The sequence below is a fragment of the Beta vulgaris genome, chromosome 2 (assembly GCF_026745355.1).
Source record: "Beta vulgaris subsp. vulgaris cultivar EL10 chromosome 2, EL10.2, whole genome shotgun sequence".
Lineage (NCBI taxonomy): Eukaryota > Viridiplantae > Streptophyta > Magnoliopsida > Caryophyllales > Amaranthaceae > Beta > Beta vulgaris.
The window spans coordinates 47,537,640-47,602,740 of NC_079203.1; the positions used below are offsets into that span (position 1 = coordinate 47,537,640).

The window sequence follows — 65,101 nt, forward strand, 5'->3', positions numbered from 1 at the left end:
TTATTTTTGATTTCGTGCATCTGTATTGTTTTTTCTTATCTGATTATGTCGATTATAATTCATCTTTATCGAATTTAGTTTTTTGGCTTTTGTTATTACATACAACTAGAAATGTTATCTTATACCTCATTTTCATCACAATTGTTCCTCTGTCCATTTGTCTCTCCTTTCAGTCAATCTATTTAGGAATATTTAGATGTCAACTTGTAAAAAAAAAATTCTTCATTCACCTTGTGTCAAGTATGTGTTTCCTCTATTTATGTGTTTAGGTAAATTATCTTGTCATGGCTAATTGTTCAAGACCTTTTGATATCACATTCTAAACCAAATTAGTAGAGTCATGGTTGGGTATCTTATTATACTTTCTTTTTAATAGTAAAGAAAATGACTCTGACATCCCACCTACATTTCAATTTTTTTGCAGATAGTTTGGTATTTGAAGATCAGGGTCTTGATATATGAGGGAGGATAACGGAAACATTACCCTCAAACACCACATTTGGCGAGATTCGAATACAAGATATCTACAATTTAATGTAAGATTAGTCTTGTCAAGTGATTAAGTACTATACTACTCCATGTACACCTCATTATATTTCAAATTGTCTTATTAAGTGAACAATTGGGTCCAAATTTTATTGATTTTAGTAAAACTTTTTGTAAGCTATTTTTGAAGTTAAAAAAAAAATGTGCATTACATCCAAATTAATTCGTATATAGATCTATCGGTAACCAAATATAATGAAGTGGAGTAATTGACGATTGACATCACTGAATTATGTACTGTATTCAACCATGCTAATTGTCTGCCTGCTTTCGTTATGTCCCCTTAATTGAGCACTAGCTTAGCTTTCACATTCCAACTATATATGTTTGTGATTGCTATCACCTTTTCATTTATTTTCTTTTAAAATCTCAATCTACTTTTCTTTTTCTTTTTTTCTAAACAATAATTGATGATTTGGGCCTCTTTCCTTTATGTGTTATAGCTGGCAATCAATTTTGGCTTGGTGGTTGCTAAGCTAAAAAGGCCAAACCATTGTTTCTTGCTAATTTGTTTGTTGCATGGTCTTGTTGAGAAATGGTGGTTATGTGATGTTGTCTTCAATATGCACTTGTACTACCAAAAAAGCAACACCAATATAATTAACTTTAGAAAGAAGTGTGATTTTGAAGATACTATTCTTAAGTTTCCATGTTGTACGGACATATGTACTTTTGTTTTTAAGTATTATTTTGGGTTCAATATTAGTCATTCTTATACTTTTATGGTTGTTCTTGCATCGCTTAGAACATCCCTCCCGATTTCAAGAAGTTTTGGGATCAATTCTCACACTTAATAAGTTGGGACTCATTTTACTTCTTCAACCAATGCAATAGATAATGCTGAATGATTATATTTAGAATATTGTAATCAAATATTCAGAATTTTGGTTGTATTTGGTAGATTTATAGTTTTATACTTTTTTATTTCTATAAGAAATAGCCCTATTCACCACTTAAATGAACCGGGATCAAACAGCATTAATAGCCCTTTGCGATGTAGATGTTCCTCAGACCTTACCCCCTTCCGTAATCAAGGGACCCATTTCTAGGTAAGCTAATCAGGTTATTTATGCAAGATTTCGATAAAGCATAGAAATATAAATAAATAAATAAATATATATATATATATATATATATATATATATATATATATATATATATATATATATATATATATATATATATATATATATATAGAAGTGAGTTCATGTGAGAATGCATACTTATATGAGAAATGAGAATGAATTTTACACACTATAACTTTTATGAATAAGTGATGTAACTCTAATGAAAAAATGATGTAACTCCAAAACTAAAATATTTGAAAAAAAATTTCAAAAAAAACAATTTTGAATTTTGAATTCAAAATTTTTTAGAGGGATATAACTCTAATGAACAAGTGTTGTAACTCTAAACCAATCGTGTGGTTGAGATTCATTCTCATTTCTCATGTAAGGAGCATTCTCATGTGATCTTGTCTCTCTCTCTATATATATATATAAAGAGTGATGAAACACAAGTGTAGGAATAAAATATAGAGGGTATAGATGAGTACACATAATTTAAATATGATAATAACACTTCCTCTGGTCAACAAACACTTTTTTGTCAAGTTCTCTTAACTCCCAACCCCAACCCCAAACCCAAGTCCAGTAAGAAGAAGGGCTCGCCGGCAGCCATATAGCCTCTTTGGTGGCCGGTGAGCTGGTCCTCGCTCCACGTCTATAGTGTTTGTTAGGGATGGCAATTGGGCGGGGCGGGTGCGGAGGATGGTACTCCCACACCCGTACCCGCATTAGATTCTCATCCCCATCCCCGCCCCACCACCCATTGCGGGGAAAGATTCTATCCCCATCCCCGCCCCACCACCCATTGCGGGGGAAAATTCTAGACCCACCCCCACACCCGCGTCATACCCACTTCATCCCCGCAAAAAATTCACCAATTAAAAAAGCAGTCATAAGTCCATTATAGTTGTCTACTTCATAAAATCACAATATAATATAGTAAAAGAAAAGTTAAAATACATTAACAAAGGCAAATATTTTATTACATTTCAAAAGTGTCTTCAAATACATTAGTAATATATGTATATAAATAGAATTTTAATAATAAATATGTAGGGCGGGCGGGGATGGGGCGGGTATAACATAAAATCCACACCCGCTCCACCACCCATTGCAGGTACAATTTTAATCCCCATCCCCGCCCCATCCCCACCAAACCTAGACCCATCCCCTCCCCAATTGGGCGGGGATGGGGCGGGGATGGGGCGGGTCTCCTACTTGACCCGCCCCATTGCCATCCCTAGACTGTTTGTCATCGAGCTCGAGCAACCCAAAAGAGAGATTTTCTCCCTCAGTCGAAAAATTTGAGGATTAATTTCAGTGTAAGTCAATGTTATCAACTTCATTTTTAGGGGCTCCTTATGGTAAGATAATGGCAAGTTTCTCTAGTCTATTTCATTTGGACAGTGTCTTGTTTCGCCTAAAAGTTTACAGATTAGCCGTGGAAGATTTTTTCTCCTACACCCTCCATCAAAGTTCAAGTCACATAGATTTGCAAGAAAGTTATCCCCCTCTACTAGCCGTAGGGTCACCACTCACAAATCACACATATATTGGCCGGTCCTGTTTAGCTCCAATATTGAGGTAGCGAGTAGAGGATTGACACGAGCCATAATCTTGAAAAAGAAAAGCCAAAATAATCTCACACAAGGTAGGGCAATAGATAATCTCACATAACCGTTCTTCAATTTATTTGATGGGTACATGCGTAGAGCAGTAAATATTTGAATTCAATGGCGTAACAAATGCTGCTAAAGGTTTGTAACTTTCTATCTGTTCTTACATAAACTGGAATAGAATCTATGGTTATACCCGTATACCAGTCTACATGTACTAGCTAGAAAAAGACATGTCAACAGTCTTGGTAAAAGTCAGCCCAATTTGAGATAATTCAGGATGCTAGTTGACTGATTCAGACTCCAATAATATTATTGCTGAAAATTCTATGAAAAATTTAAGAGATACCTATTTGATTGCAATTTATGATCAACCTCTTAGATATCTTCAATGATTGAAACCTAGTCCATAATAGTCTATTGTCAAATGCACCGTGAAATTGAATAGAACAAAGACCAAAAAAAAAAAAAAAAAGCAAGAAGACATTTTTCCTTGAAATACCTGTAATATTTGAGAAAAGTGGCTTTGAAACATGGATGAGTATGAGTATGAGTATGAGTAAGAGTAAGCTACAATTTACAAAAGTTTAATGGTTGATTAAAGTTATAAGCAAAATTACTATTTACAACGTAATATAGATATTAGTATATGCTTAGTTATTGATTATACTTTCAACTTCTTATCCATATAACTTAAGGAGAGTATTAACATTTTCTCTAAAACAGTGATGTAATAATATCAATAGATTTTATGACCGTGATTTGAACTCAAATAAACATTCATAAATTAAACTATAAATCAAGGTTAGAACAAATCGAATTTTTATTTTATGCCGTTCCTACACCCAACTCATTAAAGAAGTTAAAAAATTTAAGAACAAGTAAACCACATAACTCTTTTTGTTCCCTTTTTTTGTAGAAATCAGTGTTACTTTTCCTAAATAAAAAGTAGGCCAACTTTTATTACGTTAATATTCGAACTTTCCTATATGATCACATCAAATATACATTATTTGAGACCTCCATTAAATCAAACCTATTCATTATAGAGTGCGTCTTGCACTCTTGTGCGTTAACTTGTTACACCATAACTTATTGTGTAACACTATAATGACAAACTCTAACAAGAATGACACTAATTTTATGTTATCATTTATTTCATGTCATTTGAGTTTTCTTCAAAGAAGAAACGACAATTTGTGGATTGTTAACTTGTTACACCATTCATTTAGCAAGTTGGTTAACAACTTCAATATCGTCTCGAAAACAAAACAAAAAGAAATTGAGAGGTGGAAAAAAATGGTATAGAGGTGACATATAACCATATATACTTGACTTATTTGATATATAAGTTTTAAGAGTCATGACCATATCAAATATTATGGACAACACATATATAAAATGTCATACCACCAAAATTTAACTAAAAACTACAAAGAAAATCAAAAAAAATGAGAAAAAAGTAGGTGGTGAGGGGGACAACAAGGAGGTTGATTGTCTTTTTGAAGCTTTGAACAAAAATATATAGCCAATATAGGGCAAAGAGTTTTCCTGAAGATATAGGAATTGCCCCCACCATGTGCTTAGATTCCCTGAAGTCTCAACAATAATGTAATTATTTCCTAATTAATCCTTATTGATTTTCGTTAATTTATTATCTCTTCTCCAACTCTCTTCTCAACCATTCCAATTTTCGTAACTAACTGATATACCACCAACCAAAGACTCTGGATTCTCTCTTATTAATTGTGCTTTAATCCTTGAAGACTTGTACAAAATATTATGCAATCATTGTTTAATTGCGTATCACATATTTTTCGAAGGTATAAAGCACTTTGACGTTATACTAATTCACATTGATTATATGTTGAAATTAGAGTATCATCAAATTAATTAAGAGGAGAATAACATTCAATTATGTATCAAACTACTTACCATAAATTATAAAGTTTTAATTGTAAATTTTACAATGCGCAATAGTTTTAGATTTATCTCAATGATAGGTTTAGAATTACAAAAATTTAAATCATTACAGTCGACTTGTTCGGTTTCATTTGAAGTTTTATATGAGATTAGAAATGCATGATGGGTAGCAACAACTTTGATGATAACAAAGCTGACATGTTTCATGCTTCTTCTGTTTAGAAATAGTTGTACCATTTCATATTTTCACGTTTGTCAATGCATTATTTCAAACACTAATATCTCTAATTATCAATAAGTAAAAATTATAAAAAGTTGATATTAAAAAGTATACATTGAGAGGAGTCTAACAAGATCTTATATGACTATATTTTTCCTAAAATAGAAATCACCATAAACAATCAAAGTATAAGATGTGAATAGTAAACACTATGCTAATGGTTCTACTAATTCTAAACGGGGGAAGTATAATCTAAAAACTATAAAGTGAATATTAGCACTAGCTACATTTTGTCATAGTAATTGGCACAAGATGTTATAAAACATTAGTTGGTCTATCGATGAAGGTTTGTAAGTGACAAAAAGTTTTGGGAAAATTTGTTAATAAATACTATATTTTGGACACTTTATTGAAATAAATATCTAACTTGTACGAAATTTTAGATAAATGCGAACTTATTTTTGCCATTTCTTTTGAAATCAATACTACTTAATAGATTTTCAAAAGACCGTTAGTTTTGCTTCGTTATTGTCATGTGAAATTATCTTTTTACCTTCCATTAATATACTCCAGCACTGCCATCCCCGTCAAAAAAAAAAAAATCCTCCACAACCACCACCAAAACCCCATGAAACACTACACTTGCGATCTCCTTCTCTCTCCTAACCACCACTACAATGTGGTGGTGGGTTCGTAGTTGACTAGTATTGTGGGATGGGTCGATTTTGTTGGTGGTGGTGGTTTCGTGGTGGGTTAGGGCGGTGGGTTGATTTTTGAGTGGGTGGAGGTGGTGGTGGTTTTGTAGTTGGTTGTAGACTTGTGGTTGTGTATAGGTCGATTTTTGCATGGGTGGGGGTGTGGTGACGACGGCAACGGTGGCAAAAATTGCTGTTACATGTGCTAGGGACAGTGGTGGTGAGGGGAAGGATAAAATCGTAATTTTACGTGCTACTAAAGAGAAAATCTAAAGTTTTTTGCAAAATTTCGTTAAGTGGTAGTGATTCGAATAAAAATTAGTCAATATTGGTATTTGTATAAAATTTCAAACAACCTAGGTATTTATTTCAAAAAAGTGCACAGAGTATGATATTTATTGACAAATTTTCCAAAATTTTATCATACGCCCGAGTATAATGTGAGCAATTGAGCATGGTATACACAAGATTATATTTTTACTCATTGCTCATTTGGATAAATGAGCAAAATATATTACAAAAAGAGGGTTTCAAATGAGCAAAAATTAATCTTAGACATACCATGTATATAAGGTACACCCGAGTATATAATTAACAAACTCTTTCACGTGATATCAATTCTCATTTAGGACACTCTAATGGTGGTGGGTAACTGGGTTCTCTTTACTTATATCCTTATTTTAAAGAAGCCTTGTCTATTAATCTGGCTAGTTTGACCCATATTGGCATTATCATACTATGTCGAGTCCGACATTTTTCTTTACCATATTGGAAATAAGAAGGTAAAGTGAGATGTCCATTGTTACACATGTCCTAATAGAAGCCCAAGTGAAAAGTTGGTTTACGGTCCGTATATGCCTCTGGTGGCCCAATATATATGGCAAAAGCCTGTAACAACAAGGGGCTATAAGCCCTGAAGCCCATAACATACTTAGTTGGCCAAGAGGAAGGGTCGCAAGAAACAAAAGTGACATCTTCTGGGCCCCTACTCCCGTCCAACCCACTAATTTAGAGGCAGCCCATTGTTGTTCTCCATGTGAGCAGGTTAGAGAGCCCGGGCTATGCTCCAGGTAAGAAAAAATTTCATTTAATATAATACTTTATGATAATAACACTAAATACAATTAGTATAGTGGTTAAAACTTTAGTATATTTACTTGAGGTCTCAGGATCAAACCTATACTATACAATTTCTTCATTTTTTAAGGAAAAATTCACAAGAGAGGCTCCAACTATTACCCATTTTCTTTTATATGTGCAAACTATGGTTATTCTTTACAGGTCCCAAATTTACCATATTGTGATTTTTATAAGTCTTGAATTACTTATAAACGGTTTAAAAGGTGATATTTTAAATGTTGGCCCCATTTTATAGGTTTTTGTCACTTGCTGAAAGTGTTCCAAGATGGTAAACATTTAAAAACCTTACATTCTAAACCGATTATAAATAACTCAGGACCTATGAAAATCACAAGATAGTAAACTTGGGACCTGTAAGGAATAATTTATAGTTAAGACTTATAAAAGAAAATGGGTAATAGTTGAGGTTTTTCTTGTGAATTTTTCTATTTTTTAATTGTACCATCTTTTAATATATTTTATAGATTATTGATGTTTTAAAGACTTTGATGAGGTTTAAAAGCCCATCCAAAAGAAGCCCAAACACGATACATGTTTTGAAATGGTCTGCCACCATATGGTTTGTTCCATATCTTTTCTTTTCTATTGAATCATTCTGTAGTTAGATAAGGGATGACAAATTATTAACGAAGCAAGTCATAAGTGAATATAGATAAGCTCAAGTCTATTCGTTATGTAGCTATACTTTCGTGTTGTATTTGGATCCTCTTGAATTGTAAAATAACTCTAAAAAGTAGAGTTTGAGCAATATTAATCATTAAATAAAAAATCATGGTTCATATATTCTCTTTCCAAAACCTCCCTATTTTTTCTCATCAAAATTCACTTCCTAATCTTTCCCTCCCACCAATATGAGTAATTGATTTTAAAAATGTATGGCTCCAATACAATTCTACCTTGTAGATTTTCACTAAAACTCTAGAGAATCCAAACTCTTTTGTGTTGGGTTGCATTTGAGTTTATATTGAGTTCAAGGGTTAAAAATTGTCTTATTGTTAAGTTATCGTGCCTTAGGGCGGGTTCAAAAGTAGCTTTCGATTTGCAAGGTCAAAAGTACAATTAGACTTTAGAGCGAAAAGTAATGTTTTGATGTAGAGGTGATCAATGGCCGCGCCTTAAAAAATTGCCCATTGATCCGGCCGAGTCAAAATTTTGTGCCCAAAGTCCGCTATTTCGGCCAAAATGAGTGGGCTTTTCGGGCTAAAATTGGGTCGGTCAAAAAATATACTAAAAATTCATTTATGGCTTGCCAAAGCTCGAGCGCAAAGCAAATAAAAAGTCAGGTCGGACCCAACCGCGGGCCAAAAAATTCTGCCCAACCCCACCAAAAATCGGGCCTGGATGGAGTTGATCAACTCTAGTTTGATGAAATAACCGTTTAAATATTTGATGGTTTAAATAGTGTTTTAACAGATTTATAAATAATTATAATCAACGTTTTGGGTTAAATTTTCTCCTAATCAAGTGTTGTTATTTTGACAAATCTAATGATTATATCCACAAAATATTATTTTGACCATTAAAACTTCAAATAGCTAATACATGACAGCTAAAATTCTACAAATGCTAAAAATTACCATAAATCTACTTTTTTTTCAAAATAAGCCCTGAATCAACAAAATTGATGATTTCGCTTACATATGCTTCATTTGCCTCCATTTTTTATCCAAAATATTTTTAGACCAACTTGGCTTTATATGAATTGCTAATTATTTCTCTTAATGTACTTTTCAATAAATTATTAAGAGATATAACTTTCCCATCTAAATAGTGGAGTAGGATATAACTATAATGAGAAGGTTAAGCATTTTAAATAGTTATAGCTAGGGACTTGTTTGTAATTTTTAAAAGTCTCTAACTAGTAGCTTGACCATTGGAGACAAATTTAGCAATTATCTTGGTCAAGCAAAGTAGCTTTCACAAGCTAATTTGTTTGGAAGAAAATCTCCCAAAAGCGAACCCAAAATTATTGAAAAAGAGGGTCTCATTAATGGCAAGTGAATAGAAAGTTTTAGCTAATCATCGGGGTACTGAATTAGCTAGAAATGAAAATTGGTGAAAATCCTATGTGGCATAATAAGCTAATTTGGCAATTAGCTTGCCATTGAAGATGCTCTACCATGTACAATGTTCAAGGTCGAACTTTGTCCATTAATTACTCTCAATCGTATTGCTAAAATTAAATGAAAATAATAAGATTATAAGATTTTGAGATATATATTATGGTGTACTTTTTATTATTTTATTTGTTAAGGAAAATTTGCACAAAACCACCTTAAGTTTTCACTTATTTAGAAACTCCCACCTTTATGTTTTTTTTTCCTAAATTTCCACCAAAACTTTACAAAACCTTTATAAACTCCCACCATTTAACGGATTTTGCCAAACTCCGTTAGTGGTGGGACCCACATCAGTTATTTCTTTTGTTTTTCCCTCCAAACAACTCATTTCCCCCTTCTTCGATAGGACTTGGGGAGAAGGTGTTTTGTCGTGGCGGAGCTTCCACTTGTACGTGTTATTGTGTGCTCTTTTTCTTCTTTTTTGTTTACTTGATAGTTGTTAGAGGTGGGCATGGGCTGGACTAGCACGCGGGTCGGCTCTGCGCGTTGTCCGCTACGTGGGCCGTGGGCCTCTCACGGTCAAGAAATTTCATTTAAAGCCTGCACCGGCACAAGCCCGCCTTAATGACCCGTGGGTCGAACGCTCCTTTTCTTTGCCTTTTTGCTTAAAACTGTCAAAAATTCAAAAAAAGAACATAAAACACGGGCCAGGCCCGCAGGGGGCACGAGTCCGACCCGCGAGTCTGGGTCGGGTCGGGCAGTGGATAAAATCTGAAAATTTCAGGGCCGACCTGGCCCACCACCCACAGACTCGGTCATCCCGCCATTTTCCCAAGTCCACGGACCGAACCCGTGAACAAGCTCGTCCCATGCTCAGGACGGTTGTACACCGAGATGCTTTAGGTGGTTATGTGGAGCACCTTCTAGCTTTTCTTGCCTCATAAAAAAAAAAAGTAGTTCTTTCTTCTAATTTTGACAAGAAATTGCATGATAAAGTTAGTTAATAAAAAAAATGTATCTACACATATAATACAATAGTCAAAACTGTCTAATCTTAAAAATTACTTCTATACACCATTGGAAAATGGAAAGGTGGACTATTAAATTCACCTCTTCCGATATCATGGACTAACTTCTAGTAAATCAGAACAGCTAATAATGAGTTATATATTGAACATACTAGATCTTTTAGGATTAAGGGGGCAAAATATGTCTAAATCATGTGATTAGATTAAGCTTAGCTAAGCAGATCTAATAACGTAATTGGTTAAGATTGTGTAGTTTGAAAAAGAACCCATACTTAGCTTGGAATTTAGCCTTATATTCCAAGTTGCCCAGTTGTTTTTATTGTGTGACTGCTGATGAGTGATGAGTTGATCCAACGATAAGAAGAGGATTAACGTCCTTCTAGCCCCTAGTACCACAACGCGTTATCATTTCTGCCACTTCTTTTGTCTTTCAACGTGACACCAAAAAACAGTTGTTATTTAATTATCTAGTGAAAACAGACATTTAACTTAATGATACAAGAGCTGATTTTCTCTGACAAATGTTGGAACTCTTATGAATTTATACACATGATAAAAATTTTATGAAATGCTAGAATGAGTGTATGGTTTTTGTATGGAACATTGCATGTGAATGTTTTTGTGGTTAGATGGTAAGGGGCATACATTTTTCAGATGATGATTTTCATTATCAATATTTCACATATGAAAATTGATAGAGAATATATTTATTATATTTTGTTAAGGTATACTTTTGTATAGTTTAAATAGGGCTTTGCTAAACAACGTCCTAAAATTTCCTACTAACGCCCTAAATACAGTATTTTGATACCGTATGTATATATCTTGCATTTCTTTTCTCTCTCCTCTAAAAAAATCAACTTCTCTGTCATCATCTTCATGACAGAGAAGCTTCAGATTAGTTTCATCAGCACTCTCTATCTGCACCAAGGACTTCATTCTGAATTTTTTTTTCTAAAACTTTCATCTGCATTCTCTATCTCATACAGAGAAGCTTCAGATTCATCATTACCGATGCCCTAAAATCCATGGAAGACAAAAGACTAACTGCTTTCTATCATCTTTTTCTACATCCAAGACCCTTTTACAAGATGGGTATATATCATCAATCTCATCAAAAATAATAATTACAAACTAAGTAATCAATTTTCTCCAGAATTTAACTGAAAACTACAGAACAAATTACCTTCTTCTCTCTGTTTTTCTTAAACTTTTCTGAATTTTTTTTAAGGGAGGCGCCCACCAAGGACGCCTCCACCGGTGGTGGGGCGTCCTTGGTGGACGCCTCCTCTTATTTTTTTAAAAAAATTGGTAGAGAGAAGAGGGTGGTGTCTTTCGGGGATGAGGTGGTGGTGCGGCTGGTGGTGGTCTGTCAGGGGTAAGGTGGTGGTGGTGTGGCGGCAAGGTGGAGGGAGTGGTGAGGCAGTGGTGAGGGAGGGTAAAAAAAATCATCACCCCTTGTATCTAAAAAAGAGAATGACAAGGTGTAGGAGGGGTTAAAGGGAGGAGAGAGAAAAAAATACAAAGTATAAAAATACTGTATTTAGGCGTTAGTAGGAAAATTTAGGGCGTCGTTTAGCAAATGAGTTTAAATATTATGTTAGTTCATATCATCTTTATCATACTAGGTTTCCTAACATACTTTTAATTGTTGCATTTTTTGTTTTACATCCTAAAATTTACTAAAACAAGTAAGTTTCCAACTGTTGAATTTTGACAATTGTTGCACTTATTTTGTTACAGATGAAGTAGTTAAGACTTAGCACTTGTTACGTAGTGCTTGACTCGTAAATAATACTACTATCCTCAACAGTAGGTTCAACAATAGGAGACTTTGTAACAATGCATGAACTCAAATCCCGAACCTGAGCTCTGCCTTCAGACCTGCAAAAAGGTGTTGGAACATTTATAGGGTAATGGGGTTTGAGACTCATATGGTTATATACTAGAAGAGGAGGAGGTCTAGTATGCAAGAGATTAGAGTACATCAAGTGGCAAAATCGCGTTGATAAACCAAGGGAGACAGAAGACTGGTCACGATACCCGTCGCGAGTCGCGACAGGCGTCGCGGGTCGCGACCAGCGCCTCGCGAGTCGCGAGTCGCGACGTGTCTTCTGCCTTGGAACGCGAAAAGATGCCTTGACGGTTTTCTATCCGTTGTGATGTTATGTTTTCATTTTAATGACTTTTAAGGTCCTTAAATCAGTAATTAAAGGCCTTTGATGAGTGATTAAGATGGGGGTTATGTGATTAACCACTCTAGTCAATGAAAGGTTTATTTTTCTTATATAACCTTTGAATTCCTATGAGTGAGTAATTAGAAGAAAATCAGAATTTTCTATACTCTCTAATCTTCTTGCTTTGCTTAAGAGAAACCTTTGCAAACTTCTCTTGAGTGTTCTTCACAAACACAAAAACACAAGTTCTTGTTGATTCACTTAGAAGATCATCTAAGTGGATTGTTCTCTCCATTGTATCTCATTAGTTGTTTCGTGGTAACCCGATGATCCTAGAGGGGCGAAATTAAACTAATAGGAAAGCGTAGTTTCCGTGCCTTGGAGTGGGATATCCAGTTCTCTTGTTGATCACATCTAACAATCTATTAGTTTAATCCCTTCTTTCTTTCTTTTCGGATGGGGTTGATACCTCATTTCGATTTAAAGATAGAGAAATGTCACACTTGCGTGCTAAATAAAATTACAAGAAATCCTTATCCTGGTGTGGCTAGACAATCGGTATTGCTCGAATTGGTGCATAGTGACTGGTGTGACTTTCATAGTTCACCTTCTTTAGGAAATAAAAAATATATTGTAACTTTTATTGATGATTTTTCAAGGTTTTGTTACATATATCTATTATTTACTAAAGATGAAGCACTAGAAAAGTTTAAGACGTTTAAAACCGAAGTGGAACTATAATCCAAGTTATTTTAGTTCCATTGGAGTAATTCATGAAACAACCGCCCCATACTCACCTCAAAGTAATGGTATAGCGGAAAGGAAAAATAGGGTCCTAAAAAAATGGTTAATACCATGCTTTCTAATTCGGGTCTTAATGACGGTTTTTGGGTGATGCAATTTTAACTGCATGTTATATTTTAAATCGAGTTCCTAATAAAAGGAATAAGACTACCCCTTATGAACTTTGGTGTAATAAAAAGCCTAATCTCAATTACCTTAAGGTATGGGGTTGTAGGGCAATTGTCAAATTGACGGAACCTAAAAGGAAAACTTTAGGTGAAAAAGGAATTGATTGCATTTTTATAGGCTATGCGGTACATAGCAAAGCCTATAGGTTTTATGTCATTGAGCCCAATGACTTTGTCTCTATTCACTCCGTGATAGAGTCAAGGGATGCAATATTTGATGAGACTAGATTCTCATCGATTCCAAGACCAAAGGACATGATACCTAGTACTAGTTCCAATGTTGTAGATGACATAATGATCATGATACTACAACACCGGAAATTAGGAAAAGTAAAAGAATTAGAAAAGAGAAATCTTTTGGACCGGATTTTCAACTATATTTAGTTGAAGGGTCAAGGGAGTCAATTTCGACTCAAATTTCATATTGTTACAATATGGAGGAGGATCCTAGATCCTTTGATGAGGCTATGAAGTCTCATGATTCTGCTTTCTGGAAAGAGGCAGTGAATGATGAAATGGATTCTATAATGGGTAATCACACTTGGATTTTAGCTAATTTACCTCCCGGTTGCAAACCCCAGGTTGTAAATGGATTTTTGTAAGGAAAAAGAAAATCGATGGAACCATACTAAAACATAAGGCCCGGTTAGTGGTCCAAGGTTTTAGGCAAAGATATGGTATCGATTACTTTGATACTTATGCTCCAGTAGCTAGAATAGCTACTATTAGACTATTGATAGCATTAGCTGCGATTCATGGTCTAGTAATTCACCAAATGGATGTAAAAACTGCTTTTCTTAATGGTGAATTGGAGGAGGAAGTGTACATGAATCAACCTGAAGGGTTTGTGGTAAAGGGTCAAGAAACTAAAGTTTGCAAATTAGTTAGATCTTTGTATGGTCTTAAACAAGCACCTAAGCAATGCATCAAAAATTTGATGAGTGTGTTGTCTAGTGGGTTCAAAATAAATCAGTCCGATAAGTGTGTATATAGCAAATTTGATAATAACGGTAAAGGAGTTATAATTTGCTTATATGTTGATGATATGCTTATTTTTGGGACTGATTTGGAACAAGTGGAAAAACCAAAGTAATTCTCTCTTCTAGCTTCTCCATGAAAGATTTGGGTGAAGCGGATGTTATTCTAGGTATTAGAATAATAAGAGGGAAAGGGTCGTTTTCTTTATCACAATCTCATTATATTGAGAAGGTGATCAAGAGGTATAATGAGTCAAATTCGACTCATTTTGCTACTCCTATGGATCCTAGTTAGGGATGGGCAAGGGTAGGGTCTGGGTAGGGTCCAGCTGGACCCTAGACCCGGACCCTAAATTTTTTTGCAGACCCAGACCCGGACACGGACTCTAAGGGTCTGAAAAAATTGGACCCTGACCCAGACCCTTAGGGTCTGAAGGGTCTAGAGGGTCCAGGCTTAAATTCTTTAATTGGCCAAATTTTCAGCATTATTAATATCAATAATCATCTGAAATTCGCATGACACAAACACAAAAAATCGCATGAAACAAATAACACAAGAATTTGCATGAAACAAACACAAACATATACATTGAAAAAAAGAAACAAACACAAACTTATAAACTGAAAAAAAAAACGAAACAAACACAATTCACAAACATATAAACTGAAAAAAACAAAACAAACATACAAACTAAAAATAACGAAACAAACATAACTTACATAAGAGTTCAGAATGAGTGTTTTGGTGTTTAGTTTAGCTATTAGTCTTTTAGAAAATCAGTTTGTTTTTTAAAAAGAGTTAAAATGTATATATTAAATATGTTTAGGGTCTAAGGGTTGGTCTGGGTAGGTCTGGGTCCAAATTTTGACCCGGACCCGGACCCTAAAAAATTACTTGGACCCAGACCCGGACCCGGACCCTTAGGATCTGAAAAAGTTGGACCCAGACCCTTAAATTAGGGTTGGGTCCAACAGGGTCTAGGTAGGGTCCTGGACCCATGCCCATCCCTAATCCTAGTATTCACTTGGTTCCGAGTAGTGGTACTCCTATTTCACAATTGGAGTATGCAAGCTTAATTGGAAGCTTGATGTATGCTATGACTAGCACTCGGCCGAATATAGCTTTTGCTATTGGCAAGCTCAGTAGATATACTAGTAATCCTAGTATGTTGCATTGGCAAGCATTGAGAAGAGTGTTAAGGTATTTCAATAAGACCTTGGATTATGTCATAACATACAAAAGAGAACCTTCTATCTTAGAAGGTTACTCGGATGCTAGTTGGATTTCGAATAAGGAAGATTATTCATCCACTAGTGGTTGGGTGTTTCTTCTTGGAGGATGTGTTATTTCATGGGCATCCAAGAAGCAAACATGTATAACGGATTTCACTATGGCATCGGAATTCATTGCTTTGGCTTCTTGTTGCCAAGAAGCGGAATGGCTAAGGAATGTGTTGAGTGAGGTTGACTTATGGGTCAAACCTATGTCACCTCTGGCTATCCATTGTGATAGTGCATCAACCATAGCTAAAGCATATAGTGAAGTCTACAATGGCAAGTCAAGGCACATTGGAGTTAGACATAGCTATGTGCGGGAAATGATAAGGAATAGTTGTATAACTATTAATTTTGTTCGGTCTAGTTTGAACTTGGAGGATACGTTTACAAAACTGTTGTCAAGGGAACTAGTGAACAAAATGGACAAAGGGATGGGTCTTAAGCCTATTGATCAACCTATGGTGAAGGAAAACTCTATTTGACGTCTAACATAACATTAGATCTCAAATTCAAGGAGGATAGTACTTCTCTATGGGTTGGGAGCACTTGTTGAAAACATCCTGAGGTTAGTGCTTGTTGCTACAATGATAAAGAGGTTGAATTATTCTTAATAAATCTTTGATAAGGTGCTCAATTGTAGGAGCATGTTCGGAAAGATTTACCTATATAAGCTAGAATTTTTGGCCGCTTCATCAAGTCTTAGGCTTGACTTGAAATGCTTGTGAATGGATATGGACACCAAGGCTTCATAGGTGTCGGAGGTTTAAAGAACCTAGTTTATGTTTGTGTGTATTAGTAACTTCAATAATTTGTAATGGTTATATGATTCAAAGCTTTGTCTATCATTATGACTAAATTATTGTAAAGTTACTTTTACTAAATGGAAATTCAATCGTTAGATATTTCCATGATGCATGAACATGAGTGTTTGCGATTTATAGCAAGTTGGAAAACTTTTAACATTACCCTATAAATGGAGGAGGATTGTTGGAATATTTATAGGGTAATGGGTTTGAGACTCATATGGTTATATACTAGAAGAGGAGGAGGTCTAGTATGCAAGAGATTAGAGTACATCAAGTGGCAAAATCGCGTTGATAAACCAAGGGAGACAGAAGATTGGTCGCGGGTCGCGACACCCGTCGCGAGTCGCGACCAGCGCCTCGCGACTCGCGAGTCGTGACGTGTCTTCTGCCTAATTGGAATGTGAAAAGATGACTTGACGGTTTTCTATCCGTTGTGATGTTATGTTTTCAACATTTTAATGACTTTTAAGGTCCTTAAATCAGTAGATTAAAGGCCTTTGATGAGTGATTAAGATGGGGGTTATGTGATTAACAACTTTAGTCAATGAAAGGTTTATTTTTCTTATATAACCTTTGGATTCCTATGAGTGAGGGGTTAGAAAAAAATCAGAATTTTCTATACTCTCTAATCTTCTTGCTTTGCTTAAGAGAAACCTTGCAAACTTCTCTTGAGTGTTCTTCACAAACACAAAAACACAAGTTCTTGTTGATTCACTTAGAAGATCATCTAAGTGGATTGTTCTCTCTATGGTATCTCATTAGTTGTTTCGTGGTAAACCGGTGATCCTAGAGGGGCGAAATTAAACTAATAGGAAAGCGTAGTTTCCGTGCCTTGGAGTAGGATATCCGGTTCTCTTGTTGATCACATCTAACAAAAGGGACCCACCCTGGAGGTTTCGGTGGTATTTCCCCTCCGAAGCTTAAGTCGGGTATCAGGAGTATGAAGGAACTTTTAGAGAGAGAAAGTAGAGAGAGAAAGAGTATTTATGGCAGAATAACAGTACTATGCTCTGAAAAACGTACATTTTCCCTGATTTTAAGGATTATTTATAGTGTCTGAAATGACTGCTATGCCTTCATGTCACCCTAATTTGGGAGCATCTGATTGGCCAAGCAATAAGGTTATGACACGTGGCAACCACTAATTGGAGAATACACATCACCCTTCATAAAGGTGTTTTCTGTGTGTACTGGGCATAAGTACAGATTGGGCCAAAGGAAGGGCTTAGTACACCTTTCTTTATCTCAGAAAAATGTACTTTATAATAGCAAAAGCGTGCCACCTGTAGGGTTGTGATGAAGCCACGTGTCACGCCTATAGCCGTTGATCTTTAGGCCACAACAACACCGATCTCTTTTAATCCTATATATAGTAATTAAAGGAAACACTTTAATATTACGAAGTATCACAATCTAACATTAATAACGAATAATACATGCATGATAATCGAAATCAATGGAGAAAGTTTTGAAAGGTTGGAGGTGTATGATCATATACAATTACATATTTACATGAGATATTTCTGATTTATTCATTTACAAGAGGTCATTCTTATTATCTCAAATTGATATTTATTTGTTGGTGTATGAAAACCCACAAAGGTAATTCATAAAGTAGAATTGAAGACAATCAATTTCACATTGAGAAGATATGGAAGAACAAAAGTGTCCAAGTGAGAAAGGGGAATTAAAGTTTTTCACCTCAAATGAGAGAAGAAGAGACAGAAGATCATAAGATGAAGGATGTTGAGAACATTCTCAATTTAAAAATTCTATTACGACTGAGATCAAATATCGGTTTACTAATCAAAGGAGGCTGGGCTCTTTTATTTCCCTTTCAATGGAAGATTATCGAGTGTTAGTGAAGGTAAAAACTATTTAATGCTTGAATTCTAGGTCTGGTTCTACAATAACAATAAGGGTAGTCATGAGTTCATATGATGGATTCAATAACAAAGAGGCGTGTAAAAAAGAGAGTGTGGTTGTTTTAACCAGGTTTGATAACTTAAATCATAATAAAGAGTGAAGTGATTTTGCTATGGAGTTGAAAGACCAAAAAACTGAGAATTTTGTAATGGAGCCTATGGGTGAGTACATGAATGGATGAGGATGATGGAGTAATTTAAGGAGTAGCGACACAGGTAGCCACAATCATGATATCAAGAACAAGAACAATATCCAAATCTTATCCTGGTGTGCTCAAGGTTCAATAGGGAAGCAATGTTCACGTCTTTTTGTTTCATCAAGGAGAATGAAGAAACAACCCCGTCCACATGGAAGAATGGTTGTAGCAGGTTAAGTTCTAAGAATAACATCAATGTTGGTTCACCATCAAACTGTGCTTGTGGATGTAGGTTGATCGCGGACAAAAAAAGAAAGGAGTTTATCTTCCCATCACGCCTATCTATATTGTTGTCCAAGGAAAAGCCTATCGCTCAGATCCAAAATACTAGTTATATTATGTGTAATGGTAGACACTAGACAGCCGTATATATGAATGGCAACTGGTCGGATTTGAACCGGATTATGCATAATCCGACTCCGACCCTACAGGAAGTCGGATTTTAAATCTGAATCCGACATCCGGCCCCGAAAATTCGAATCAGACCCGACTTAAAAGCCAGACATACGACTCCGACCCGACTTAAAATCCGGACATTCGACTCCGAATCCGAGCCGACTTATTTTTCTGCCAATTTTTATAATAGAATAGTCTTCTATAATACAATTATTTAATCATTACAATTTATTCTAATCATCATATGAAAATCTTATATAGTACAAATAATCTAAATATTACTATTATTTTTAACAATCATTTCTTCAATCAAAAAATCCCATATAATACAATTGGGTGGAAGTCAAAGTCAGATTATACATAAATAATACATTACATAAATAAGAAAAAAGGATTGATTGACTGACTCAAAGTCGGAATCGGATTCGGATGTCGGATTATTTTATGAGATCCGACTCCGACCATCCTCTGACTTAGAGTCGGATTTTTTAAACGGAATCGGAGTCGGATTACTTTTTTGTCGGAGTCGACTCGGATTTTTTCCTTCGGATCGGAGCGGACTAGGGTTGGATTCGAACTGGATTGCCATCCCTAGCCGTATATAACTAAGTAATCTACTAACGCTTTTCTATATTATCCAGATGTAAGTTAGGCTATGTTCAGTTCACCTTATTTTTGCTTATTTCAGATTTAATTAGATCAGATAAGAAAAAATAAGTTCAGATCATGCTTATATTTAAAAATCATTATTACTATTAAATATCTCTCATTACATATTAGTAAAAATTATAATAATTGAATATTTTTTTTTGAAGGAGAAATTTCATTAATTGAAGGCCAAACGACATCTACAATAGATAATAAAGAAAAACAAGATACAATTAAACAAGGTTAAATCAAATTCGTCTTCGAAGAAACTATAATGAACCAGATCGAGCAATACAACGCAACCCCATTGTATTTGCTGAATCAATCAGCTATTGATGAGGAAGTCTATCATTCTGACATAGTTTGGGAAGAGCATTCTTGATCGAGCCATGTTAACCGCATCCGAGATTCCAATACCTTCATGTTGAGTCTTGAACTTCAACCAGTAAGAACAATTTCTCATACCTAAAAGCAAAACAACCACACTCACAACTCTCATAAGGGAGAAGGAGATCTCCACAACAGAGACTAAAAACCCCATAACATGGTTTGAAGAAATCTCATAAAGAGATACTAATTTATTCAACAAAACAAGAAAATAAAAGGGAAAAGGGGGCTTACCATGGATAAAATCATCCATGGCAGCCCCTAACTGATAAAAAAGGAGTAGGGGAGGCTAGGGTTTTAGAGAGAAAAAGAGAGAGGGGGAGGCTAGGGTTTATAATAATTAAATATTAATAAAGTACTCATTGAGACGAATCAAATAAGACTCCACATGACTATATTTTTCTTATATATTGAGAAAAATCTAAAAGATGAGATCTTGTAAATCAGTAGTTCAGATCAGATCAGATCAGTTAAGGTCAGAAAATTTCAAGTAAATTAAACATAGCCTTAGTTGGTTGCTCTATTTTGTTTTTTGGATAATGTGATAAGCCCATCATGTAGCCTGTAGGATTTATGATTCGAACACATTGATATTTGTAAGGGATAAAAGATAAATATGTCAAACAAAAAAACCAATTTGAAGCAGAGAAATAGAAGTAATAATGTTTTGTTAAGTCAAGACTAATATTCATGTATTGTCGTTATCACGGTCGTTTAAAGAAACCATTTTTTCTTTTTGGGTGGAATAAGAAACCAGCTATTGGAATTTGCAAGTGCTTAGTGCTTACATTACAAGCTACAACTAGAAAAGTGTATCCCATAGACTGCGGAAGTGAGCTTGATTATGTTAAGGTAGTCAAGAAGAATCTGAAATTGAATCATACTTTCTACTAATTCTCCATTCACGTCATCCTAATTCCATCACGAAACCGCGTAATAGCCATCTTTGTAATCTAAATTCTCTCATCTACTATCAAGATTTACTCCTAATCACTTCCACAGCCAAATTGTAGTAGCAAAAATGCCAACTAATTTCTGTCCTTATTTACAAATGCAAATACTCAAATTCCTTAGAGCAACTCTAATATAGTGAGCTACAACGAGAAATGATAAACATCTATCTGATAGATGTTATCAGAGAATAATAAATAATAAAAGGCTGAAAATGTGGTGATGTGGGTCCCAAAAAACTGAAAAGGTGGTGACGTGGATCACAGGAAATAGAAGAGGAATAAAATACTATTTATATTTCATGAACACTATTTGTTAGTTGCATAAACACTATTTGTAGTTATACGAACACTAAGTAGTAGCATGAACACTATTTTTCAACTCGCAATTTTCGAGATCACTTTTTTGTTTGACTGACATTTTGCAATTTTCGAGATCATTTTTTCATTTGACTGACAACCTGTTCTCATATACATTGACAGATTTATCCCTAATAGATAACATCTATCAGATAGATGTTTATCATTTCTCAGAGAGATATACCTTGTATATTCTTGTCGTGACCTCGTTCTCTCATGTAGTCATCATGTTTTATAATATTGGAAAAAGAAATTTAAATGTGACTTTGTGAAATCACATAAAGATAGCACTTTAATATAGTAGTATTAATTTTGGAGATAAATGGAAGTTTATTGCAGAAGCACATGGTCTACATGAGGCAAATATGTGACTGAGAGTGACATACCGTTTTCCTATAATATCAGTGAGGACTTTTTAATTAGTTTAGGCATTAAATTAAAGAAGATTCGCTTTTTGAAGAAAAGAAATAATAATATATGTATGCGGTATCAACATACATCAAAATAGCATAAAGAGTTGGGATGAAATAAATTTTAACATGGTGCTTATTGGGTTGGGAGGAGAAAAAAATTGGAAGAAAAATCCTTAGTTTTATTTATTTGTACAATTATTTATATCACTTATTTATATTTAATAATATGAACCGTAATTTTAAGTGGCACATATAATGATATAAAAAGTGAGACAAACAGTTAATTTTGGACACGGAAAGAAGATGCTTCTGATTTTTATAATTCTCTTTTCTTAGGATGGCACGTATTTTGTGCGGATCATCGCATGATTAGCAAACCATGTGGTCTTGTGGCCGTGTGTGTAAAAGATAAACTAACTATTTTTATTTTTTTTGAAAATAACATTAATTCATTGATTCAAAGTCATACGACATCTACAATAGAAGTAGAAACTAAACAAATACATATCAAAATGAAATAAATACAATTCTAATATGATAAAACGATCGTTGAGTAGATCTAACACTTCTGAACACCCTCGTCTTTTACATTGCTGTCTGATGCAGCCTTCTACAAATGGGTCTGTCGATCTTTATTTTGTAGTTTTGAAGTAGAATTGGATTTAATTCAAGTGCTTGTAAATGAAGTCTTGACATCTGTTGCAACTCCGCACAAATTTCGATCAATAAATTAACTCTAGAATTACACAAAAACCCAAAAACAACGTCTCCAATAAACTAATAGAGAGATAGAACCAATATATGGGTAGATATACAACATATATGGGTAGAAAAACTCTCCATTAGAGAGAGACTAAAATTTATTAGAAACATAAACATAAAAAACTAGTAACAAAAGGAGAAAAAGGGGGCTACCACCACCCTTTTGGGCAGTGGTAAGCCCATAGATTGAAAATTAGAGTTTTGTGGGAGAGGAGAGAGAAGAGAGAAGAGAGAGAAAAAATGAGGGGAGGCGGCTGGTATGATTTTTGATAAACTAACTATGTTAAGATTTAAGTTATAATTAGGCTCGATTCTAATAAGATAAGATAAAATAAGACAAATAAGTTGAATCAAAAGGACTCGTAATCTTCATTTTTTGAACTAATAAAACCCGAAGTTGTATCTCTATTAATCTTTTTTTTTCCCCTTAAAACCCCAATCTTTTTTCAGGCAGTTCGGGACTGTCATTATCCTTTTCAATGGTGGCCCAAATTCTACTTCTATGCAGTTAATTTTATTTAATAATAATCCCTTTTTCTCTCTTTGTTAGAGAGTTTTATACTCGATCGATTATTGGATTATTTGTCTTCTTTAGTAGGAGTTTGAAATTTGATTTGTTAGTATTCTCGTGAGTGTTTAAAGTTTGGTTTTTATGTTTTGTTCTAAGGTTACAATTTATAGATGATTTGCTACACATATTTGCAATCAGTATTGGATCTTCGTATCTACACGGTTCAAAAAAGAGGTATATTCTCAAATTAATGTTGGAAAGATAGACGTTCTCAGAGAAGGCTGCATGATTCAGCGAACAAACAGGGGCTATGATGTGTTGTATATGGTTCATTATTATCGTAGCTACATTGTAGAGGAACTTTATTTGATCATGTTAAGTTGTGTTTTATTTTTCTTTAATATTGATCGTACATGTTGTATGGCTTCTGATTAGTGAAATTTATCTTTTATTTCTTTGAAAAAAAACATAAGTAACCCCTACAGCATGAATAAGGCTATGTTCAGTTCACCTTATTTTTGCTTATTTCAGATCTAATCAGATCAGATCAGAAAAAATAAGTTCAGATCAGATCAGAGAAAATAAGTTCAGATCAGATCAGAAAAATAAGTTCAGATCAGATCAGATCAGTTAGATCATATCATACTTATATTTAAAAATCATTATTATTAATATCTTTCACTACATATTAATAAAAATTATAATAATTGAATATTAATCAAGTACATTGAAACGAATCAAACAAGACCCACATGACTATATTTTTTCTTATATATTGAGAAAATCTAAAAAAATTCTCTAATTGTGAATAGTGTCAAGATTCGAAGTGAGAAAGATAAAAAAATACAAAGGGAGTATTATTATTTACTAGTACATTTGTTCAAAAGAATTATTATTTGTTGTTGTACTTATTAATTATTAATATTGGTAATTTATTAATCTTGTTGTTACATTATACATGTCATTGTTATTATATATTAAGTTATTTTGTTTTTATTAAATAATAGAAAATTAAAAGCCAGTGTTAAGAACATAAGATTGACGCAAAAATAAGAAATTATAAATATATTATCTCAAATTCATGACAACGAAACTACTAAGTTGGATTATATTTCAAAATAACTAAGTGTGAGATACAAATTATAAATTTAGATTCGGTTATATTCCTACCGAATTCCAAATCTCTCTAGCTATTTGAAGTTGCACGATATTTTATTTATTTTTTGCTCAAGTCATAGTTGTTTGTATATCTTATTTTATTTTATATGGAAAAAAAGAGTTGAATTTGCCGACTTCTCAAGTGTGAAACTTTTTTTAAGGGAAAGTGTGAAACATTGTATAAGTGCTATTATAAAATAATGACTTGAGTTATATAATTATTTTTAGTAATAATAATAATTATGATTATAATTATTATTGTTGTTCTTATAATAATGATAATATAATAATTATTATTATTAATAAAGTTGTGTAAAAGTTGTTAATAGAAATAAAATGATAATAATAGTAATACTATAAAGAGATATAATGTATTGCATAATAATGATTTACAAAGTAATAATATATTTTATAAAAGATAAGATCTTGTAAATCAGATCAGATCAGAAAAAATAAGTTCAGATCAGATCAGATCAGAAAAAATAAGTTCAGATCAGATCAGAAAAAATAAGTTCAGATCAGATCAGATAAGTTCAGATCAGAAAATTTCAGGTGAACTAAAAATAGCCTAAGTGACCGCAATAATTATAGGTAACCCCTAGTATATAAATAAATAACCGCAAGTAATATCTAAGACAAGAAATTCCAACAAGTGATATAATTAACCCCAATAATTACAAGAAATTCCAACAAGTGATACCCTAATAATTTTAAGTAAATCCCTACTATGTTAATAAGTGAATCCAAAAATTATAAGTAACTCGTAGCAGTATATTAAATAGTAACCTCAAAGTATTAAAGCTAATTTTATATGTGAATAAGTCGGCCCACCAATTAATGGTATGGGTGGCCGACTGGCCGCATGTAAAGATCTTTCTCATACGAAATGAAATAATAATTCAAGAATTGTACAATGTATAATGTAGAGGCGAAAGATAATTTTTAAGGGAAAGTTAGAGCACGTGGATTCTAATTTTTTTCTTAATATGTTTGAATATTGCTTAATGTTAACTTTTAAAAAATATGTTTAGACTATCCAAAAAAAGCCATAGAAGAGCACGTACAGGGTTGCACCAAAAAGAAAAGAAAAGATGAGAAGTAGCGTTTAAGCCAATTACTAGTCAGTTTCATCTAAAAATCAATCAACACTGAAAATAGTATCTTCTCAAGATTATGAGGTGATCATCTTTTGGTATGTTCTCTAACAAGAGACAACTCACATACATAATAACAAGGGACTCAATACTTAACTTTTTTTTCTTAAAAAAAGGGGTTCAATACTAACTCAATTTCCTTTAGGAACATCTAAACTCAACCTTGAGAGTCTGTCCAATCCACCTAATTAACAAATTTACTCATGCAATCCGCCAAATTCAAGCTAAGTTAAGATATTTAATTTTACATAGGAGTTTCTAGCTAGATTGATAGTTTTACGGGTGGCTAAATAGACTCAATCTGTAATATTCAAGTTTATTTTTAGCTTGTACTTAGTATAATTCGATATAATCGTAAAGTACAACAAATGGACGAAGGTGGTTTAATTCAAATTGTTCGAGTCCAATTCAGTAACTGGTTCAAATTCTGCTCATTAAATTTGAGTTAGATTGAGGTTAAGTTATTAGATCTTGTTAGAAATTCAATTTTTAAATGAGTACAAATCTTCAGTTGAATATTTTTCCACTTATATACCACACACATTTATTATTTTTGTCTCTTATTTTTTCTGTAGAGTTTAGCCTTTTGCTCAAATTTCCTACAAAGAAAGTTGCGTAAGGAGCGCCGTGACATAGCAAAGGTAGAGCAAAAACCGTTGGAAGCAACTGGACGCCAAAAAAGTGGGCTCTGAGCTCACAATCTGCAACGAAAATCCATATACGGGCCCACACCACGCGTTTTTTGGGCTTATGGGCCCCACATTTTAATTCTTCCTTGAACCCGCGAAATGTGCTTGACCTATTCTCAACTCTTTAGTCTTGACCTTTCTTTATCTCTCAATTTAGCTGTAAACCAAAAACCATAACACAATTATCTCTCTAATTCGTGCAATTTTATGTCATGTCATCACCAGTTTGTTAAACCCCTTTTCCTAAATCTTCACTCTCTTCAACTGTTGGATATATTTTTTAATGGTGTCAACTTCATTTGAAAGATTTTGAATTGACCATTTACTATGTTTTTGTAACATTTGATATGATTATTGCTTTCTCTATTTTTTTAAGTTGTTTTATGACAATATCATTACCTACTATACTTTAAACATCTTAATTTATACGTCAAGGAATTCACTTTTTATAAATTCACATATAAAATATTAATGATATTAATCATCAAGATCGTATGCCACCAGACATTAAAATCAATATATTGCAACTTCTTTTTGTAAGAAGAAAGCATAGTAGTACGGAATTTTGAGACATGTTATCTTCACGTTCCAAGGTGCAAATATATGATATTTTAGATACACATACGACGATACGAATGATACTCGAACGAATGAACAAAAATTTGATTTAATACATACAATATCATAAACTATATAAAAAAAACATACAATATCATAATTAAAAGTGCATTAGTTTTTGAATGATTCAACCCATGTTATGTCCAAATGAGTTTTGTTTTTTTAAAAGAAAAAGATTAAATAATTTCTTTGTGAGCTTGATGTACTACATTTACATTATAATTTAGTTTGACAAGTGCAATAAAATGTTATATATTTGAACTAGGAACTGTTCAAAACTCTCTTCTATCTATATTATAACCAGACCCTAATCATTTTATTACTCTCATACTGAACAATAGTTTTCTATTGTATAATGACGTTAGGTTATAAATAAGCTCGATGTATAAATAAGTTACATATAAGGTCAAGTTATATATAAGGTCGACTGCAATAAAATACTTCAAAATTCTATTTAAGGTCGAAATTCTAAACATTATATTAGGCGATATTCATGAAACATGATTAATTCAAGCTTCCAAAAGGGTTTTACATGTATTTTACAATTTACATATGTGTATCAAGTAAGTGTTGGCCCAGTGGTGATGGGGACTGACTGTGGTAGGACGGACCTGTGTTCGAATCCCCGCAATACTTTTGGGAGAGAAATGGAACCTAATTACCCCAAACTTCGCCTCGATCCGGATGTAGTCTAAAGGGTGAACCGGGTGCAAACACCAAAAAACATTTACATGTGTACATATACAAATACTTGAAAGTGTTAGCTATTTGACGCGGACACTTGAACATTCATTAACGGGCTTACAGAAACCTAGCTTCATGAACAGCAGAACAGGTGAAAATTCATCAAACTAGTTTGTTGAAAAAAAGGATATTTTGAAGGCTCGAGACATCACTAACAGAGGATCCATCACTTTCTACAGTATTGGTTACTGACACTCACTTCATTTTCAGTAACAGTTTATACTACTGTTGTGATTTTTAAATTTTAATTTTTGTTCTTGTTTGTGAAGATCAGATGGCATGTTGCATGCATCACTAACAGAGGAAATGGCTCAGGCCTCAGAGTAAGTGTTCATCACGTCTTAGCCTCACACATAGCCCCTCGTTTTGAAACCATTTAACTTTAACGTTTATTTTTTTATTTAGAAAAGACAATTAATTCGAAAATTCATTTTAGGTTACCAGCCGGTAGGACAGGCTAGATCAGAGGCTAGGGACAGGACTAAGTAGTCCATAAGTAAATGTCCCAATATATTATTGGGATGAATATTCGAACCTTTGACAATGTCCTGAAATTTCGATGTGGTATTCCACTGAGCTACCATATATCCCTCTACTTTTTAACAGGATTCCCTCTAATTTAAGTCTTTAGCGCTGATACAATTATACAACTTAGCTTTTTACTTAAATAATTTAAATAGTATATTATCTAAGTTTGTCTTCATGTTTATGTATGAAAACAAAATCCTAAATATATAATTGCAAAATGAACTTAAAGACTATTCACTACTTTCGGGTCCCCTGTAATTGTTTGTTTTTGTCTTCTAGGATTTTGTTGTCAAAGTTAGTAAAAAATTAAGAAAATTAAAAAATCAGCAAGAAGTTTTGATATCTTTAGTGCTAGGATTGGATGAATCCTGACTATAAGACACACACAACTAATGATAGTGATAAAGAACAAAATATAGTATTCTCTAATATGGACAATCTTCATAAAGTTTTGGATTACTTGAATCTAAAATCTCTAATAAATTATTTTATATAATATACTAAGAACCTATCCATCTTAAATGTAATCAAAGATTTGTTATTTGTTAGGGTTGCAAATGAACTCTTATGTTTGTAAATAATGCATGGATAAGATCAACAAAAATTTAGACAAACTTTATTCGTTGAATAATTAAAGTAATACTACCAATAAGTATTCAAGTTTATGGTAAACTCCACAACAAAAATGTCAGACTTTAGCGTCCGCCAAAATCAGACGCTAAAAACACGGAATCGGACGCTAAATATATGCGACGGATGCTAAACGGCTGATGCAAAACCCTTGGTCGCTAATTCTCCAAATAGCGTCCGCAAAGCGGACACTAAATATTTAGCGTCCGATATTTCGAATTTAGCGACCGGTTGAGGCGAGACGCAAATTAGCGACGGCTTAAGACGGTCGCTAATAATTAGCGACGGCTTAAGACGGTCGCTAATTATTAGCGACCGCCTTAAACCGTCGCTAATTATTAGCGACCGTCTTAAGCCGTCGCTGATGTCCTTGACACGTTTTTTCTAGACCCTATTCTTGGTAGCTTTTTTCTTCTAATTAATTGATATTAAATGTAATAAGATATGAAATAATGCAAATACCATACTTCTTTTATTAAGGCAAACAAATTAATAAATTCAATTATTATTGATAATAAATGTAGATACAAGTGAAAAAATAATTCGAGAACTAAATTCTAGTATACTTAGAACAAAATCTAATACAAATCTCATATAATTACATGTACACTAATTTAAACTCCACAACAAAAATCTGGAACAATACTAAATATTTTGAGTCACCAAGGACTTTAGAAATGCAGCCCACCCCCACCATCATTATAAATAGCATCTATAAGTATCTTGGCCTTAGCCAATGCATCCATCACGAACCAGCTCAAGGAACAAAATCATCATTCTCTATGGTCTTCACTCGAAATAAGCAAATTCCTCCAGTTTTCATGATCATCATTCTGAACTGCACATAATCAATCAGAAAGTCCTCAGTGTTTCTTTCAGTAAATTTGTGCTAACCATCCAATTATAAATTACTTGTATCATTTAAGCAAATTCAAAGGTAAAGTAAAATAGATCAGAAAAGAAAGACATGAGCTGAAGCACCAGGAGGGAGCATAGACATTAGTACTTCCCTAACAACCTGTTGTTGCTGTGGGCGTGATCTTCCCTGCATTACTCTCTTCGATACATCGACAAATCTCTCGTAATCATACTTAAACACCATCATTCTCCTGCTTTCTCTTGCCAGCAGATGAAGCAAACTTCTCCATCTTCCTAGCAAAAAGATTCATGAAAATCATCTCAAAGAACCATCTTTGTACTTTGTCTTCTGCCCCATAGGAGCAGTCTGACCTGTTGGCTCTGCTATGCACATCTTACTCTACTCAGTTGTTTCGCCTTCCATATTTATATTTCTGCTCGAAGCAGTTAGTTGTTGTACTATTAACTCGGAATTGGACGGGTTGGAAACTCAATACACCATGAATATGTATAATCTCCTTGATATGGTATCTCTTCTACTATCACTGGTGTATTAGTAGTGTGTTTTTACAGGGTAAACAGATAACGGGAGTTTCTATAAGCGTGTGTCCAAGTCTAACACAAGATTGTGTGTTTTGTTTTGATAAGGGGACTTGGTTTATTCTATTCAGTTTAAGGATCATAACATTAAACAGGAAGTAAAACTGAGCTAATTGTGTGGCTCTGGATTATTAGAAAACAATGCGATCATAACCAAAATGTTTGGAGTAGATTACTCAAATAATACTTGGTGAATCCATAGCCCAAGCGTTTATCAAATTTTTTCAAGATCTTCCGCAGACCAAATAGAGAAAATTTTGTTTTGATATAAACTTCAAAAATTGTATAACTTACCAGCTAATAGATTATTTAATAGAAGAAAACATAAATATAAAAAATTTGACTAAAGGGGTAATGGGGATAAACAGTACCGCAAGGTAACAAACATTAGTCAGGAATAAGAGAAACCAAATTCATCTATAAACGAAGGTAAAATATACCTCATAAAATAATGATTAAATAAATAGAGGGATGAAGAGTAAATCAAATGATAACTGGGAAAAGCTATTATATCAAGGTGACAGCAAGTTCAGCATATATGACATATGGGAATCATTAGCAAAAAACAGTTCATAAGGAGAGTGAAATGGAAAGGGAATACCAACTTAAGAAACTTGGCACCAAAATACATCAAATAGTTTTCAAAGTACATTAAGATAACTTCCTCACCTTTTCAAAAATGAAGATCTTTCAAAGTCTGGCATATCACAATTTGCTGGTTGCCATCTATAAGCCCACATCTCTGATAGCCAGTGCTTGCATTTTGAGCCAGAATACAATGGTTGTCTGTTATCTACAACCTCTACCCTTCGCATAATTACACACTGTCAATGAGAAAACAAAATATCTTTAGCATAAGACTACCAAATTTTGTAAGTGAAAGTAAGATCAAGACTCTGCAATCAGGATTTTCATTTCAACAAAATAGAATGCTTCTCGTACTTCAACACATCAAGAATGCTTTCTGCTGAAATTATTTCTGATGAATGTTTTGTGGGAATTAATCAAAATTTTATGTTTGATCCGAATATCAATCAGAAAGAACGAAAAAAAAACGAAAAAATGATTTCCAAATAAGGCGAAAATTCATGCCCAAAAAAAAAACGAAAAATCATGCCCAAAAACCAGATCTGGAAACAACACCCAAAACGCGAAATTGAAAAATTGAATAACCAAATCGAAAATATAAACACACAAAATCAAAATCTCATAAAATAGAAAACTCAAAAAAATAAAGAAAAATCGAAAACAAAAAATTAAAAAATCTTAGGGAATTCAGATCTAGAAAAACAAAAAACCAAGAACAAGAAAACGCAAAACGAAATTAAAAAAGCAAAGAAATCGAGAAAATAAACTACATAAACAATCAAAACTAAAAAACAAATTTATTAGTTAAATCTGAGTAAAATACTGATTTCGTGAGATCTGCAAGAAAGAAAGAGAACCAAAATGTGAGATGAGAGTGAAGAAGAGAGAGAAACGTGAGATGAGACTTGAGAGTGAGGAAGAGAGAGGCGTGGGTTAGGAACTTAGGGTTGATAGTTTGGTCGACCGGAGTTTTTTTTTTATACCTCTTATTTAGCGTCCGTACGACGGACGGTATTTTAATTACACGGACGCTAATTAGCGTCAGTCTAAAAGAACGGACGTTAAATCTCAGAAAGCGGACGTTAATTTGCATCTGTCTTAAACCGAACGCTAATTTTAAATTTACCGTCCGCTTGTATCGTCGGACGCTAAATACAGACGCTAAAACGACGGATTCTTGTTGTGCTCATGAGTTAAGACTAAATTACCATTATTGAGCTTGACTTAACTATGGTCTCGAACATCTTGATGATTACAATAGCATGAAAAACTAGCATAAACGAAGCTAAAAGTACGTATTGAGCTCTATGCAATTTGATGAACTTTATATTATTAATGTGCTAACTGCTAAAATATGAAGTCAATAATATTGCAAAAACAATACTCTCTTGAATGTTACCATAACTTTTTCTTAAATGAATGTTGTTACTTATCAATAAGTTTAGAAAACAAGTTATTACTCGCAAATAAGCTATATGTCACTCTCAAATTTCAATCATAAATTTGTAAATCTCTTACTATAATTTAAAGATTTTGAAATAGATTGTCATAAATTACTCCATCACTTTTTGTTTGATTTTGAAATTAGAAGTCCAACTTCAACACCACAAGTCGTTCCACCCCCAATTTTACTCAACTTATCGCTTTTGGATTGAAATGGCTATATTGGCTATCTTTCTTATTCATTGTAAAGCAGCAAATGAACAATTAAAATAAAAGGGTAACAAATGAATAATTGGAAATCCCTATATTTATGTAGATGTAATGTTGCCTATATGGGCATACGGCTAGCTATACCCTAATTGTACTATAGTCAAAAAATTATAAGAGGCATTGGATTGATGTATGTGTGTTTGTTTTCATTATATTGATTGATTGTGTGTTAATGTGTCTACATGTATGCGTGTATATGTATTTTAATACTTTGAACACGCTTGCTTTTAAAAAAGTGACCAATATCGTACATCATTAATTAGTCATGTGCTAATTGATGAGAAAAACAAGATTGTGCATATTCTATTACGACAACTTTATAAAAGTAACATTTATTATGGACAAATTAACTTGTTCTACCAAGTATACTCACGTTATCAATCATTAGATCTTAAATGTCTAAAACCTCAATAGTAAATTGAATTTTTTTTTATATAGATAGGGTGGTATTTTTTTTTAATTCACTACATAACCTCAAGATGTCAACTCTAAAACATACGAAGATATAAAGAGGGGGAGAAATAGAATAAGAAGATATGTGAATTTTCACATATAAGATTCATCCTAGTAATGTAGAGTACAAAATAAACTTAGGCGATATATTATGTCCATAACACCAAAACAAGTTTATCATAAAAATGTTGGAAGCAAGACTAAAAGACAACATAGTAGTTGCCATTCTTAAATTGAATACATCTTCAAAAATTAGTGATTGCACGTGGGTCGAACCACAAACATACAATACAATGAATGAAGCAGAAGAACATAATATATTTAATTATGATCATATATTATTTTAGTTCTCATCAACAACCATTCAACATGCACATGAACGATGCATGTTCGAGTAACATGAAATCTTCAAATTGGATATCGTCCTATACTAAGGAAGCAAAATGGTCAGTAAACTTATTCAAAACAGTAGCATATGATCGTATCAGCTACGACATCAGTAATACTGCAGGATCTCATTGCCACAGGAACTACTTGGTTCTGGTCTATTTGATTTGGCGCATCCTATGACATGTATATTTGTGGACCTATGTGTAGGAGATTTGAATACTAACAATTGTTAATTAGAACAAGTTTATCTAGGTAATCTTGTTAGGACATAGGTTTTATCTTATGCATTATTAGAGGTATTAATCTTATATTTACGTAGATTGATTCAGGTTAGGACTTTAGTCTTTTAGGTTGCATATATATTGTTTGATTGATGAATAGAAGGACGACGTACACAACTTGATTGAAACTTAACATTGTGGCATAACAAACAATCATTACACTAAAGTCGGAAAAATTACTATATAAAATAAACACGTGGACTTGTAGTAGCAATTGCTCTCAAGGAGTGTGTGTAACCTCTATTTCTCCTGAAATGGGAAGGTAGAATAGTGTGTGAATCCTACACATGCACACGCATGTGTGGTGGACTATAATATCCTCTCTATTCTTTTAACAAGGGATCATTATGAGTTATAATGAAGTAATTTTAAGTAGATAAAATTTATGTGTAAAAGAAAAGTAGGTAAAACTTGTATCCATGAAGGACATATTACATTACTTCTTTTGAAATAATTACTTTTTTAAGAGAAAACATTCCTTTACTTAGTCCTGAAGAACATATAAATTGGAGACAACAAGAAAAAATTGGCCAAGGAGTTTGATAGAGTCTTGCGTTAGTTGTTCAAATCTTGTTAACATCAATGAATCTTTATAATTCTTCATTATTAGGAAAAAAAAAGTAATGTTAATTACTTGCATTGATAAGTATATAAATTTGTAAAGGAATCTAATCACAGTCATGATGGAAACATATAGGCTTGGATTAATAAAGCAGCTTCATTTTATAAGTATATTAAATAATATACTTGAATCCAACAATAAGTTATAAGCTTTTGCTAATCAAATAGTATTTTGTCCCATATTATATTAGAAACATAAACCAATATACAATAGGATTTTGATTTATTCTTGTATATATCCAACAAATTATATTCAATGGGTACTAATGTGAAGGGAAAAAATAGATATTATTATCTATTATTACTTTATATATTTTTATTTAGTACTCATCTAAATATCATGCATTCATTTTTTTACCCTTATTCTGGTTATTTTAACATATTTATGGAGTCAAACAATAAAAACCTAGTCTATACTTTGGGTAGAACCTTGTAGTGGCTTTAAAACTAGTTTTTCAACCATTCTAAAAATTATTTTAAAAAATTTGAACACTTGTTGATAATAGATGTTAGAAAAATGGCTTAGTTCATATAGCTAGTAATTTTGTGATCAATAATAGTCAAAATTTGGGTGTGTTCATCCCTTAAACTTAACTTCAAACTCAAAACTGTGCCAGTTTTTCACTAAATTTACCTATTTTTTAAAATCAGACTCACTTGATTCAGTTTTACACTTTATCCATCGAACTCTATTCATATTTACTCTATATTACTTTCACAATACTTTAATTTATTGAATCTATTTCCTCTTTGGACAAGTCTTTAGTAGAGTCTAAATTTTCAAGATTCGTGTCAAGACTCATCTACTTTAGAAACTACAATAGTAAAGCAAGTCTGGTAGGAGTCTTGAGAGAGTTTGAAGCAAAGACTCATCCCCAAGACTCCTATCAAAATTGCTTTAATGTAGTTTGTAAAGTGGATGAGTCTTGACATGACTACACAAGTCTTGAAAATTAAGACTCTCATCAAGACTTGTCCAAAGAGAAAATAGATTCAATAAAGTAATGTGAAAGTAATATGCATGGAGTGAATTTGGAATGAGTACGAGAATAATATTTAAAACGGAAATGGGTCTGATTTTAAAAAATAGGTAAATTTAATGAAAAATTAATGTGACACGATTAGACCTGGCAATCAGACCAATCGGATAGGATTCGGTCCGGAACAATTCAGATCAGACCGTTTTCGGGTCAAGTTATATTCGAATCGGGTTCGGACCGGACCGACCCATTTCGGATCGGGCCAAATTTCGAATTATGTTTCGGATCATCATCGGATTGGGATGCTTTTCGGATCAGATGGTGGATTGTCTCACCTTTATTATGTATGGAGTTGTTACTCCTTTGGTCTCATGGTTTCTTTGACTATGAGTTTTTGTTATGTATATATGAAACTGCCACTCTTTGTGCTTTCTAAAGGTATACATAACTAATTTGTATAGTCAAAACTTGTGCTAAAGAGTACTTGTGACAATCGTTTTTTTTGAAACGGGTCAATTTCAGGTACTTCGAATCAAAGCCTGATGGAAGCCAATAATTTCTTATTGCTTTGAGATCGAGTTACCTTTGAAACGGATTGATTTCAGCTCGGGCAAGATCATATCGGATCATTCGGATTTCGGATGAGTTTTAGATCAAGATTATTTCGGACCGGATTCGGACCGGACCGGGCCATTTCGGATTCGGACCAAGGTTCAGATCATCTGGTTCGGACCTAGATCGGACGACGGATCGGATTTTCGAATCAGGACCAACTTTGCCAGATCTAGACACGATTAAAGTTTAAAGTTGAGTTTAAGAGATAAACACACTCTAATAGTTTTGTACTTGCCAAAACATGGCATCTAACTCTTACTATGTTGGCACATAACCAATGGATAGCCAATGGAGAATAGCATGGGGGAACACTCTATCACGTGGGTGAACAGTAGTAGCTAGATTTAAGGGCATGGTCTTCCTCAATCCTCTCCATGCAAAACTAGAGTCGACGCTTATTACACACACCTTCCCCACCAAACACAACCGCCAAACAAAAATACTTCCGGCAAAAGAGTTTACTTCTTCTTACCGGAATATAATGGAGATCAGCATTTTAGCCTTGTCCGGCCCTCTAGCCTCAAATAGTTGTAATGTTTTATTTTCTTGGTCAAATTTATTAGTTTTGACAATAAATTCACACAAAAGAATATCGAAATATTATGACTTAGTTTTTGCTATAATTTTTAATTACTTTTAAAAATATTAATGGTTAAAGATGTAAAATTATGTGTTGAAAATAAATTGTGAAAGTCGTAGATTTCTCTTATAATTAAATACATATTGCGATTTTCTTTAAGTAAAAATCAACTTTTTCATGAGGCATATAAGTTTCATATCCATGAGCTCCATCCCATAATATAAGTCCCATTTCCTTTTAAAGTGTCCCAAAATATAAATCTTGTTTCTATTTTCAATCAATAATTATGCCAAAATACCCCCATGAATAAACTAATTCAATTCCCACAAATTTCTTATTATTTCAACTTCCAATGCACCATTATTAATGATAAAATGGAATATTTTTCCCCATTGAATTCTTCTACACTTTAATGTTCAGTTTTTATTTTTTATTAAAAAGAAAAAAACAATGTAGGTGTTTTCCAATAAAAATGAATCTTTTTAGGGAAATTCTCATTGGTAACCCTATATTGTGGGACATTTGCAATGATAAATCGTTTTATTTTTTAGTTTCAAAAATAACCTTATACTTAGTAATATTACACAACTGTGACATTAATGATGGCTAAACCGTTAATTAAACCGTTTAACCTCTTTACTACCTAACCCAAGATAACACCAAACCCCCAAACCACTACCTAACCCACTGAAACCTCACCCCACAACCATCTTTCCACCGGAAACACCATACCTCCTCACTCTTTCTCGATGACTTTCTTTCTCTTTTTTTTTTTTTTTTTTTTTTTTTTGATAATTCACAAGTCTTGTTTTATTAATTGAATCATCATAATGAAGAAAGCCTCTACTCAAAATCAGGTATTCCCCCACTAGGTGGGCGAAGTTTTTATAGCGCATTAGCGCACCCAATAGAGAGGATTCCTTCTCCATATATTAATTACATCCGAATCTTCCATACAAGGGATCATTTCCTCATTGTGGAAAACAGAAAAGAGAAAAAGAAAAAAAGAAAAAAAACCAGCGTACTGGATACAACAAGTGATTGAACAAAGAAACCTAAATGAAATCATTTGGATACAGACCCACTTCCCTTTACTGAATAATTGAGATCATGCAGCGCTAGAGCTGCTTTCTATTGCCATCTAGAGCCATGCAATGAATTCTTCATGCCTGCTTAAGCCTTGTTTTGCCAGAGCATCTGCAACAAAGTTTGTCTCTCTTCCTTTGTGCATGATTGAGATGTTTAAGAGATTTTTTCTTGCATTCCTGATGAAGTTTAGATGATGACACATGTTCCACGGCCCCCCATCTTCATTGTTGCACCATGAAACTGCATTCCTGGAATCAGATTCTAAGTATATGGGTTCATTGCTCGAGCATTCGTTTGCAACAGATATTTTCATGGCATAATGAATCGCTAGTACCTCAGCGCAATTGATTTCCATGAATGGAATTGGAGCGGAGAACAAACATACAAACTGCCCTTCATGATTGCGTAAAACCCCTCCTATGGCAGATAAGGATGATTCAATCTTGACCGAGGCATCATCATTCCATTTAAGCATTCCTGGATTGGGGGGGATCCATTCGCTTGATAAAGCAATAGTTTTCGGAATGCTTGATGGAGGAGAGATACAGTTCCATAACAAGCATGATGGATTCCTTTGAATATCCAAAGGTGAGTATGGAAAGTCTTCACACCACCCCTTTATCCACCACCCTAATCTCAATAGGATCATAGATTGAATCTGCCGCTGAGAACTTGCTACATTTTCGAAGATACGCGAATTCCGCTTTTTCCATAATGACCACACAATTATGAAGAAAGTGGCATGCCACACTTTCTTGAAAAAAATGCCCTTCTTTCTCTTCTTATCTCCCTCTTTCCTTCGCTGTTGCCTCCCATATCTCCACCGTCGTTGTATTCTATCCCCCTTCATTGTGTTGCTGTTGGTTGACATTAATGGTGCGGCTACCATTACTGCGCTGCTCTTTTTATGAACCGCTAGCTTGTCGGCATTGTTGCTACCCCTATCTTTCTCTCTCTTGCTCGACTACTATGCGTGTCCTAATCCTCTATTTCCTCTCTCTTGATCTGGTGGTTTCGAGGCACGATAGTATTGGTGGCTGGAATAGGGTTCGATTGGAGGGGTGTGTGGTGGTTTAAGGCTGAGTTGGGATTCAATGGGTCAAGTGGTTTCAGTGGATGGGACAGTGGTAGTGGGTAAGGTTCAGGTGGTGCGGTAGGGTTCAAGCGGATGGGTAGGACAATGCTGAAGGGGTGCGTGAGGTTTAGGTGGAGGGGTGGGACAAGGGTGGTGGGTTATTAGTGAGTTAGGTAGCGGTTTGGGGTTTGATGTTAACCTGGGTTAGATAAACCAATAACATAATTTACGGTTGAATTAACGGTTTTACCATCATTAATATCACGCTTGTATAATATTAGTAAGTATAGGGTTATTTCTGAAACTAAAAAACGATCTACCATTGCAAATGTTCCATAGTACAGGGTTACATGTGAGAATGTCCCTTTTTATTCAAATAAAACAAGATTTCACTTTACCTTCATTTCCGTGTAAAAACAGAATAAAAGAGTTATATTATGGGTTGGAGGAAGTATAATTTTTTTCAAGTAAACAAAAGCTATTATATTGTGTGCCGCTAAAAAAAAATTCAGTATCCTGTAGTAATTTCCTTTTGGCAAGAGTACCGAACAATTGCTCCTCTATTTTCGAACTTTCGTTCACCATTTTTAAATAAGAAGACTATCCAAATTATTTTTCCTCCTAAGCCTATGATAAGAACACTAGGTATTAATTTCAAACGTTTCTTAATTCCTAATATTTTTGGACTGAATTAATAGAAATTTAGTTCAGTTCAATTCAATTCAGTCCATCTTAGACAAATTCAATTTAATTTAATTTAGTTTCTTCTTGTAATTTTAGTTCAATTTAATTTAGATAAATTATAAGTTCAATTGCAAAAAACAGGGCCAAACTCCCAAATTTTTGCTAGAACCATTTGCTACCACATGGAATGACAAGCAAGAAACGAAGTTGATATAATCATGATTTTCCCTTACTCGCTCTCTTCTTGTAATACCTCTTCGGGAAGTCTAAGTTGCACAGACACAGGACACGGACACAAAGATGTGGGAACGGGGAAATACAAGTTCTAAAAGTGAGGAAATTTGTGGAAAACGTTAGGAACCACAATATTTTAAAGTTTTGAAAGTAGATAAGGCTATAACTTGAGAGCTTTCAAGATATTGAAAGAAAAAGTAAGCTTTTTGATGGAAAAGATTTCTTCCAGTAACAAAAATCTTTTATCCTCTACAATAGGATTCTCCATTTTAGCTCCGTCAGCTTCATGTACGTTATAGGAAAGCCAAATAGGTTACAGAGAAACTCTCCAAATTTGGTCACGTTGTTCTTCTAAGGTTGGGCCAACGCATAAATATCAGTTAAAATAGTGATTTCTTTTGTCTCACTTATTATTTTAATACTTCATATATTTTGAAATAAACGAAATGTTTCTCTATTTTATATTTACCTTTGAAAAACGAGTGTTTCTCTCCGAAAAATGAGTCAACCAAACTTTTCATTTTCCCTTTTTAAAGAAAGAATATGCATATCATATCATCTTACTATATTCATATTCAACTTTATCGGCTTCATTAATTGATTAAATAAACATCTCCGATTTTATTTAAGCATCCTCATTGTTATTTGATTTTAACACGTATATCAAATATATCAAATAGAAAAAAGCAACTTTCTTTGCCCCACTTGAATATTTATTTTTAACTTGTAAATTTGCCAACCCTAGTAAAAAGTGGGACAAATGTACGTTTTCTGTTTTTGGGTAATGGCTAATTGTATGCTACATAATATATTACTTAAAATTTGAACCCCACAAAAATGATCCAAGCACAGAAAACATTAACCGTATACTATAATTATTCGTGTAGTATTATTGAATAAAAATGGAGCACTACATAGCGTGGCCTACCAAATCTTGTATATATTTACATGGCTTTCTTATATAGCAATATAGAATCTTCAGATCAATATTCCCAAACAATGAAAGAAGAAATGGGAAAGATAAAAAAATATATATATATATATATATATATACATGATGTGTGCGTCAATTTTAAAATAGTGTTTTATATCCACTTAAAATGCAAAGTTGAAATGGAGAGGATTCATAAATTGTTTTTTTTTTATTTTTTTTTATTCCATTAAATCATTAAGGATAATTTAGTATTTTTAAACGGGAACACCATCTTCCTCCCCCCTTTCCTTATATAATAGAGATTTAATATAAATGTTTTTTTTATTCATATGAGCCACGAAGACAGTACAAACAAAAAATAAAATGGGGGATAAGATTCGGACCTATGACCTATCATTCACAGCACTTCAATCTTAACCACTATGTGAAAAGATCCTTGTTGAGATTTATACTGTATTGTTTTAGTCTTGGATCATGATCACCATTTTAGCAGACAGTTAACCAGCTGTAACCCTCTTGTTTTTTTGAGGATTGTTATTTGTTAGTGCAATGGGATTAATACAGAAATAGTAACTCAGGTATGGGAGTTAATGATTTTGTTAGCAAAGGGTAATTATTATGGTGTGAGAAATCATTGTCCTCTTTGTCTCAAAGAGGATGTTTCAAATATTGCTTTTAATTACATTTTCAACAATAATGTACCATGAGGGAGCAATTTATCTCCAATTAACATGAGGGCAACTAAGCTTAACTTTCTTATATAGGCTACTCATGCATTTTATAGATTATCAATGATTATAAAAGCTGTTGGTTATGATAGTGTTAAGGATTCAGATTTGATTTTTTGTTAATTACATCAAATCACTGCTATTTTAAAAATTTCTTACCCTTTTTCCCTATTTATTTTTACAGGACATATTTGTTTCTTTATACTTTATTTAGTATAATAGTTCCCCTAAAAAAAATGTAGTATAATAGTTTACGTTTTTCTTTGGTAAGAATTTGATTACTTTTGCGTTCTCCTTACTTTATCAGCATATATTTAGAAAAGAAAAGAATTTGAACTTATTAGTATGTATTGAAAGTTATTCTTACAACTTATCTCTATTATATAAGGGAAGGGGAAGCAATAGTGTCCTCTTTTGAAATGTCTATTTTTGCCCCCCTTCCCTTTCTAAATTACAAAAGAAATGTCAAAATCAAAATCGGCACTCAAAGAAAACTACGAAAAATTAATTTACAACACTCTCACTCACAAATCACTTGAAAGAAGAAACTTTACAAATCACTCATACAATTGAGAAATCACGTTATAAAAATCACGCAAATCACTCAAATAATCAGGAAACTTTATTAAAATTTAAAATAACATACAAATAAAACTAATAACCTAGAACGTATACATACAAACATTACAGGATTTACTTACAAATCACTATTCTCAAAAATCATTCAAAATTAATGGTGGGTCATGATAAAAAATAGAGGTGTATTTGTAGTGAAATCAGAATTTAGAAGTTAGACAAGGAAAAAATTATTTACATTTTTATAGTGTTTTCTATATCTAATGAAACTTTTACATATATTTGGACCTATATTTTTCTATTATATATAATAACGATTAATTATCAAGGTAAAAAGGTTTATGTAAAATATCATTCAAGAATTAAAGTACCACATATCTCTATTATACAAGGGAAGGGGGGGAGCTATGGTGTTCCCGAATGAAGAAACTGTTACCCCTTTCCATTCTAAATACAAATTCACTTACAAATCAAAGGGGGCTTCAAACAAAAAAAAAATATAATTATAACTATCACAAGTCCAAAATAATCTAAAATTGCATAATTTGCATTTGCAAATCACTAAAACGAGGAAGTTTTACAAAACTTAAAATTCACTTACAAAATACAACCTGAAAAAATTGACTTGAAATCAAAGTGTCCACTTTCTTTACAATTTATGAAGTACTGTACTTAATTCAAAAATCAACTAAAAAATTATAATATTAGACATCATAAATAAATTCAATAAAATTTCTATTTTGCTCATAGAATTTAACTTTGAAAAGTTAAAAAAACAAAAAAAAATGGTGAGAGACTTAAGTGACAGAAACTAAACCAACCAAATTTTGCAACTAAAACATTTACACTTCGTATGTCTAATGTTCAAATTTTGACTCTTATGCCGAAAAATCGAGTTTCCGTTTCGAAAAAAATTAAAGCACGCATCACGTGCAAAAAATTCTAGTTATAACTTATTTGAACTCATTATCTATAACATTTTAAATCGAAAGAAGTTAAACTGAACATTAAATAAGTCAATATGAGTATGAATAAGGGTTTAAGGTTCTGTTCTTTTGGACTTAGTTAATAAAAGTTCAATTCACTTCAGTTCAGACAAATTCAGTTTAATTTCGTTCAGTTCATTTCAGTTTAATAAGTTTTCTCTCACAGTTTTCATTCATTTTAGTTCAATTCAATACTTTTAGTTCATTTCAAATAAATTCAGTTCAGTTCAGTCCAAAAGAACAAAGCCAAAATCCAGTTCAGTTTTCGCACGCCTTTTATAATATTTGTATAGATTTGTCTTAAATAGGCAGATACAAACAGTAGAGAACCCTCATTTGTCTTTCATCTCATGCCTCACAATAAATAGAAGTAGATGTTAACTACATATTAAAAGTAGATAAGATAAGTTAGCCATGATGTTTTCACCTGGCATGAAAGGTTCATCCTATAACAAGGAATCTTTTTACATAGTTAAGTAGATTTTTTAAAACAAAGTTATAGTTCTATTTACTATTTAGAATAAACATAAAATTAGTATTGGATGTTTGTGGCATGGAAGGTACCATGACTTATTATGGTAACCCATGTGATTTTGGCTTGCACTTGGACACTCTTTCAATATTTGACTATCCTATTAATCAATTAATCATTTCATTCAACCTAAGTCATTTTGCCAGTTGGTAACTACTAGTAATAGATTGATAAAAATACAAATATTTAATATTACAAAAATATTTGACATTAATCTAAAAATATTATGTAGGACCCATATAATTTTATTTTTAGATGTAGGACCCACTTTGTTGCTTGACAGTAGTGGGCAAAGAAAAAGATGGGCCCCTCTTTTTTTCTCATATTTTTGTTGTCTTGTAAAAAACTACAACTACATAAACCCCATCCTCCCCCACCAATCCCCCTCCCTTCCTCACTTGAAACTTTCTTATAATTCTCTCTACTTTCTTTTGGACATTTTTCACATACACTTTTGCTGTGCATTACAACGAAACGTTTCTTTCATCTCTCCTTCAAATGGCTAGACCACAACAACGGTATCGCGGCGTTCGTCAAAGGCATTGGGGGTCTTGGGTCTCTGAAATTCGCCACCCAATATTGTAAGCTTGAATTTTTCATGCTTTAACTTGTTGCATTAGTAAAAAATTTAATTTCAATTTTTTAAAGCAATTTTGAGGTTTTTTCTAACGAAACGTTTCGGGTGTTAATTATACAGAAAAACGCGTATTTGGTTGGGGACATTTGAAACGGCAGAGGATGCAGCTCGGGCCTACGATGAAGCGGCCCGACTAATGTGTGGGCCTAGGGCCCGGACCAACTTTCCTTACAACCCAAATGCTCCTCAAACTCCTTCATCTAAACTCCTCTCAGCTACTCTTACTGCTAAGCTTCACCGTTGCTATATGGCCTCATTGCAAGTGACTAAGAACTCACCTAATCAGGCCCAACAAAAGGGACCAAGCCCACAATTCTCCGGGTCGGGTAACGGCATTGGCCCAAAATTCAGGGAAACGAGTCCTTGGTCCCCTGAATATGGGCCAACAAATGGACTAGTGTTTCCTAGTCCGGAACCTAACTGGACAATGAAGATCGAGAATGCCCAACTTGAACCGCAAATGCAATATACTCCCTTAGAGGAGGATCATATTGAGCAAATGATTCAAGAATTACTTGATTATGGATCAATTGAGATTGCAGTTTAATTAACTTAGCTTGGTGAATATAATTACTAAGCTAAGTTGAGCTCATTTAATTGATTAATCACTCAAAATTGGCTTTAGTTAGTAGGCCAATTATTCTCGTGCCGGATGAGCACTTTTGGTCCTGAGTTGGGAAAAAGTCCATAGCCAACCGGCCCTTTTTTATTTATCCCTTTGGCCACATTATTACTTATATATAAATATATATATCTAGCTAGTTTAGTTATTAGTTCCATTTATTTTCTTATCATTCTGTGCTAATTATAACCCATTTTTCTCCCTTTATGAGTTATATATTTAAAGTTACCTAGCTATTTTAGAGGTCAAAGGATGCTTATGTATAGTGTACTTGTTCTTAAGTACTTAATATATGACAATATATGATTTGTATAATAAAGCAGTGCATTGAGCACAAATTGATTTATTTCCCTGATTTCTTGATTGTTCTGTCATGATAATTTTTTCCAAAGCTCAACACCTAAGATATTTTTGGTTTCTAGTGTGTTTATAATAATCTCGAATGTACTTACACTCAAACGACTCGTTACATTCATGCATTTTTACATGCTTGCATGTAATGTAATAAGCATATGTCATCGTTCTGTCCCCAAACGTAATTTATCATGGAATTTGATAAAAAACTTGTTTATGGTGCCAACTTTGATTCTAAAAAGTTGTCTATATCATGAAATTTGTCAGACACTTTTTCTTTCTTTTGGAGTAGAAATATTAAATATATTATATTTCACTGATAGCATAATTTATTACTTAAAAGGTAATGACATATGTTACTTGCAACTATAGAATAGAATTGGACAACATAAAAGACATCTATAAGAACTTTTTCTAAATTAAGATAAGTGAAGTTTTGATAAACTTTGACAATATTTAGTAAGTTCTAAGAGATCAAATTTAGTTCAAAAAAATATGTCCTTAATTAGTGACCATAGGTATAAAAGACTAAACTTTTTGAGCAAAATCCCTAGCGTGCTTGTAAATATAGAGCTTTAAGCAACGCAGAGAAAAGGATAACGGAAAGGGCATATAGTACTTTGACTTTCTATCGAATTTGCACTTGAAAAGACGAGCATTTGAGGAGCAACTCATTCTAGTGTCCCCTTACAAAAAAGTTGCCTCTAGATTAAGGTCACTGATCAGTGTTTTAGTAATTGGAGTATTAGCAGTACCTTACCTTTTCTGATTTTTTTTTCACATTGGACTTTTGTGAATATAACTACTGGAGCAAGAAATTCTTCACAACAGCCTTTATGATAGTGATAGATTTATATTTTCAATCCATCAGGAAAGTGATAGTTTTTACATTTTTTTAAAAAAAAAAGTAAGAAAAAATCCTTAAGGTTGCCCTCGGCCCTTCGCATAGGTTCCGGACTGGTTCCCTACCCAAAGGTGCATTATGTTTCTACGGAAGAGTGCAAATCCACTTTATAATAAGACCAAGGAGTTCCACCTTAAAACCATATAGCAAATTGACAATAAGGGGAATAGTCCCTTAGCCTTAAAGAGTGGACATAACTAATAAGTATATTCTTCATTGTGCATGGGATACACATCCCAAGACTCCCCCTTAATCCCAAATTCATTAATCGTGGGAAACACTTTTACTCGTATGTGGGTTGTTGATCATGGGCTTAATACATTACAAGCCAAACATCCTCAACCCCCTTAAATTCCAAGCAAATAATTAGAATAGGAATTGAACCTTGACTTTGCTGCAATTCTTAAGTGATAGGTTTTACATACTTTCAATCATTATGTCCTTTTCCTTATCACAATTAGTATGTTATGTTCTCGGGAATACGGTGTTTCATTTCATTTAAAATATTAAAATACTCTGCAAATGATTTTTAGAGCTCGCTCTCGTTGTGCGGGAAGGGATACCTTATTTTTTTAGTTCACCTAAAAATTTGATACACCTTTGTATTGTGGAACAAAAAAAAATTATTCTCCTGGTAATAGGATATTGTAGCGATTTTCAACTTAGGGGCTATTTACTCAACCTAAAAAACACCTAAACTTTTATATAAGGCTGGTCACACCTTCAAGGTGTGGCCAACTAATAAAAAGACCCAAACTAGGCGTTATAACGAAATTTTAGTTGAATTACGGGTTACTTTTTGTAACACGAGTTAATTTTTATAACAGGGATTACCTTTATTGAATTTAGGAGTCTTTTTTTCTAATGCTAAAGTGTTAGTGTTAGTTTTAGTGAAACTAAGGATTAGTTTTTTCTTATCTATACAAATATATTAAAAGGCGTGTGAAAACAAGAAACTGCGCCACATGGCGCTCTCCCTAGTAAGTTTTAGTTCATGTAATCCATGTACAATACAAAAAAATTAAGAAATTGCATAGTATAGGATTTGATCCCGAGACCTCAAGTACATATACTAAAGTTCTAACCACTAGACTAGGTTGTATTTAGTATTATTATCATAAAATATTATGTTAATAAATGAAATTTTTTTCTTACCCGGAGCATAGCTCGGGCCTAATAACTAGTTTCTAATTATAAATGGTTACTTTTACTTAAATTATGGAGTTATTTTTTAAAAAAATTTAGGAGTTACTTTAAATTTATGCAAGGAGTTACTTTTATATTTAATTATCCAAGGATTACTATATGTTTTGTCACTTTTATCTCTATTATATAAGGGAAGGGGGGAGCAATGGTGTCCTCTTTTGAAATGTCTATCTTTCCCCATTTCCCTTTCTAAATTACAAAAGGAATATCAAAATCAAAATCGGCACTCAAAGAAAACTAGCGAAAATTAATTTACAACACTCACTCACAAATCACTTAAAAAAAAGAAACTTAAATCACTCATACAATTGAGAAAATCACGTTATAAAAATCACATAAATCACTCAAATAATCAAGAAACTTTATTAAAACTTAAAATTACCAGATAAACTAAAATTAATAACCTAGGACGTCAATACATACAAAAACATTTACAAAAATTTGCTTACAAATCACTATTCTCAAGAACCATTCACAATTGCATACTCACAAAAGTTACCTATAAACACAAATATGAGAAAAACATGCTTACAAATCACTATTCTCAAAAACCATTCACAATTACATACTCACAAGAGTTACCTATAAACACAAATCTGAGAAAAACATAAGATTTTGACGACGATATCACACATTCATCCATCGGCAATTTGCGAACTTCCAAAAAGGTACATAATTCTTTTAACCTTCAAAATTATTTCATATTAGTGAAATAAACAATAGCAACTTAGTCGACTGTTATGTAGTTAAAAAAATGGAGATGATAGCAATGAGTTCAAAATGGCTTTTATACAATCAGACTTAAATTTAATTCATTTTCATATAAAATAAATTTAGTTTTTTCTTAAAAAATGCCCATGTTAAAATTTTTGCCCAAAACTTTTGCAAAAAATCCATGTTCAGATATAAATTTTGAAAAAAAACAATATCAAACTTTTTGCGAACAACTTTTGCAAAAATCTATTTTCAGACAAAAAAAACTACATTAATTTGCAAAAAGTAACGATTTTTGTTTTTCTAAAAAAAATACAATATCAAATTGTGTATGAAAAATTTAAATTTCATTTCAAATATAATTGACGCTCAAAGTGTTAAAATTTAGAAAAGGACAAAATTTAAAATGATGAAAATTTTAAATATCAATGTGTGAAAACAGAATTTATAAGTTAGACAAGGAAAAAAAAAACTGAAATTAGTTTATACTTTCCGGTTACAATTTTGGGATCATGGATCAAATTTTATCTTTGTTAATGCCTAAAAAAGGTAAAATTTATTTTTTAAAAAAAATTGAGGCACGCATCACGTGCATAAATTGCTAGTACCATCAATAAAACAAGATACTTCCTCAGTACCACCTCTGATCCAATTCAACCCTATTTTCTCTCTCCTCTCTCCACTCTCCAGTGGCAGTCTCGCTCTCATTATTAACAATGATGGATCCCCTATATATCTCTCTAACCTCCTCACCACCCGCGACTCTCTCCAAATCTTTCCGTCATCTTTCCTGTGGACATCGTCGCACCTCCTCCTGCCAGATTTCATTCTTCTTCCAAACCTCTGCGCCATACTATCCTCAAAAGTCAAAAGACGTTGTCTCACTTGCCGCCAATCTCCTCTATCTGGCGGCGATGGTTGCTTTTGTAGTTGTTGTTGTTCTTCTTGTTGTTGGTTTTGAGAGAGAGAAAGCAATAAGGAGCGAGAAAATATACGAAGGCCGAAGAGTGAGGTACGAGAGGAGCCACAGTGAATCGTGTGGCCGCACGAGCGATTTGGTTTTAGTGTGGCCCGTGTTACGAAAAACGCGTTGAAAAAAGTCTCAATGAAAGTTGTGAAAGAATAACAATTTGAATACAACAAATACTAGTACATGCTAACTTCATTCTACAGTTTTTTTTTATCCATATGAGCCACGAAGGCAGTACAAAGTATAAAGAAGGGGAGGGGGATTCGAACCTATGACCTACCGTTTACAACACCTCAATCTTAACCACTAGACCAAGACATCCTCGGTTTAACTTCATTTTACAGTGGTAGTAGTATTAGAATAGTTTAGTAAATGTAAAATACAAGACAATATCATAAAATCAGGAAGGGTTTCAGCCTAGCTAAACCAGATTTCAGTATTGTGATATGGGATGGATAATTAAAATGATGCCAAATTCTTGGTGCAATGCACTAAATGGGGTCATACGCTCATAGTAAACATTTAGGATCAAATGAGAATACTCTTGAATGGAGAAGAATGAGAAGGACTTCTTTTTGCATATTTTTTGTACTGCATGTGCATATTTTTTGTACTGCATGTGCATATTTTGTACAACTTTTTCATCATGTGCATATTTTTTTTAACTAGATGTAAATACTTACGGTTCATAAAGTCAAAAATATGCATATTTAGTACAAAAAATATGCACATAAATCCTTCTCATCGCTCTGGTCATAAGATCTTTCTCATTATATATACTGGTTTGCTAAACGCTGCCCTTAAATTTCCTACTAACGCCATGTATAAATACATATATATGTATTTGTGTGTTATAAATTTAAAATACTTTTACTCACTCATTCCTTTTACATCCCTCCTCTATTCCTCCTCACCTCTTCCATTCCCTCTCATCTTTCACTCTCTCTCTCTCCTCTCTCTCCTCTCTCTCATCCCTTCCATTTCCTCCATTGAAGAACTACGAGATTTATTAAAACATCTCATAGTAGAGTAAAATTTACCAGAAATGACTTAAAAATACCGAAAAAGTACCTAGCACCTAAAATAGGCTCCCAACCACAATTTCAATAATCTTTTGGAAAAATTGCACGTGCTGTAAACGGAAAGGTTGCCGGAGGAGTGGCGGCATGATGATGTCATTCAACCTCCTTCAATATGTGATGAGAGAGAGTGACCGGAAAATTGGCCGAAAAAGTGGCCGGAGAAGCCCTTGGATGATGAGATAGTGTGAGGAAGTATGAGAGTGGGAGACTGAGAGCGAGAGTGAAAGAAAGTGAGGAAATGTGTATAAGCATAAATACATATAAAGTATTTATATAGGACGTTAGTAGGAAAAAGATCAAGACCAATTAGAATGACTTTGGCAATGAGATAAATGTTGATCTTCTAATGATGAGATAAAGAAAAATAATGATCTTTCAAAAAAAATTAAATAATGAAGGTATTCATTTGTAAATCACATTACATTTCAAGATTAAAGTATCGACATGGCATGTAACGAGAGAATTATATACATGCTATACATTACACAATAGCACTTAATTTTATTTATGATTTTCTCTTCTATTTCGTTTTTTTTTTTTTTTTTTTTGCATTTTTTCCAAATTATATGCGTATCCTTTTCCGAAAGAAGAAAAGACGAGGGATCTTATTGGCGATGGCGATAGTCCGCAATGGCAACTAGCATAGGTAGTTGGCAATGATGTTGGAGTCTTAGAGGCAGGTGGTCGGAACCTCAGAGGGACACTAGAGAAGAGTGTGTTAGGTGGAAGTATAAATGCTCGGAAATTTTCTCATTTCATAATAACTGCAAAATTTTCTAATTTTTGAAGTTTCAAATTAATTATGACCTTTTCTTATTTAGTAATTAGTCATCTATCTCTCACTTGTTGCTTGATGAGTTTTTTTTTTTTTTTATTTATCTAATCTCTAAATCTCTTTTTTGTACAAGAACTTTACATGAAATACGCATATATATATGTTGCACTTATAAAGAGACGAAATATGACATTGTTAGCCATGCTCAATGAAGGCCTCAAATTATGAGATGCTAAATAAATCAAAGGAAAATAAAGACATGACAATTGACATGTTCATCTAATTATGTGTTTTTTGAATCATTGATGTAATCTATGTTTGATACTCCTTAAGACAAAAAAGGAGGGGGACAAAAACTTTACGTTGGTTTGGTGATGTTTTGAAACGAAAACCCTATTTGAATATTTGTTGGGTATTTCATACTTGAAATGTCAAAATGAAAATTTTGTAGCAGACTGTTAATTTCATTTACTAGATAATTTACCCATTATAAATAGATAATAAAACGACTAAATGATCATTTAAATAATTAAATTAGCTCTAACTTACTATAAGGTTTAAGTTTATATGAGAACCACCCTTATGGTGAGAACCACTCATTTTTCCTCTTTTTACGAAGATTTTGATCATTTCATAAAAATTTTGCTCATTTTTTGATTCACTTATTTTATGGTTTTGTTCATTTAACAATTTAATGCTCATTTACCAACGTTTTTGCTCATTTTACGTTTTGCTCATTTTACTTTTTTTCTCATTTAACTTTTTTATGCTCATTTTACGTTTTTCTCAATTACATTTTTGTTCATTTTACGTTTTTGATAACTTAATGTTTTCTACTCATTTTATGTTTATGCTCATTTGTTACTTTTTTTTTGCTCATTTTAAGTGGTTCTCACGGTTCTCACCATATAAGGTTTCTCATTAGAACCCAACCCTTTATTATAAGGAAAATGATATATAAGGGTTATGTATAAGGTGCTTAAAATGGAAATAAAATATTGAATCAAGCATTAATTACCTCAGTTGATGTGAAAATGTGTCTTGAATTCTCAAACTGTTTCCATTTTAAAAAAATGTATTTAATGCTTATATGTAACCTTTACCTATCTCTAATAAATAGATTATTAACTTAATACATGATTATTATTTTCAAATTTGTGATATTAACATCAAACCTATCAAAGGCAGTTGGTAAAAGGAGGCCCTCTGTGCCTCTTCATAAAGAAAAAAACGAAGGCCTTTGCGTCTGTAGACTACACTATATAGTCCACTATATCATACTTGTGGATTGGGATTGCCGCTGTTAGAATTTGGAAAGGGGTCGGATTCATGAAAGTGACTCATTTTTCTTAATTATTATGTTTAATAAATAGAGTAGTTAATAATGAATTAGGGATCACTAATTAAGTGATTAGCTATTAGTCTAGGTCTCAAGGAATTGAAGACTTGTCCTTGTGGGCCGTGGCCTAGGTTAAAAGGGGACATAAGCCACAGTAAACTCTCAACTGCAAATCTCGAGTGAACTTTAAATGGAACTAGTCTTTGACCTATGTGCTATGGTATTCACAAGATTTAATGTTTGTGTTCAACTTTTTATTGCTTAACTAGTTTTTGGCCCATAGAATGTCCTGAAAATATTTACATTGGCCTATTTTGGACAGATCTAATAATTCTCTATTAGGATAGATAATACTGGATTTCATGCTCCAAGTAAATCTTAAAAATCCTCTTCATTTGGCATTCTAAAATCATGGATAGCCTTCCCTTTCTAGAACTAATGATGGTTTAATCTATCTTCAATTTGGCCTACACACATTTTTTTTATTGGAGAAGAGTTTGACCGCATATAAGTTTGGGAGGTTTCATCCTATAACTAATTGATAATAGATGGATGCAGTGGCGGATCTACTGTTGGTCACGTGTGGTCACGTGACCAACTATTATTTAAAAAAAAAAAAAAAAAAAAATTCATTTCGAGCGTTTTCACTTTTAACTCGCGAGCAAACCCTTCCTTCTTCTCTCTCTTTCTCCCTCGCGAACAAAAACCCTAAATAGTAGAAGTCTAGCAGCGCCGCAGCCGCACGGTGAGTTTGCCGGTGAGTTTACCGACCGCCCGAGTCCCGACGCACTAGTAGCACAGTAGCAGCGCCTGTAGTCTCGCAATTCGCAGCGTCGAGTAGCACGGTTTTCTTCCTCGAGTAGTCAGCGGGTTAGCAGCGTCGAGTAGCACGGTGAGTTTAGTTTGTTATTTGCTTGATTTTGTTTGATTTTGTTTTGTTTTATTTTGTTAGCATTTCGATTTTGTTGTTTTGATTTTGTTAGGGTTTTTTTTGTCTCAAAATAATCTGATTTGGGTCTTTGATTTGCGAATTGCGACAGACCAACACACCAAAGAGGTCGGCTGCAAGGCGGCGGCAGAGGGCGGCAGCAGGCGGCGGCAGCAGGCGGCGGCAGCAGGCGGCGGCAGCAGGCAGCAAACTTCAGGTGACAGGTATTCTTCTAAAGTTCTAATTCAACCTTCTTAATTGAATCATTCTTGAAAATTGTTGAATTATTCTTCATGAATGATTGTTGGGTTCTAAATTATTGCTGAAAATTGATGTTTATTTGTGAATTTTTGTCAATTTGATTTCATTCTTGATTGAATCATTCTTGATTGTGTTGTGATTTGGAAATTAGATTAGGATGCCATTACGATTGTGTTGTGATTTGGAAATTAGATTTGGAAATTGATGTGAATTTGTGATTTATGAAATATGTTACTAAGGATAGGAATTAGAATGTTTTAGAAATCATTTTTGAATGATGTATCATGAATTATGTGCTTGATTGTATTGTGTTGGCTTTTTCAACCGATTTATTTAATCTCATTCAAAGTATTAATTTAATTTTCAGAATGAAAAGGAAAAAAACGAAGGATATTTCAAGTTTTTTTGTTAAAAGAACGCCAACTCAAAATCCACCTCCACCTTCTCCTCGACTTTCTCCTCCTCCATCTCCTCCACCTTCTCCTCCAAATCTTTCACCACCTCAAGAAAATGAACAAAATCTTCCTCCTCCATCTCAACTAAATGAGCAAAATCCTTCTCATCGAGAACAATTGTAATATTATAAATCGATATCAAAATATGAAAACTCGTCGAGAACAATTGTAATATTTTCTAAGTACTATTTGGTTGTAATAAGCACTATTTTTAGGTACTATTTTATTGTAATATGAACTATTATTAGTCATAAATTGATTTTATTTGAAGTAGTTTTCTTTAAATTCATGGATTATATTATATGGATACGCGTATCCGAACCCGTATCCGTAGCCATTTTTGTGCAACCTAGTCGGTAGTGACCAACTATTCATAAATTCCTGGATCCGCCACTGGATGGATGAACCACTAGTTTTACATGTCAGTCATCCTTGTGTTAGTCAACATATTTTCGCTTTTAAATTTAGATTATCATATGTAGGATTTCCTCTTAGCAATTACATGTGTGCATTCTAATATGGACTTGAAATAAGGGAAATTATATAGGATGATCTTGTACTCTAGAGTTTCTTTTTGTGACAACCTTCACTAAGTGACAATTTGTAATAACAACGCGACTATAAATTTTGTAAAAACACACAAGAAAAATGATCTATTGTAACCATAGAGAGACCTCATTGTTGTGAAATAATTAAGGTTCTTATATTGGAAAATTCCTCTAAAGCAAAGGGTTACTATATCTATTATAACCCTGCATTGACATAATCGTTGTGAAATAAGGTTATTTTGGAAAATTGTCTAAAGTAAAGGGTTACTATAGATAATTTTCCTTAAATAATCACTCATTGTGACCTAAATAGATTTTATTTACTTTAAGTTACTTTGAATTATTTTTTTAGTGTTAGAGAACGACCAAGCACAAAGAATAGTCGCGATTCGATTCCAGGTCTTAGTTACCATCCTATAAGAATTTACCTACTAAACTAGATGACTTGCACTAATAACTCTAATTAGGAGTACTAAAATAATTGAACAGAATATTATGCCAAAATTTCATGGCCATGGTGTATCAATGCAAGTCACAAGTGTCCCAACTATTTTCAATCATATTATAGTTCTAAGAAAGAAAGAAAAATCTAGCTTCGAGAAATTTGATTTTGGCAAAAATAGTATCAGGACTTTACTGTGTGAGTCTCCTTAGTCCTCTCTTTGGCTATGTTCAGTTCACCTTATTTTTGCTTATTTCAGATCTAATCAGATCAGATCAGATCAGATCAGATCAGATCAGAAAAAATAAGTTCAGATCAGATCAGATCAGAAAAAATAAGTTCAGATCAGATCAGATCAGATCAGACCAGATCAGATCAGATCAGATCAGTTCAGATCATATCATGCTTATATTTAAAAACTTATTATTATTAAATATCTTTCACTACATATTAATAAAAATTATAATAATTGAATATTAATAAAGTACTCATTGAGACGAATCAAACAAGACCCCACATGACTATATTTTTTCTTATATATTGAGAAAAATCTAAAAGATTATCTCTTATTGTGAATAGTGTCAAGATTCTAAGTGACAAAGATAAAAAAAATACAAAGGGGTATTATTATTTACTAGTACATTTGTTCAAAAGAATTATTATTATTGTTGTTGTTGTACTTATTAATTATTAATATTGGTAATTATTATTAATCTTATTGTTACCATTATAAATGTCATTGTTATTATTATATTAAGTTATTTTGTTGTTATTAAATAATAGAAAATTAAAAGCCACGTGTTAAGAACATAAGATTGACGCAAAAATAAGAAATATATATAAAATATGATATCTCAAATTCATGATAACGAAACTACTATGTTCGGATTACATTTCAAAATAAGCTAAGTGTGAGATACAAATTATAAATTTAGATTCGGTATACCTCTTCCTACCGAATTTCAAATCTCTCTAACTATTTGAAGTTGCACGATATTTATTTATTTTTTGCTCAAGTCATAGTTGTTTGTATATCTTGTTCTATTTTATATGGAAAAAAAAGAATTTAGTTTGCCGACTTCTCAAGTGTGAAACTTTTTTTTAAGGGAAAGTGTGAAACATTGTATAAGTGCTCTTATAAAATAATGACTTGAGTTATATAATTATTTTTAGTAATAATAATAATTATGATTATAATTATTATTGTTGTTCTTATAATAATGATAATAATAATTATTATTATTAATAATAAAAGTTGTATAAAAGTTGTAATAGAAATAAAATGATAATAATAGTAACACTATAAAGAATATCTTATAATGTATTGCATAATAATGATTTACAAAGTAATAATATAATAGTAATAATATATTTTATAAAAGATAAGATCTTGTTGAAAAAATAAGTTCAGATCAGATCAGATCAGATCAGAAAAAATAAGTTCAGATCAGATCAGATCAGAAAAATAAGTTCAGATCAGATCAGATCAGAAAAAATAAGTTCAGATCAGATCAGATAAGTTCAGATCAGAAAATTTCAGGTGAACTGAACATAGCCTTTGTCTCACAAAAAAATTGTTTGGTTCTGTAGTTTGGTAAACGTAAACCCTCCTTTTTCCTGAGTGGAGCTTCATGATTGTAACCCTGTTACCCATATCAAATTTGCTCCCCACATTGATTATAAAACATACATTAAAGTTACTTACACTCATTATATTATCCCTCACTTTTATTTTTAACAATGTGGTTACATCATAGCATGCATGTTAGTGAGTTTAGCATCATGAATTATTTGAAATTAGTGTCACCCTGTCACCCTGTCACCCTGTACGGAACTCAAATTCTTTCTTCATCACAAAATATATAGCAAGGTTACATTGTAATCATAACAGTGTAAGTGTTCAACTCAAGTAGCGAAAACAAATTAAAGAGGATAAGAAAATTATCTTATCCATACATACTATCTATATGAGAATTTATTAGGTGAACCCGAAATTATACTTGCATAATAATTTGTACATTGCACTTAGAGAGAGGCCGCTAGTAGGGATGGCAGTGGGGCGGGTCAAGTAGGAGACCCGCCCCATCCCCGCCCAAGTGGGGCGGGGATGGGTCTAGATTTGGTGGGGATGGGGCGGGGATGGGGATTAAAATCCTACCCGCAATGGGTGGTGGAGCGGGTGTGGATTTTATGCTATCCCCGCCCCATCCCCGCCCGCCCCGCCCCATCCCCGCCCGCCCCGCTCCACCACCGCCCGCCTCACATATATATGACTAAAATTCTACTTATATACTTATATTATTAATAATTTTATCTTTAAAAATATAAATATGTGAGTATGACGCAGGTACGAAATGGGTGCGGATACCCATGAGGGTGGTGGGGGTGGGGATGAAGTGGGTACGATGCGGGTATAACGGGTGTGGGTACCCATGCGGTGGTGGGTGTGGGATGGGTATAAATAAATACTTGGTGGGGCGGGGATGGGTCTGAAATTTTCCCCCGCAATGGGTGGTGGGGCGGGGATGGGGATTGAAATTTTATGCGGGTGCGGGTGTGGAGGTACCATCCTCCGCACCCGCCCCGCCCAATTGCCATCCCTAGCCGCTAGTTTTTTTTTTTTTTTTTTTTTTTGAACAAGCGATAACATCAGATTAAGAAGTCATGGCAAATAGCCTATTACAATCTCAGTCTAAAAGCTCCATACAATAGTCAGGTGGTGCGAGAATATGATGAATTACATTAAGATAACTTCCTCCACTCCTACATGTATGTGATAATGCATTTGCAACCTGGTTATCTTTCCTTCTAACGAACAATAACCTCGTCTCGTGGAAATACCGCAACAGCTCCCTGCAATCCATAACAATATCACTATAAAAATCGTCATGATCCAAATTGTTATTAACAGGTCCACAGCTTGCTTGCAGTCGGTGCGGATGACAATGTGTGTATAGTTTTCTTCACTTGCAACATGGAAACCCTGGCGGATTGCTAACAACTTTGCATGTAAAGCATTAGAAGCATATGACAAGCAATAAAACCCACTACACCATTGCCCTTGTTTATCCCGCATAACACCTGCTATGCATATTTTGGTTTCAATGTCAATAAAGGATGCATCAATATTCACATGGACCCATAAGGGAGGAAAACTTTCACACACATGAGCAATACTAGTTGTTGATACATTAAGGTTCTGAGATGCACTAAATTATATTCTTTATTAGCTAAGGACACAACGGGTTTGAGTAAGAGATGGGGGGAGGAAAGTGCTTTGCATCAAAAATAAGCTTATTCCTAGCTTTCCAAATCTCGAAACATAAATTAGGAAACAAGACCGACCATTGAATACCCTCGTAGCCATTGGGAATGGAAATGCTATATTTCAACCATTCAGCTATGTTCATAAGTTCCCAAAACTCCCCCGGAGGTCTCACTAAATCCCACACTTGGGATATAACTATACAATCCCTCATCACATGCATTGAGCTCTCTTCACTCGTATTACAACAAGGGTACATAGGAGATGGAATGATGTGCCGTACATAGAGGAGAAGTTTTGTAGGGATCCAATCCCACCATAGCAGCCACACAAAGAAGCGTAGTTTGGGGGATGTGTTTATCTTCCAAATCCAGTCCCCTCCTGTTCTAGAGGCCGCTAGTTAAAATAGACTTGTTTGCGTAATGTGACTACTGGAAAAAAATTGACCTATGAAGTTTTTATTGTTATGAAAACAATGGAAGCAAGATAGCATAAAGAACAATATAGTATCAATAATATAGGCTAGAGCTCCCCATAAATGAGGATAATAGTTCGGCACAATGAGATTCCATCTCAAAACCAAAAATATCGATAGGAGGAATATCTCAACAAATTTATAGTTAGTTGATAATTTCTTTACCTTCTCCAATTTAAAACAACTCACATGTACACAATAAGTCAATAACTAGGTGTTCAATACTCATTAATTTATAAAAAATAAAAAAAAATTACTACGTAAGCTGATTGATATACTCTTAAGGATTGACATATGAGTTTTAACAATTGATATACCATCCGTTCTGTTTTAAATGAAACATTGGATGAAATGACACTATTCACTGATCAATTTTAACTCCAATTTATCGCTATTATATAAAGAAAAACATAGTCAAGTGGGATCTTGTTAGATTCGTCTCGATGCATACTATCAAATTATAACTTTTTTATATTTTTTACGTTTACACAACTAAAGATATTAATGACTAAATAAGCGCGTTGGGTTGCGTGAAAAAACAAACGTTTCATTTAAAACGGAACGGAGGAAGTATTGTAATATTTCCTACCACTGTAGATTAATGGATTGAAACTGAAATTTTGCTCATTCTCTACTATTTTTCTTTAAGGCAGTTTATTCAATAAGATTAAATTTTAGTGATGAAATTTTGATGCATGCTTATACAAAAGGTTATAACATTTTTTTTATATATAGAATTGAAGTGACCTCTGCTTATACACATCTAGCTATCTGAAGTAAATTCCTAGACCAGTTGATGCTTTATTTACAGCCCTAAACCCTACATAGACATCAAAAGCTTAGACACATTCATACTACATTAATATAAAATCATGCATGTATGATGTACCCATCTAAAAGAAGAGAGTTCAATTTTCAAACACACTTGTCATTTGTGTATGTATTTTTGTGCATAAACTTAACCACTAGCCGGCAGCTTTACATGGCTATAGTAACTAAATCGGAGTACATATATAGAGTAGTGGTAATTTTTAGCTAACTAAAAGATTCATTCCCCATTTAGGCATTCTCATGAAATATGTAACTGATTAATATATATTCCTATCCCATAGTCAGTCTACAGCAAGTGATGAAAGTAAAACATTCATAAAGTCAGAAAAGGGTTAGAGATCTCCTTGAGAAAGAAAAAGCAGTCAAAACCAATTATAGTGCACCCAATCATGATGTATATGCATGATACACTGATATATGGATTAGAATCTCATGTGGAAATGTTGGTGATTATGGACAATAGTAATGGCCATATATATAATAAATATATTAAAAGGCATATGCATAAACAAGAAACTGTGTCACGTGGTGCTCTTTTTAGGGAGTTTTAGTTTATGTAATTCATGTATAATAAAAAAATAAAAAATTGCATAGTATAGGGTTTGATCTATCCTGAGACCTCAAGTACATATACTAAAGTCTTAACCACTAGACTAAGTTGTATTTAGTGTTATTATCATAAATTAAAGTATTATATTAATAAAATGAAATATTTTCTTATCGAGGAATAGTCCATGCCTAATAACTAGTTTCTTCATCAGTAATAAGCATTTTGCATTTATTACTACTTTCTTGCTCAAAATGATATATATATCCATGGGAAAAGTTGCATAATTTAAAAGATAGGAAAAAGACACATGGTAATTCTGGGATGATCAATGTATAGTATATGAAATGTATGGATATGTCCCTAAAAAACTAAAATAATTAATTGTTAATCTCTTGTAATTGAATAAAGTTGTATCTTATTGGCTAAACTTCCCTACACTTTACCCCTAATATAAGAATGGTTGTTACGCTGAGATACAATTACAAACTCCCATAGTCCCATCACCCACGTATGCATAGAGGAAAAATAGAGAGTGAGTTGCTCTCTTTGTATTTTTATATCATGTTTACTTGGATATTTTAGTTAAAGTTAGAAAATTTTAATCATGTTTAGTGAAAAAGTTCTATATGACAAAAAAATATAATTGTGTACGATCTTTTTAGACATGTCTCGATGGAATATAAACTTTTCATAATTTTTACGAGTTCCTATTTAGAGATATTAACGAGCAAAAAATATATATTGGAGACCATGTGAAAAAGTAAGTATGCAAAGTTAAAAAATACAAAGAAATATTTAGTTAATTAAAATAAACATAAAAACCGGTATGAGAAGTTTTATTTTTCTCAAAGTGGAAGAATAATCACTAAAATAGTCCCGTAAGTATATGACACTTCTTATTACATGTGCTTATTCCAAAATCAATCCAACAATTTCTTGTAAGTCTCATATTATAAAACAGCTAAAATAAGTAAATACTTAGCTCCACACAAACAACCATTAATTATTAGGATATAATCATATACATTATTGTAACTAATCAACTTGAATGAAATTGATGTCCATATAATGTACAAACGGAGTAAAATCATTACAATGCAAATAAGTTACTGAAAAATACTTAATTCCTTGTATGAGACCAACATGATAATGCAATTTCCACAAAGTATAATTAATATCTTAACAATTTTAATGATTGTCCTTTTTTTTTGGTATAGTTGCACGCCTTGGATCAAGTGAGTCACGCAAAATTCCAAAAAGGCACATCTAAATTAGCTTTTTTTTTTGGTTTGGAAAAATACATGATTGATGGAAGAAAATAAGAAAAGTTTGGTATGGCATGCATGCATGCTAGTGCTACCTGAAAAAGCCAAAATTACTTTCAACAGGTGTCTTCTAACTTAGTGACCTCTTTTGCTTGTTGTGGGAAGCCAAATCATTGGTATGAGTTTATCAAGACGCGGCCTAATTTTAATATAAAAGTAGACTTAGTTACTGAATGGATTAAACTAGTCATCGAAAAAAATTAACCTAGTTATTGTTGGGTTAATTCTCATTTTAATATTGAGTTTACCATTACTTAATTTTAAATTATAAGTAGGCGGCCTCTTACAAGATAAACTCTATGAACATAGCCACATTCCATGTTGATTTTTTTTTTTTTTTTTTTTGTTAAGGCTTAGCTTCTTGAAAGATTTAGAATTTTAATTGTTGATGGATTATTTTGTTGTTGCATATATTAATTGTTGATGATGGTATAATATAGTGTCTTTATTCATCTCTTATGTTTGCTACTAAAAATACACCATACCTTTCCATGTGAGAACATGTGAATGTTAACATCGTACCCACATGCTCCTAATTGTTTATCCTTGACCAAAATGATATATTCTTTGTAGGATTTAAAGAGCTAGGCTAATTTACTTGGTGGGATTTATTATGTCTGTACCTTTCTTCCTTGTAGTTAATTTCAGTGTTGTCTATGAGGGAGTATTAGTAGATTTTTCTAATGTTAATTAGTTTTCCCGAATTTCTATTAATGGCTAATATTTTACGATAACAGTAACATATATCCTATACTTCCTCTGTTAAATTCTACACTTTTCTAAATTAAATGCATCATAATACTTACTACATACAGTATTACTTTTGGAGATTTTTTCTCAATTAAAAATACATCTTTATTTAAGTAGAAGATGGAGAACTCGGACCAAAATTTGTATATTTAAAGGGAAAATTAACCAGCGTTCTTGTGGTTTGCGCTTTATTAGCTCTATGAAACTATACGCCTCTCTCTATGTATAAGGAAACACAATAAGTATGATTCTAAAGTTATGAATTTAGTCGTGATAAAATAAATATGAAAAATCAATTTAGGTCCGGTTCTGTTAACCTTATTTTAACTTATTTAAGATCTTATAAGATAAGATTAGATAAGATCAGATAAGATAAATAAGATATTCTAGTTCAACTTATCTTCACTCATTTCAGAAAAAAATAAGATAAGATCATATAATATAATACAAGATCAAAGATAAAATAAGATAAATTTAAATAAGATAAGACAAAATAAGTTGAATCAAACAGACGCTTAGAAGCATTCATTGAATAGAACAAACTGTGCCTTAATGTTGCTATGAAATAGTAGTATGACTAATTAGAATTCTGTAATAATGGATTCTGATGATAATTAGAATCTTTTGTATGTTCTTTTTAATAATTTCAGTTTTATTGAAGCATTCATCCAATCATAAAGCTAGAGTGCAATATAATGCAATAAAACGTGCAGCATCAGTCAAATTCTAGAAACGAAACTTGAAAATTATAATCATAAGATGCTAAAGTATGTATGACTACATTAGTCTTCTATATTCATTATTATTTAAAAAAAAGTTTGCTAACATGCGTATAAATATCGTTCATCATCAAAATATGCTAAACTACACTTGTCTTATTCATAATCTCTATTATATAAGGGAGGAGGTATGGTGTCCCTATTTAAAATGACTATAAAACCTTCTAATAATTTAAAACAACGTTTTTTTTATAAAAAAATTACAAAATGACAATCAAATGCAACTTGTCATATAAGTAAGTCAAAAACAGAATATGCCATCACCATTAATAACTTGACAAAATAGATTGATACAATCAATTCACAAAATTAATTAGAATTTCAATCAAAAAAAGTTAGCGATATATCGCGACAACGTAATACTTCGTATTTACAAAGTTCAAACAATATGGTTTATTAATATTTATAGTCGCTAAAGAACTATACTAAAGTCGCTGGTAAAGAATTATCAAATCATAGACCAAAATTTTCAGTAACGATATTGAACAATTGAAAATCGATCACCTTCAATTTAAAAAGATAATAACATCTATAAAATAACCTCAATAATTTACACCACTATCAAAATAATATTAAATAAAAAAATATATATCTATTCGTATATATACATACACAAGGTTATTGACGCACGCATCGCGTGCATATGCGACTAATAAGTAATAAGTAATATAAGAATAAAGCATTCTAAATTTATGTCGGTAAGCTCTTAGTTATATATTTTGCTCATTCCTCGTTATCACCCATCTTTGTACATGACATTTTAGGTGTTCCCCTCGTGCGGAGGGTCACCTAAAATTCTTTTCCTTACCTTATAAAAAAAAAAAGTTGTGAACGTCGAGGGCTTTTTTTTTTCCTGTGTCACATTTGTGCCACTAATAATACACAAATTTAGTTTTGAGTTATATGTAAGGAATTTTCCTTTATTTGGTGCCAATTTTAATAAATTTATGTCGTAAAATACATGATGGCCCAATTAGCTAAGACTTTGACTTTGGCGCAACCAAACTGACATATGTCCATCATGATCTGGCCCAACTTGGTCTACTTTCTTCTTGTAGATTCAAGAAAGCTAATACTGGGCCACGGGAATATGTACAATAGCCCGAATAATACTCTGCTTTAAATCTATTTCTTCACAACTGGGCCCGTATCTTTGGTCGGAAAAGATTTACAGATCGTTTTAGGTAGGGGTGAAAGTTTGGTGTGCGGTTTGGATTAGACCCTAATTCAATCCCATTCGAATAAAATTTGAATTTCAATTTTTCTATCCGAACTAAAACCAATTAGGGTTTGAATCCAATCCAATCCAAATTTTCATACTCTAGATTGGATCCGATTCGAAAATCCGATTTTAAAAAAACTCTAGTTTTTCGATGAAATAAATTAAGCATAACAACAGCCTAGTAGATTTTAAAAATTGAGGAATTTAGTGCAGCTAGTATTTTAGGGAAGAGTTGAAGTGCTATGTGTATTGGGCTATGGAGTAGGTTTTTTTTTTAAAAAAAAAACAGTTAAGCACTTAAGCTCATTCCAGATATATAATACAAGTCATATTACTATTCGGTTTTATTAAATTTTTGGATCCAATTACCCTCAATTCAATCCAATCCGAAAATACAATTTTCCAAAAATCTCAATTGGAATCCAATCCGAACACAGTTTGAATTCGATTCGGATTGAATTGGATTTTAAATTTTATCCGAATAACTTTCACCCTTAGTTTTAGGGATTACACTAACACTATCGTATAGGCTTTTTTAAATAAGAAACCTAAAAAGGGAAATTTCATTAATTCAGAACGAGCACGAGAAACAAACAGATAAATGAAAAACCGACTCCCACACACTTTGACCCAACTCCATAGGTTGAAGATGAGCCAAATCATGAGCAAAAATATTACCATTAAGCTTAATAAAAGACCAAATAATAGATTCAAAACTAACTACAAGACTAGCAATATGCCAATATCATATGAGAAGGTATTGGGTCAGACGCGTCCGGCCATAATATTTGGTCGGACGACTTTCAATTGGTTGCAATTTTTTTCAGTTGGTTTCAATTTTTTTCAGTTGGTTTCAAATTTTTTTCAGTTGGTTTCAATCTTTGTTCAGAAAACCAAATGAAAGAAAAACAACACAAGCTGAAAGAATTTACACACCAACTGAAAGAACACAGAAGACCAAATGAAAGAAAAAAAACACAAAATGAAAGAATTTACACACCAGCTGAAAGAACACAGAAGACCAAATGAAAGAAAAACAACACAAGATGAAAGAATTTACACACCAACTGAAAGAACACAGAAGACCAAATGAAAGAAAAATAACATAAGATGAAAGAATTTACACACCAACTGAAAGAACACAGAAGACCAAATGAAAGAAAAATCATATCATAGGAAGAAAAAAAAACATTATCTTCTTCTTCTGATTACTCATTCTCTCTCTCTCCTCCTTCCAAAAATTGCAAAAAAAAAAACACCAATTTCATTCGGTGATAGCCATTAGCCCAATGACAACAAGTTCCATTTTTTTCAGTTGCTTTCTTTTTGCATTTCTCTATACAGTTCTCCAAAGTTTTGGTGCATTCAGTGACCCCAACCCAAATAATTAATAATCCATAGAAGTAAGAAATTCTCTCTCTTAGGGTGATAGGTTTTTTTTGAGTGATAATTGTTGTTGAAGAAGATGAAGATTCTGTGTAACGTCTGTGAAACGGCGGAAGCTACGGTGCTTTGCTGTGCATCAGCCAGTCCAACGGAAAGTATTGGGTCAGACGGTCTGACCCAATACTTTCAC

General features: G+C 33.0%; 2 protein-coding genes and 1 long non-coding RNA gene across 3 annotated transcripts; 1 reads left to right on the plus strand and 2 right to left on the minus strand.

Moving 5' to 3' along the window:
* Positions 1–29,063: 29,063 nt before the first annotated feature.
* Positions 29,064–30,989, minus strand: LOC104883090 (uncharacterized). Its single transcript, XR_788500.4, has 2 exons — positions 30,702–30,989; positions 29,064–29,412 (listed from the first exon to the last, which is right to left on the minus strand). It is a non-coding gene; the product is annotated as an uncharacterized LOC104883090 (long non-coding RNA).
* Positions 30,990–37,394: 6,405 nt separating this feature from the next.
* On the minus strand, positions 37,395–38,231 carry LOC104884346 (uncharacterized). Its single transcript, XM_010668989.1, has one exon. The coding sequence runs from the start codon at positions 38,229–38,231 to the stop codon at positions 37,395–37,397; it is 837 nt and encodes a 278-aa protein (XP_010667291.1).
* A 5,237-nt stretch (positions 38,232–43,468) lies between these two features.
* On the plus strand, positions 43,469–44,705 carry LOC104883082 (ethylene-responsive transcription factor ERF003). The gene is made up of 2 exons (XM_010667538.4): positions 43,469–43,672; positions 43,789–44,705. Exons 1-2 carry the CDS (start codon positions 43,590–43,592, stop codon positions 44,273–44,275), a joined length of 570 nt encoding a protein of 189 aa, XP_010665840.1. The 5' UTR covers positions 43,469–43,589; the 3' UTR covers positions 44,276–44,705.
* Positions 44,706–65,101: the final 20,396 nt, after the last annotated feature.

Bases quoted from the DNA above. Each gene is read 5' to 3' on its own strand.
- LOC104884346 (XM_010668989.1), bottom strand. From the start codon at position 38,231: ATGGTAGCCGCACCATTAATGTCAACCAACAGCAACACAATGAAGGGG.
- LOC104883082 (XM_010667538.4), top strand. From the start codon at position 43,590: ATGGCTAGACCACAACAACGGTATCGCGGCGTTCGTCAAAGGCATTGG. The intron at 43,673-43,788 runs GTAAGCTTGAAT...TTAATTATACAG, and splicing joins GAAATTCGCCACCCAATATT to AAAAACGCGTATTTGGTTGG.